We start from the raw sequence: 72,089 nt of genomic DNA, 5'->3' as shown, positions 1-72,089 counted from the left end.
AGTATTCGATCGAAGATGTTCGTGACATCTATGTTGTAAGGCCCGAGAATTACAGAATGGATAACCAAGATTATTAATTTTCATTAACGAGAGACTCGGAAGAGATGAGAATGCATGACATGCGATGAGGGAAGAAAAGACATGAGAAAATAGGGTTTGCAAGACCGCACATGCACCCAGAACAGGAGTGCACCCGCGGTCATGCAATTGTGGATTTTTGCAAGAAAGGCCGAAGCCACACCGCACCCGCGGTGCAACCAAGACCGCACCCGCGGTGCATGGACAGAAATTTGGCAAATTTTATTCGAGGCGATACCGCACCTGCGGTAAGACCAAGACCGCACCCGCGGTGGTGTACCGCACCCGCGGTCTGAGATGTACCGCACCCGCGGTGGTGAATTTCAGGAAATGAAAGATAATGTCGAAGCATGAGCGCACCCGCGGTGTATGTCACGACCGCACCCGCGGTCTAACGTGTAACGTAAAGAATGAAGCCACGTTTTACGAATTGCAAGCAGTATATATATATGAGCATGACACGTGAATTCATCAGAAATTCAGGAAAAGGGCCGAGCTTTTGAAGAGAAAAATCCTTACACCTTTTAGACTTGCGATTGTGGAAGATCCGTCTATCAGAATTCGAATCCGAACGTAGTATCGTGCTTCTCGTGCTACGAGCTATACAAGGACGTAAGTGTTGTTACGTTTTGAGATGTTTCGAAATTATGATGTTGCTAGAATTGCATGTGATTCAGATATGGTGTTTCTACTACCGTAGACATCGTAGAATTGAAGTCAGATTAAAGAACAGATTGTTTCTGTATTTGTTATGATTTTCGAAAGATATTGACTGAGATTCTAAATCAAAATTGTGTTAGTATTCAGAGTATGAATTGTATTGACACAGATTAGGAGTTCCAGTATTGTATTTGGGATGTTCAGATTGACGGGGTTATTTAGATTGTATTGTTGTGCCGTCGAAACATCAGTTGAGTTAGATTAATCAGATTCAGATATGATTTCGATTAGATTGTGATATTACTGATATGACTCGGATTGTATCTTGTTCAGATATTGATCAGATTGTATACTGATTTGAGTATTGATCAGAACAGATTGTGTATGGATTTATTCACTGATACAGCGTATTCGATATTGTCATTTCATATTGATATGGACAGAGTTGAATATAGATCATCGTCTTCATCAGACCGGGACGACAAAGGTATAATTCATGTGATATTCGGGAAGATACAACTCAATTGAGATCTCATTTGAGTTTCCCAATAAAATCACATACTAGAATTATTATTGTTTAATGTATGATATGATTATGCTTTGTTTACAGATTGTTATTTATTGTATTTAAGATAGGGAGTCTTGACAGATCCGTCAAACTTCTAGATGTTCGGTGATATCACAGCTTAGGGGAAGATCATTCTCCTATTGTAGATGTGGATACAGATCAGGCCGAAGTCTAGGAATAAGACGTACCGTCACCTCGATTGGGAGGGTAGGTGATAGATCGTCTTATTCACACCGGGATCCCTAGAGTTATAGATGAGTCGAGTCTAGACATGATTTGACTAGAACTGCATGTATTTTTGAATGTGGTTTCATAGACTATGAAACTCATTTTTATTGCTTTCAGTTATGATAGCATGTTTATATGATTTGATTTAAATTGCATGTTATCGGAATTGAGTTGCATGCTTATTTTGAATTGATTTCATAGGTATGAAATCTATTACTTTTGAATATATTCATGATAGCATGTTTTATGATTTAGATCGTTTCTATACATGCTTACCATGTTTTATACTGGGATTTATTCTCACCGGAGTACCCGACTGTTGTCTTGTTTTGTATGTGTGCATGACAGCAGGTGGGGCAAGATCGGGGTCGAGAAGATGATGAGAGAAGACGAGTTTAGCGTGGTGATTCCGGACTTGGATAGATTTGGTTTTATTACTTGAACTTTAGTAGTTGAACCTTAGATTAGTTGAAAAGACTGTTGTACATTATTGTACACTTATACTGAAATGTAGTTTTATACAGATATGTATATTACGTAAATGCCATTACCTTCCGCACTTTATTTAAAAAAAAAAAGGAAAAATTTTTAGACCCTGTTTTATCTTAATTGATAATTAAATCCCAAAGATGATTAAGAAGAAAGATCAGCGTCCGGGTCCCCACAACAGGTGGTATCAGAGCGATAGATCCTTTAGATTGAGATAGTCAGAGTTGATAGATCCTTTAGACTGAGATAGAAGAGAATGAGCGGGGTAGATTGAGTCTTGTTTCCTTGCATGTGATTGCTAGGATGAGATTTATTTCAATGTTGATTGACATGATGTGTGCTAGCATGATTTATTGCTTTCCCTCTACATGTTGTTTGTTATCTGAGTTGACTACAGCATGTAATTACAAAGACTGAATCAGAACCGAGTCTGAATCAGAGGTATATGATCAGAGGAGAGTTGAGACAGAATATTTAGATTGTGCACTCATTTGTTTGATATTCAGATATACCGCCTCGGAGAATTCCAGAGAGGGATAGTACTTCGTCTGAACAGATAGATGCATCAGAAACTCAGATAGAAGTAAAGTTGGCAGAATTGCAGTTATTTCAGCCGCCGATTCTGAGTGGTATCGAGACATCTGAAGATTTACAGAACTGGTTGGATGATATAGAAGTACTATTTGAGTTACTTGAGTGTACAGAGGAACAGCGAGTTAAATTGGTATTCCACCAGTTACGAGAGGCTGCCAGGAGTTGGTGGATTACAATCAAAGGATTCTTAACACAACGTGGTACTGTGATCACGTGGGAAGTCTTCAAGACTGAATTTTATCAAAGATTTTTCTCCGTTTCTTACCGAGAGGACAAAAGAGCAGAATTTGAGAATTTGAGCCAAGGGCAGCTGAATATTGAAGAATATGTGGCTAAATTCTCTACTTTAATGCGTTTTGCTCCTCATTTAGCTGGAAATGATGAAGCTGTAGTGAATCAGTTCATCAGAGGGTTGAACTCGGAGGTAGTTGCATTTATGAATCTGCAGCGACCTTACCATTTTGCGGATATCTTGAGTAGAGCAAAGAGGGCTGAGGCAAGTCTGATTAGACAATCGACATGGTTGTGTGTGAAGCAACCCCAGACACAGCAATCCCCTCTTCGATTTGATCGCGGCAGTACGAGTGGGAAGCAAGATTTGCTGAAAACTCAAAAGAAGCCATTCAAGAAGTTGGGAAGTGGTTCCTCTAGCTCAAGTGGTTCCAGTCCAAGCCATACTGATGTCTATTGTAGGACTTGCGGAGGGAGACATTCTTCAGAGCAATGCCAAGGAGTGCTTGGTAGATGCAATATCTGTAAACAGCTGGGGCATTTTGCTAAAGTTTGTCCCAGAGATGGTCCCGAAGATCTTAGGGAACAACGTTTAATTGAGAACAGACCCAGAATCCACAACAGGTATTATTCTTTATGATTAGATTGCATATGTATTGATATATACTAATGCATTCCCTACGATTTTCTTAGACTGAATTGAATTGATATATGATGTATCTGTGGGGTTTGTTTGTACTGTGGTATTGATTCTTATTTGTTGGGAAAGAAAGATTGATATCAGAAATTTCTATATATATTGTATACTACAGTAAGATGAGAATGAGATAGAGATAGATTATGATGTACTTGTGTTTTCTGATTTGAACGCACTATTGATATGTGTATGCTGAACAAGTACGGACATATTGTAGAATTTTTCCAGAAATGGTAAGAGTCAGACCAGAGATGCCTCAGTGAAGATACCACGATAAGGATTCTAGATATAGAATTCCTTTGATATCTGTGTTGTATATGACTCGATTTATACAGAAAGGAGCAGATTGCATCCCTATGTATTCAGTAGACCTACTGAAATCGAGGCTAGCATTGTCATATTTGCCAATAATATACGAATTGGCTGATATTGCTAGATAAGATTTTAGAATTACTTATAGCAGAAAGATATATTTCAGAATTGAATTCAGAGTAGATACGGATGGTTATTCTAGAATTCAGTACAGAATGATACAGAATGAATTAAAAGAATTGAAAAATCAGTAGAAAAGTACCGACCAGGAGTACATCTTATTTAGTGATACTCTTGGGCATGTTCAGTATCTTCAGGGATGTTCTGATGATTTTATGCTCATTGTATCTATAAGAGTTTGATATAATTGCAGCATTTGATTGATTGAATTGAATATCTGAAGATTATGTTAGATATTCTGAGAACTATAATGATTGTATACAGAAATTATTCAGATAAAAATCCTGCTTGAAACGGATTGTATTCAGAATATGCGTTATCTGAAATTAGTATACAGATTGATTTTGACACAGTTGCGGTTATGATCAGTGACTGAAAGATATGGAGATCAGAAATTTCAGAAATGTCAGAATTGTCAGAAATGTATTTTGTCTGAGTTGGCAGATTATTTTATTCGACTGTTGCTTTATATCTGCCGAGTATTGTTATTGTTCTGAATCAGTATTTGAGACATCTTATATTGTTTTGGAGAGCATATTTTATTTGCAGATGAGATATAACAGTTGATCAGAATGACATGAAGATATTTACCAGAAATCCTTGTTTTATGAGTTCACTGAACTCACTAGATCTGTATAGGATATTGATACTTCGTTTCTGATTTGATATTACTGTTGTTTTGAATCCGTATATGCTACAGATTATTGTATATCAGTGGGAGTGTATACAGTTTCAACCGAATCAGAGTTGAATTCAAGAGGTACAGCTATTCAGAAATACGATCAGAATGTTCAGAACTAGATTTCAGTAATTAGAGCCGAGTAACAGATATGGGATTTTGTGTTTTGTATGAGATTGATTAGTTTGTGATATCAGAATGTTTCAGAATTGTATAACAGAATCGATATCGCCAGTCAGAGCCGAATAACAGGTAGGTATTTCTTCTTTAAATTATGTTTTTAACTGATTTGTTGGTATCAAATAGTTCGAATTGGAAATTACAGATAATGTCAGAAATGCATTGTAGTGACTTCAGTTGTCGTGTTTGTGACTGAGAATGTATGATATTCGAACAGATAGTTTTGATATAGACAGATTAGATCAGCTATGACATAGTTTGTATCGGAATGTTGACAGAAATTGTACTGATATGTCTGAATTGCTAACAGAAAAGACTGAAAGATAGAAATCAGAAGATTTATTACAGAAATTGTATAGTTCTGACGAGAAATGGGGAGTATAATTCGATGAATTTCATAATGAGATTACTTCAATATTTTCCAGATATGATATGATATGATTATGATTGACAGATTGTTCAATCTATATCTATTAGTTTGTACCAGATAACGTACAAACATGACCAACTGACACAGATCGATGTCAGAAAAGTGGTCAGAAAGATCAGAATGCCACAGTAGATTATATCAGATTGTGACTTTTGATTGATTTGGTACTTGTAATAGAGTGTATCATGAGCTTTCTCTTAGATTGTTTTACAGTTTGACAGACAGTCGGAATGTACTAGCCAGATATTGGAAGATTTTGGTACAGCTTTGTGCTGGATGTTAGCACTATACAGCTTTAGTGCTGGATGTTAGCACTAGTTGTTATGAATTATTGTCACTGTATGAATTACTGTATGACAATAGCTATTAAGATAGTTCAGAATGGACAGACTGAAGCAACCAACGTCGGATATGTGAAGATAAACAGATTTGATAACAACTGATGATACGGATATGTGAAGAGCTGTAGATTGGTTTATACGGACGTTGTATAGCCAGTAATGCGAGATTGATTCTGTCAGAAGGACTGGAGAAGTATTAGGACATTATGTTTAGGGAATTCTTATTCCAGACTGGAATCAGATATTTGAGTTTCGATTTAACTCTGTTATGTATTTCCTCTGTTATCTTTGAAGTGATTATTTATGAGTTCGAGGACGAACTCAGATCTAAGAGGGGGAGAAATGTAAGGCCCGAGAATTACAGAATGGATAACCAAGATTATTAATTTTCATTAACGAGAGACTCGGAAGAGATGAGAATGCATGACATGCGATGAGGGAAGAAAAGACATGAGAAAATAGGGTTTGCAAGACCGCACCTGCGCCCAGAACAGGAGTGCACCCGCGGTCATGCAATTGTGGATTTTTTTAAGAAAGGCCGAAGCTACACCGCATCCGCGGTGCAACCAAGACCGCACCCGCGGTGCATGGACAGAAATTTGGCAAATTTTATTCGAGTCGATACCGCACCTGCGGTAAGACCAAGACCGCACCCGCGGTGGTGTACCGCACCCGCGGTCTGAGATGTACCGCACCCGCGGTGGTGAATTTCAGGAAATGAAAGATAATGTCGAAGCATGAGCGCACCCGCGGTGTATGTCACGACCGCACCCGCGGTCTAACGTGTAACGTAAAGAATGAAGCCACGTTTTACGAATTGCATGCAGTATATATATATGAGCATGACACGTGAATTCATCAGAAATTCAGGAAAAGGGCCGAGCTTTTGAAGAGAAAAATCCTTACGCCTTTTAGACTTGCGATTGTGGAAGATCCGTCTATCAGAATTCGAATCCGAACGTAGTATCGTGCTTCTCGTGCTACGAGCTACACAAGTACGTAATGTTGTTACGTTTTGAGATGTTTCGAAATTATGATGTTGCTAGAATTGCATGTGATTCAGATATGGTGTTTCTACTACCGTAGACATCGTAGAATTGAAGTCAGATTAAAGAACAGATTGTTTCTGTATTTGTTATGATTTTCGAAAGATATTGACTGAGATTCTAAATCAGAATTGTGTTAGTATTCAGAGTATGAATTGTATTGACACAGATTAGGAGTTCCAGTATTGTATTTGGGATGTTCAGATTGACGGAGTTATTTAGATTGTATTGTTGTGCCGTCGAAACATCAGTTGAGATAGATTAATCAGATTCAGATATGATTTCGATTAGATTGTGATATTACTGATATGACTCGGATTGTATCTTGTTCAGATATTGATCAGATTGTATACTGATTTGAGTATTGATCAGAACAGATTGTGTATGGAGTTATTCACTGATACAGCGTATTCGATATTGTCATTTCAGATTGATATGGACAGAGTTGAATATAGATCATCGTCTTCATCAGACCGGGACGACAAAGGTATAATTCATGTGATATTCGGGAAGATACAACTCAATTGAGATCTCATTTGAGTTTCCCAATAAAATCACATACTAGAATTATTATTGTTTAATGTATGATATGATTATGCTTTGTTTACAGATTGTTATTTATTGTACTTAAGATAGGGAGTCTTGACAGATCCGTCAAACTTCTAGATGTTCGGTGATATCACAGCTTAGGGGAAGATCATTCTCCTATTGTAGATTTGGATACAGATCAGGCCGAAGTCTAGGAATAAGACGTACCGTCACGTCGATTGGGAGGGTAGGTGATAGATCGTCTTATTCACACCGGGATCCCTAGAGTTATAGATGATTCGATTCTAGACATGATTTGACTAGAACTGCATGTGTTTATGAATGTGGTTTCATAGACTATGAAACCCATTTTTATTGCTTTCAGTTATGATAGCATGTTTATATGATTTGATTTAAATTGCATGTTATCGGAATTGAGTTGCATGCTTATTTTGAATTGATTTCATAGGTTATGAAATCTATTACTTTTGAATATATTCATGATAGCATGTTTTATGATTTAGATCGTTTCTATACATACTTACCATGTTTTATACTGGGATTTATTCTCACCGGAGTATCCGGATGTTGTCTTGTTTTGTATGTGTGCATGACAGCAGGTGGGGCAAGATCGGGGTCGAGAAGATGATGAGAGAAGACGAGTTTAGCGTGGTGATTCCGGACTTGGATAGATTTGGTTTTATTACTTGAACTTTAGTAGTTGAACCTTAGATTAGTTGAAAAGACTGTTGTACATTATTGTACACTTATACTGAAATGTAGTTTTATACAGATATGTATATTACGCAAATGCCATTACCTTCCGCACTTTATTTAAAAAAAAAGAAAAATTTTTAGACCATGTTTTATCTTAATTGATAATTAAATCCCAAAGATGATTAAGAAGAAATATCAGCGTCCGGGTCCCCACATATGACGAAAGTGAATAAGGTTGAGTTTAATTATTTATGATTGAATTGTAATTTGAAAAAAAAAAATATTTTATGCACAAAATTAATTAATCGTTTGCATACATAGAGTTTGTACGTGTATGGGAGAGCAGCAGCACGAACCACCTCCGCACGATGGTCGTACTCCGATATGGGTCGCAAATGACATGTAAGTTATAAAATTATATTTTTGTTTATTTTTGGTAAAAAAAAATTGAGATAAAAGTTGTTGCTAATTTTAAAATTTCAATAACTGATTCAACCGAATCACAATAACGTGACAGTTCCTTACTGCTCAATTTTCGTTACAGACTAGTGACGACAATGATATTGGGAGTAGTTCACTGTAAGTTTTGATTTATGGCTTTAAAATTAATTTTACGTAATAGTAACAACAAAACTAAATTAACCTTCATTAAATAAAACTATATTTTATTTCAATTGTTTTTTCATAAATTATTTACAATTTGATGAGTTGAGAAGATTAGTTTAAACAATATAATTATTTCAATTATATTGTTTTTCATAGATTAATAACAAAATTTGATGAGTTAAGATGATTAATTTTAAAATATGTACAAATAAAAAATAAAACTAAATTTTTTTATTAAATTATAAAACAATTTTTAAAAAAAAAACAAATTAGCGACGGTTTTTGAAATCCGTCGCTAATATATAAACGGTTTCTAAAAACCTGTAGCTACTTAACGACAGATTTTAACAAACCGTCAGATTTTAACAAACCGTCGCTAACAGAAACGTGTTTGAAGTAGGGGTGAAGAAAAATACCGAAATACAGCAATACCGAAAAATCGTACCGAAAAAATATTGAACTAACCGAAAAAATCGGTATACCGAAAATTTCGGTATGGTACGAAATTTTTAGTATCGATACGGAATATTTTTTTTCGGTATTTGAAAATAATTTTTTATTATTATTTTTTTAAAATTTAAGTTCGGTATACCGAAAAAAATTGTCGGTATACCGAAAATGTGTTTTCGGTATACCGACAAAATTTTCGGTGTCGGTACCGGTATGAACTTTTTTCATACCTAAAATTCGGTGTACCGAATTTCCGGTATCGGTATCGGTATTGAAAAATTACGTACCGATATTTTCGATACGGTATATGGTACCGTAGTTCGGTATGGTATACCGTACCGTACCCACCCATAGTTTGAAGGTATTTATCGACGGTTTATTAGAACACCGTCGCTAAAATTAGCGACAATTTTTAAAACCATAACTAATTTAACGACATATTTTCTCAAAACTGTCGCTAATTTAGCATCTGTTTTAATCTGTCGTGAATTTAGCGACAATTAAAAAACATTCGCTAAGTCCATCGCTAATTACGGCAAGCTGTCGCTAAATTTGCGATGCTGAATTTACCGACGGTACAAGATACCGTCGTAAAAACCGTCGCTAAATTTAATTAGCGACGGTTTAGCCGACGCAAAAACCGTCGTAAATATATATATTTTTTGTAGTGTCTCCATTGTGAGATTAACACATTTAAATTTTTTTATATATACTAGAGAAGAATACACATGCAGAACGCAAGTAAAATAATGATAATAATATATATGAATCAAGTAAAAACATGGGCACAATTTTCATGGAAAAAGAATAATTTCATTGTAGTGCTTTATATTATTTTTGAAAAATACATCATATAAAATAATTATATGCCATTGTTATCTTATTACTGATTCCAAATTTTTTAGAAAAATATCGATCTTTTCAAACTACCATTCGCTTATTTGTCACTAAGCAAATTCAGTCAAAAACTGAAAACAAAATTGAAAATTGATCTTTTTATCTTGTGGCAAAGCTCAAATAATAATAAGAAATAGATCATCGTAAACCATTACACATCACCAAAAAATTTTCAGAAAAATAAAAGCAATTAATTTATTTTCTAGTTGGAAAAGATAATTTTTTGAAGCTCAATTAAAGCTGGTCAAATATTAGAATTGTTGATTTGGGGTCATATTTCATGATTTTATTGCAAACTTTCTGATTATTTCTTATAGTAAAATTTTGGCAAGATGAATCTCACCAAAGAAATTGGATGACGCCTGAAAATTGTAAATGGTAGAAAAAAGATGGTTTTAAATTGGGAAAGGAAGCTGAAAAGGGTGGTTATTTTTCCTTAAAAAAATCACTCATGTTCACCTTTTTTTTCACATTCAATCAATGAGGAGAGTTGAAAATTGCATGTGTAGATTGGAAAAGAAAGTCTTTCAACTTCCTCCATTTTATCTATATAATTAAGAATTTATTTGGCTTTTTTGCAATTTGATGGTGACCATGCATGCATACAATTTCTATATGTATCTCCTCTGAAAGAAATATTTATTCCTTTATTATTTAGCTAAAGTGATATTATCATTTTAAAAATTTTGCCTTTCTAGATTATAAAATTTTGATTGATTTATTTCTATATGATAAGATCTTGGTTGATTCATCTCTAGATATTATAGGATTTGTTTTTAATATGTTTTTATCTTTATGATATTTTATCCCTGTTTAATAGAATTTTATTCCTAATAAACTATTATTTTTTCATTTTTTCAATAACTTTTTTATGGAATAGTTTTTAGGTCAAGCAATATATATATATATATATATATATATATATATATATATATATATATATATATATATATATATATATATATATATATATGAAGAACCTCAAGGCCGCAAAGGTCTAGAGGAGAGAGTTGGAAAAAAGAGAGCTTTTCACAGAGAAGAAATTATAAGAGTCCAACATATATTTGTTCTGCAGTTTTTATGTGATCGGTTGGTCACTTTATTGTATAGCTGTTGAAGTTTTGTGTGACGTGTGATCACTTTGTTGTGGAGATGATCAGCTGGAGGTTTTCGGAGTGCACGTAGAGGTCGACAGAAGAGTTCTTTCATAAAAAAAATGTATAGGAGAGACGAGCCTTTTTTTATGAGAAGTTTTCATGTGATCGGTCTTTCACTTTGCAGCGCAGGAGAGCTGCTGGAGTTTTTTCCTAAACACACACATAGTTCAGATATTGAATATTTTCGTGCGAAGCCTTTGTGTGATTGAGTCACTGACCTTCCGTGTTGCTGATTGGTGTTGACAACACTCATGAACAACACTGACGCAGAGTGTTGATCAAAGAGTGTTTTTTATTTGTTTTAAGCAACTTTGGTTTATGCATCTAGTTTTTATGTGGTTTATTTTGATGCATGTTAATTCTTTGGAGTGTCAAGGAATTAAATTTTGTTATACTCACTAGTATTGTTTTGGTGTAAATGATTTACATAATTTTTCTAGTGAATTTTTGGCCACGAGTCATTGCACAAGTATTCGTACTTGTGCATAATTTAAATTCAGTGTTTATTTATTTAAGTTTACGTGTGTGTTAAATAATCAATTTTCGCTGCATGTTGTGTGCTCATGTTGACAACACAGAGCACAACACTAACTACTGATACACACAATATTTTAATTTATTTTATGTACGTTTATGAGCAACATTCATTTCAAGTGATATCAGAGCCAACGCTTGATACACTAGGTGATTGATTCTGGTATATTGTTGTTTTTTTACAGGAAATTTAACAGAATTCCAATGGACGTACTATCTACGAACACTTTTGTTTTCAAGGAAAAGTGCTGACTACAAGTCAACCTGCGGTGTTACCTCAGGTGTTGCAACACCGGGCCCCAAAACCCCTTCAAAATCGTTGTGTCTCAATGCTAAATCTCACAGTGACTCAAGTAATCATGAAATCCAGGTTACTAATTGATCGAGCAAAACTTGCACAGTAAAATCCCCAATAAAAATATGATTTTGTATGCTCAAAATAAATCGCAAGCGCATGATGTCAAGTTATAATATAGTGTACGTAAGTACGAGTATCGTTCCACTGAAGACTGTGTTTAACAATTATTATTTTAGTTATTAAAACTTTAGCGACGAAATTTGATTGTTTGTTTAATGACTAATAAAATTCAAGAAAATTTAAATAAACAAGCTCAAAGATTAAATGATGAAATATGAATGCTAAATCAATGGATTAAATTTCAAATGATAAAAGAATTTTTTGGGAATTCTGGTTCACCTACCCCTTATTAATTAATTAATTCGTTCGATTGTGTTCTACGCTTCCGACAGGATTTCCTATTCAATTGAACACACTCTCTCGAGCTATGCCAAACTAATTCACTCAATGAAGTAATTAAATGTCTTTAATTATTTATCAAGAATGAATCGCATTTCGATTTATGAAACCCCCTAGTTTTCGACCCTAAGGACTATGACTATCGGCACGTATCCAATTTCATATATCTATGTAAATTGTAGATCCGCGAATTATACCACTCGATCCTATCACTAGTTATTCTCTCGAACTCACTCGGGATACAAAATTGTCGTTAAAGTTAGCTACGCTCAACGACACAACGAAAATCGTAGAATAATCAAGAATAAATCACAAATCGAAATATAAATGAACTAGATCAAAGTTTGGGGTAGGATCCCCTTTACTCCCAACAAATATGAAAGTTAGCTACTAGAATTCATAATTAAAATAAGCAAAACAATGTTTAAACAAAGGAAAATAAACTAGAAATACTAGGCGTGACGAAATCTGCGAAGAACGATGCCCGGAAATCGTCGAATCTTCAATCCAAGTGCAAAAGCTCTCCAAAATCCTTTGTGGCTCTGAAAATCTGTCTGAATGAATGCCCAAAATTCGTGCCATCCCCTTTCCATAACAACCACCATCCAAATTAAGGTAAGAAATCGCGAATGAAACTTTCCAAAAATAAGCGGCGCTCGGGCGGTAGAGAAGTACCGCTCGAGCGCCAAGTTTCTATAATGTTGCTCGGCTGGTGCAGCATTCGCGCTCGGACGGTAGAAAATCACCGCCCGAGCGCCAAATCTCTGTCTCGGCACTTCGTCTTCTCGCGCCCGGGCGGTAGAAATGTACCGCTCGGGCGCCAACCTTCTGTAATGTCTTTCAATTTTTTTCACTTCTCGTGCCCGGGCGGTAGAAATGTACCGCTCGGGCGCCAAGTTTCTGTCCAACTTCTTCAGTTTATTCACTTTGCTATATTTTCCGTTTTCCGACCATTTTTCCTGCAGATTCATCACACACAAGTGAGACATGATAAAATGCAAATAATTACTATAAAATGAACAAAATGTAAATGAAATGCATGCATGCACAATGTAAACACAACTAAAACTAATGCAATAAACACGTAAAAACACCACTTATCAACCCCCTCATACTAACCTTTTGCTTGCCCTCAAGCAAAACAGGTTAAAGCACGAGACTCTAAATAAACACAACAAAAATAAATAAAAGACTCCAACAAGAACTAACCAACACCATTAAATGTCGATGGTGAGTTGACACGTTTATGCTCATGCCTCAGTTTACTTTCCCACTACCAATCATAGTCAAGTCAAATCGCAAACGAATACTCATTCTCATCTACACATAAATCTTGACACTAATTTGAACGTGTGTGTGTGTCATGATGGGTCTAGTCATTCGTACTTCAAATAGATCAATCATCAAATCATGCGAGTCACTCAATTAACACTTCAATACAAGTCTCACTATCATGCACCCCCGTGTCCATTCATCACTAACCATCATTTGAACTTTATTAAATTTTTAAGTGCAGATAAGGGTGTCGAAAAGAAGGAAAATAAGCTCAAATGGCTTAAAGTTGGGAGTACACCGATCATTTTCATTGTGCAGTTGTCAAGATTTTTCGTCTGACTTTCCTCGTCTCCTTAAATCTCCAACTTTTAGCCTAGGAATAGAATTTCATTCCCTTTATTTCGGCTTCCCCCTCACCTTACATCTCCTTTTTTTTCTCAAAGATCTTTTTGCAAGAAACTTTGTTATTTCAACATGTTGATGCACAATTTTCACAAATGTACTCCCTAGGCTAAGAATATATAACTTTTGGATAATAGCTGGTCAAGAGTATAATATGTAAATTCAGTGCATCGGGAAGGAGGTATATGTAAAGTTCAAGGCACATCAATTGCTCTCATTCACGATCCCAATCAGTGACTTATTTCCACGGGTTTACATGCTAAATCAACTTGTAAATGATGTCTTTCAAGTTAACTACACAAAACATTCAAATTTCACCATTATTCCTACAAAATTCTAGCCCCCACACATATGTGCTTAAAAAGTTCAAAATTTATACCATAATTCATGCTTTAACAATCACGAGTATCTTTCACGAAGTGACCCAATCAATATTTTTTTAAACTATCAATTCACCATCATCATTGGCTCATAAACATGTCTTCTCACCATAAACGACACCAAACAAAAGAAATGCAACGAAACTAAGCCAATTAACTAGACAAACAAAACAAACTACCCACCCCCTCATACTTGAGTTGTGCAATGCCCTCATAGCACAAAACGAAACACACAATAAGAACAAAAAGAACTCATGAATGCAAATGCAAGATGGAATATGCAAAAATAAAAAGAAAGGGGAAACAGTAAACTCCCCTGATCAAGGCTCATCCTCGTCATGTTCCGGCGGTTGCACTCCGGCGGCACCCCCGTGCTGGTAATAATCATACTGGAACTGGAATGGGGGAGGAGGTAGCGGAGATGGCGGCACGGTCCCTGGTTCAGTGCCTCCTTGCACAAGTAGCGAGCGCATCATGGAGTCAATGTGCGATAGATGGTCGGTGACATATGAGTTGAATTGACCCTGATACGTTTGGAAGGCGAGATTCTCAGCCATCATATCGGTTTGAGTTCTCCGGCGGGGTGGTGGTAGACGGGGACGTGCAGCGGCGGTGCTAGAACCACCTACATCTTCCTCGGGAGAGGGGAAGTCGATTTGGCGCTTTGCATTCTTCCTTTTCCAGTCGTCGATACAGATCGGCTTCATGGTTATCCATTCCTCGTCGTCCCGGAATAGAACTCCCGCACGGGCACACAACTCGGATATAATCGTCGGGAAGAACAGACCGACGTGACTGTTGCGAGCACACAACATGATTTGAGAGTTGATCAGTGTGCCCACATTCACGTCGTAGCCGTGAGTTAACGCAAAAAGGAGAACCGCTCGTTCCTTTTGGACCTCGCTCTTATGCGAGACCGGCATCATCCGTCGGACCACAAATAAGTACCACATGGCAACGTCAGCGGTTAAGAATTTCTCGTCGAAGCAGCTCGGCGGTCCGCCCAATGGTTTCCACATAGCACCCGCACCCGGATGGCATAGCGCTGTGATGATCAAGTCATAGTTCGGGTCAGCGGCTAAAGCCTCAAAATGAGAAATGTCGACCTCCGCCGTTTCCAAAAGTGCATTGATAGTTGCCGAGTCATACGGGACATGAACACCCCGAACAAACACCGTCCCATTTCTCCCCTCCATAGCATTTGCGTAAAATTCACGCACCACCGAAACTACCGCCGCCTTAGGATGATTGGAAAAAGTTTCCCATCCACGCCGTTCCAATTCTATCCGAGTTTCTACGTGCCTATCTTCATGTTGTTTTCGGAATCCCCTCTCCACTATCGGATTTCTATTTATCTTAGCATGCTCATACCTAGCCCGAGCTTCCTCACTAACAAAGCGATGCCTATCAAAAGTCGAAGAAACGGAAGTACCTCTTTGTTTCTTCTTTGGAGCCATAGGAGTGGAGGAGAGAGATTGTGGGGGAATCGGAGAAGATGACGCGTGAAATCCGAAGGAGGAGCGTGCCCACGAAGCTTGATTCTTGATGGTTGGAGTGATTCCCTGCAAGAAGATGAGAGGAGAGGGAAGAGAGTTAGGGATTGAGAGAAAATTTGGGGGGAGATTTCGTGCAGAATGAAGAAAGAAAAGGGGATCTCGCGTTTAAAAGGCATCGCGCTCGAGCGGTAAAAAGTTACCGCTCGAGCGTCAACCACTCTGGACTTAAAATTCAGAGGTATTCGGGAGCGCTCGAGCGGTAGGAAATCACCGCCCGAGCGCCAACTTTCTGTAAGCCGAGTTGGGTTTTGCGCTCGAGCGGTACAAAAATACCGCCCGAGCGCCAACTTTCTGTCCAGAATCGCATTTTTTTTTTTAAAAAAAAGCAAAAATGAAGAACAAGAAACGAGATGAACATTAAATACGAATAAAGATGACAATAATTAAAATTGAATTAAATGCAAGATAAGAGAAAAAGAATAGTTCTCAATTTATAGTCGAGAGCTTGACTGTCGGTCCGTCTCAGTTCGGATTATCTTGGAACCGTGTGATTCCAAGTTGTGGCTCAACTGTGCCACCCATGTAGTGCTTGAGGCGCTGGGCATTGACCGTGAATGTCCCGTCCTTCCCATCTTTCAATTCGACAGCTCCCGATGGATAAATTTTCGAGATCACGAATGGACCGGACCATCGCGACTTCAATTTACCGGGAAACAAGCGCAACCGGGAGTTGTAGAGCAGAACACTTTCACCCACTTTAAATTCTCTCTCGATGATTCTCTTGTCATGAGCCTTTTTGGTTTTCTCCTTGTAAGACAGTGCAAGATCATAGGCCAAGTTTCGAAATTCCTCCAACTGGTCCAATTGAAGCAACCGCTGTTCACCTGCATCAGTAAAATTAAAGTTTAGCGCTTTTGTGGCCCAGTATGCTCGATGCTCTAACTCAACAGGTAGATGACATGCTTTACCAAACAAAAGCCTATACGGTGTAGTGCCTATAGGTGTTTTAAAAGCAGTCCTATACGCCCAAAGAGCATCATCTAATCTTACCGAACAATCTTTCCTACTGACACCTACCACTTTCTCCAGAATTCTCTTTATCTCTCGGTTCGACACTTCCACTTGACCGCTCGTCTGGGGGTGATAAGGGGTAGAGATTTTATGTGTGACACCATATTTGCTCAAAAGTTTTTCAAATAGTTTGTTGCAAAAATGAGTGCCACCATCACTAATGATTGCTCGTGGTGTTCCAAAGCGGTTAAAAATATTTTTCTTCAAAAATTTTAGAACCACTTGAGCATCATTAGTGGCGTATGCTTCCGCCTCTACCCACTTAGACACATAATCCACCGCCACCAAAATGTATTTTTTCGTGAAAGAACTGGGAAACGGTCCCATGAAATCTATCCCCCATACATCAAAAACCTCACACTCAATGATATTATTTAAAGGCATTTCGTGACGGTTAGAGATGTTACCTGACCGTTGGCATTTATCACAATGTAGCACATAAGAACGAGCATCTTTAAAGAGGGTTGGCCAATAAAAGCCACATTCAAGTACCTTAGATGCCGTCCTCGTTGGTCCAAAGTGACCACCTACCTCACGATCATGGCAATGGTTGAGAATCTTATAAAACTCTTCCTCCGCAACACACCGTCTTATCATGGAATCTGCACAAATCTTAAACAAGAACGGTTCCTCCCAAAAATAGTATTTCACGTCAGAAAAGAATTTCTTTTGTTGGTGAAAAGATAGGTTTGGTGGAGGTGTGCCTGTGACAAGATAGTTAGCGAAATTTGCAGACCATGGACAATTTCTCACCTCAAATAGTTTCTCATCCGGGAACCAATCATTGATATCATGCTCAACAGAATCATTACAAATACATTCTAATCTAGACAAATGATCTGCTACCACATTCTCAACACCCTTCTTGTCCTTGATCTCTAAATCAAACTCTTGCAACAATAATATCCACCGAAGTAAGCGTGGCTTTGCATCTTTTTTAGCAAGTAAATATTTGAGGGCCGAATGATCAGTGAAAACAATTATTTTGGACAAAACAAGGTATGAATGAAATTTGTCAAGTGCAAACACTACGGCTAGTAATTCCTTCTCAGTTGTTGCATAATTTAATTGAGCCTCATCTAAGGTCTTACTTGCATAGTAGATTGTATGAAATACCTTGTTTTGTCGCTGGCCAAGCACGGCCCCCACTGCAGTGTCGCTGGCGTCGCACATTATCTCGAAAGGTAGATCTCAATCCGGTGCCACCAAGACAGGAGCCGTCACCAAGCGCTCTTTCAGATTCTCATATGCCTGTAAACAGTCAGAAGTGAAATCAAATGGCACATCTTTCATAAGTAAAGAAGAGAGAGGTTTTGCAATTTTTGAAAAATCTTTTATGAAACGCAGATAAAAACCGGCGTGGCCTAGAAAACTTCTAACTCCCTTTATGGACGCCGGAGGTGGTAACTTCTTGATGACTTCCACTTTCGCCTTGTCCACCTCTATCCCGTGCTCCGAAATCTTGTGCCCTAGGACAATGCCCTCTTGTACCATGAAATGGCACTTTTCCCAATTGAGCACCAAGTTGGTTTCCTTGCATCTCATCAACACCACCTGCAAGTTCTGCAAACAGTCATCAAAAGACGGTCCGAAAATAGAGAAGTCATCCATAAATATTTCAAGAAAGTTTCTATCATATCATGGAATATAGCGGTCATGCAACGTTGAAAGGTGGCGGGTGCATTACACAAACCAAAGGGCATTCTTCTAAAAGCAAAAGTGCCATAAGGACAAGTGAAAGTGGTTTTCTCTTGGTCCTCGGGCACAATCATGATTTGGTTATACCCAGAATACCCATCTAGAAAACAATAAAACTCATGACCCGCTAACCTCTCAAGCATTTGATCAATAAAAGGGAGGGGAAAGTGGTCTTTTCGGGTGGCATCATTCAATTTCCTATAGTCAATGCATACACGCCATCCCGTGACAGTCCTGGTGGGTATTAGTTCATTCTTATCATTTGTAATCACAGTAATATCACCCTTCTTTGGCACACATTGAACAGGACTTACCCATGAACTATCAGATATAGGATAGATAATACCTGCATCGAGAAGCTTAATCGTCTCAGCTTTCACTACCTCTTGCATCTTAGGATTCAATCTTCGCTGAGGTTGCACAAGAGGTGAGTACTTGTCTTCCATCAATATCTTGTGCATGCAGACTGAGGGATTGATCCCTTTGATATCCGCCACCTTCCATGCAAATGCTCCCTTGTGCGCTTTTAGAACCTCCACTAGTTTTGCTTCCATCACATCTGTCAAAGCGGCAGAAATAATGACAGGTAATGTGGTATTCTCACCTAAGTAAACGTACTTGAGGTGTGGAGGCAACGGCTTTAGCTCAAGTGTGGGTGGCTCCTCGATGCTTGACCTTTGAGAGGTCAAATCTCTTCGTTCTCCTAGATCCTCCAGTCGCATCCTCATCGGCTTTCTCCATGGAAGGTTGGCATTCAAGTGTGCCACGATTTCAGCTTTCTCTTCATCCAATTCCTCTTCTCCCAATTCAGTGGTGATAGTGGCCTCCACCGGGTCCCTAAAAGTATCCTGCACATAATGAGACACAAGAGAGTCCAAAGCATCAATTCTAAAACAACTATCAAAATGTAGTGTGTGCTTAAGTGCATGAAAAACATCGAAAGTAATCTCATCCTCGCCCACTCTCAGTTTCAACTTCCCATCTTGCACATCAATCAGTGCCTTGCCAGTTGCAAGGAACGGTCTACCCAAAATCAGAGGCATCTCCGCATCCTCCTCCATATCAAGCACCACGAAGTCCGCAGGGAAAATTAATTTGTCCACTTTCACTAGCACATCCTCAATCACTCCGCGGGGGTACTTGACAGACCTGTCAGCCAGTTGTAAAGACATCCTCGTCGGCTTAGGCTCTCCTAATCCGAGTTTCCTGAAAATAGATAAGGGCATCAGATTAATACTTGCACCAAGATCACACAACGCTTTACGAAAAACAACATCACCAATCATGCAAGGGATAGAAAAACTCCCTGGGTCTTTTAGTTTCGGTGGGATTTTGTTTTGCACCAAAGCAGAGCAACTCTCAGTCAAGTTCACTGTCATGTGATCTTCCAATTTTCGCTTGTTAGCTAAGATGTCCTTCAAGAATTTGGCATAACTAGTCATTTGCATTAAAGCATCGGCAAAGGGAATATCGATATGCAATTTTTTAAACACCTCAAGAAATTTACCGAATTGTGCATCTAGTTTTGCCTTTTTCAATGCTGCAGGGAAAGGCGGGGGGATAACAATCTTAGGATGTGCCGTGGGTGTTGGTGTAGAGTTAGATGACTTACCTTTTGATGCCTCAGCATGCTCATCCGATACTTGGCTTTTCTCTTTCTCTCTAGGCTCCAAAATCTTTCCACTCTTCAACTCAATGGCCTTCACTTGCTCTTTTGGATTAGTTTCGGTGTTGCTTGGCAAGGTGCCCGGCTCTCGATTTGCTATCATCTTGGCCAATTGCCCAATCTGAGTTTCGAGCCCCTTAATCGACGCATCTTGATTTTGAAGTCTAGTTTCAGTGGATGAAATAAACTTAGACATCATTTGCTCCAAGTTGGACTTTTCTTCTCTAGGAGGATCGGATCTGTACATTGGTTGTTTGCCATATTGTTGTCCTCCTTGCGGTCTAGTTTGACTGTTTTGACCGCCCCATGAGAAGTTAGGATGTTGCCTCCACCCAAGATTGTATGTGTTCGAATAAGGGTCATGCCTTGGGCGGTTTTGGACTCCCACTTAATGCACAGGTGCTCCTTCGGGCACATAGAATGGATTGTCATCTTGACAGTCTTTCACATAGTTCTCACCCCCACATTTCTCACAGAATACCTCTTGCAAACGCATAGTCGTGCCACCCATGTTCAAGCCATCCAGTTTCCTGTTTAAAACATCAAGTTGTGCAGTAATAGCAGATAAATCAGTTACCTGGTGAATCCCTGCACTTTTCCGCTGATTGTTTGTAATGCCCAGAAATTATGAGAAATGATAAGACAAGATTATAAAGTGTTGCCAGGATGGAAAAATAAGAAATTCTTGAGAATGCAGCACCGCACCCGCGGTGCTAGACATCACCGCACCCGCGGTGCATGTGCAGAAAATGGAGTGCAAATCCCGTAGTCACACCGCACCCGCGGTATTAGACGGAGCGCACCCGCGCTGTGACACCGCACCCGCGGTCTTGTAGGCAGCGCACCCGCGGTCAAGCTTCGGGAAATCTGGATAGAATCGACGAGACGGGACCGCACCCGCGGTGCATGTATGACCGCACCCGCGGTGCGACGTGCAACATGAAAAATGAGACACGTTTCAGAATTTGCATGCAATATATATATAGATGTTTGCCACGTTATTTCTTCAGAAATTCAGAAGGGAATCGAAAGTTGGGAGAGAAGTTGATTTCTTAAGTTAGAATTTGATTTACAAAGAATCCGTCTATCAGAATTCGAATCTGAACACAGCAGCGTGTTCCTCTCGACACGAACTACACAAGGACGTAAGTTTTGTTACGTTTTGAGATGTTTTGAGAATATGATGTTGCTAGGATTGCATATGATTCAGAGATGGTATTTCTGCTACCGTAGATATTATAGAACTGAAGACAGATTAAAGAACAGACTGTTTATGTAATTGTTATGATTTGTGAAAGATATTGACTGAGATTTTGATATCAGAATTGTGTATTACTGATTTTGAATATACCGATATTCAGATTATGAGTTCTGATATTAATTATGTGATGTTCAGATTGACGGGGTTATTCAGATTGTATTATTATGCCGTCGAAACATCAGTTGATTTAGATTTATCAGATTCAGATATGATTTAGATTATATCGTGATATTATTGATATGATCAGATTGTGTTTTGTTCAGATTGATCAGATTATGTACTGAGTTGAGTATTGATCAGAACAGATTGTGAATTGAGTTACACATTGATACAGTGTATTAATATTGTCATTTCAGATCGGATATGGACAGACTGGACTTCAAGACTTCGTCTTCCTCAGACGGGGACGACAAAGGTATAATTCATGTGATATTCGGGAAGAAACAACTCAATTGAGATCACCATTTGAGTTGCCCAATAAATCACATACTATATTCTTGTTTATAGATTTGTTTATAGAACATGTATGCAAATCTTGCTATGCTTTGTGTACAGATCATGTTGCATTGCATTGGAATGATTATGCTTGTTTACAGATTGTGTATTCATGCATTAAGATAGGACATTCTGGAGATCAGGCAGACTACTAGACGTTCGGCGATATCACAGCTTAGAGGAAGATCACCGCCCCTATTGTAGACGCGGATACAGATCAGGCCGAAGTCTAGGAATAAGACGTACAGCACCTCGATTGGGAGGGTAGGTGACAGACAGTGACGTCTTATTCACACCGGGATCCCTAGAGTTATAGATCGAGTCAAGTCTAGACATGATTTGATTAGAACTGCATACTTATATGGATGTGGCTCCTAGATCATGGGACCCATCATTACTGCTTCCAGTTGGGTTAGCATGTTTTATGATTCAGATTGTTTATATGCATTTTTTTGATTTGAGTTGCATCCTTATTCGATTAATTTCATAGATTATGAAATAGATTGTTTTTATATATGATAGCATGCTTTATAAATTAGTTTGTTTATATACATGCTTACCATGCTTTATACTGGGATTTATTCTCACCGAAGTTATCCGGCTGTTGTCTTGTTTTGTATGTGTGCATGACAACAGGTGGGGCTGGATCAGGGTCGAGATGACGATGAGAGAAGACGAGTTAGCGTGGTGATTCCGGACTTATAGTAGACTTGGTTTATTACTTGAATTTAGTAGTTGAACCTTAGACTAGTTTGAATTAGAAGTGTGTTGTACAAGACTTGTATAATTATTATACTGATTTGTATAATAGATAAATGCCATTACCTTCCGCACTTTATGTTAAAAAGAAAAATTTTTAGACCCTGTTTTATTTTAATTGATAATTAAATCCCAAAGATGATTAATAAGACAGATCAGCGTCCGGGTCACCACAACAGGTGGTATCAGAGCGATAGATCCTTTAGACTGAGATAGTCAGAGTTGATAGATTCTTTAGATTGAGATAGAAGAGAATGAGCGGGGTAGATTGAATTTTCTTTCCTTGCATGTGATTGCTAGCATGAGAATTATATTAATATTGACTTGCATGATGTGTGCTAGCATGATTTATCGCTTTCCATATTACATGTTGTTTGTTATCTGAGTTGATTGCAGCATGTAATGGTTAAGCCTGAATCAGAACCGAGTCTGGATCAGAGGTATATGATCAGAGGAGGGCTGATAAAGACTGTATAGATTGGGTACTAATCTGTTTGATATTCAGATATACCGCCTCGGAGATTTCCAGAAAGGGGTAGCACTTCGTCTGAACAGCTAGATGCATCAGAAGCTCAACTAGAAGAAAAAATGAAAGAATTTGAGTTATTACAGCCGCCGACCCTGAGTGGTACCGAGACATCTGAAGACTGTCAGAACTGGTTTGATGATATAGAAATTTTGTTTGATTTACTTGATTGTACAGATGAACAGAGGGTTAAAATGGTGCCTTATCAGTTACGAGAAGCCGCCAGGAGTTGGTGGATTACCAGTAGAAGAATGTGGGAACAGAGAGGTACAGTGATTTCGTGGGAAATATTCAGAACTGAATTTTATCGAAGATTTTTCCCAGTATCGTACCGAGAGGACAAGAAATTAGAGTTTGAGAATTTGAGCCAAGGGCAGCTGAATATTGATCAATATGCTGCTAAATTCTCGATTCTACTGCGTTTTGCTCCTCAAATAGCTGGAAATGATGAAGCTGTAGTGAATCAGTTCATCAGAGGACTGAATTCGGAGGTAGTTGCATTTATGAATTTGCAACGACCTTACCATTTTGCTGACATCCTGAGTAGAGCAAAGAGAGCTGAGGCGAGTCTGACTAGACAGCTAGGGAGGTTGTGCATGAAGCCATCCCAAACCCAGCAATCCCCTCTTCGATTCGATCGAGGCAGTACGAGTGGAAAGCAAGATTTGCTGAAAGTTCAAAAGAAGCCATTTAAGAAGTCGGGAAGTGGTTCCTCTAGCTCAAGTAGTTCCAATCCAAGCCATATCGATGACTATTGTACTAATTGCGGAGGGAGACATTCCTCAGAGCAATGCAAAGGAGTGCTGGGTAGATGCAATATCTGTAAACAGCTGGGGCATTTTACTAAAGTTTGTCCCCAGAGAGGCTTCCGATGAGGTTAGGGAGCTGAGTCATTGGTGGTAATGACAGAAGAACAGACTCAGAACACGTCATAGGTACTATTCTTTTATGATTATATTGCATATGTATTGATGTATACTAATGCATTCATTATGAGTATCTTTGAAAGAATTGCATTGATATATGCTGTACCTGTTGAGTCTGGTTGTACTGTAGTATTGATTCCTGTATTTTGGGGAAAAGAAAGATAGATATCAGAGATTTCTGTGAAATATCATAAACTACAGTAAGATAAGAATGAGATCGAGTTAGAGTAGGATGTACTTGTGTTACAGATTTGATTGCATTATTGATAATAGTATGCTAAACAAGTACAGAACCATTATAGACTCCTTTCAGGAGATTACAAGAGTTAGACCAGATACAGCTACTGAGTGGAGATTTTGCAATAAGGATTCTAGATTTAGAATTCCTTTGATATTGTCGTATATGACTCGATTGTTACAGAAAGGAACAGATGGTATCCTTATGTACTCAGTAGATGTACTGAAATCGAGCTTAACATTGGCAGATTTGCCAGTGATATACGAGTTGGTAGATGTTTGCCTAGATAAGATTTTAGATTTGCTTTATATCAGAAAGATAGATGTCAGAATTGAATTCAGATCAGATACTGATTGTTGTTTTAGAATTCAGAACAGAATGATATTGAGTGTACAGAATGTTACAGAATGAATTGAAAAATCAGTAGAAGAATATCGAACAGGAGTTACATCCGATTTTGTGTGGCTCTTTGGCATGTTTCAGTATATTCAGAGATGTTCTGATGATTCTATGCTTGTTATATCTATGAGATTTTGATATGTTAACAGCATCTGATTGATTAAACGGAATATTTGAAGATTTATTGAATATTCAGAGAACCGTGATTATTGTATACAGAAATTAGTCAGGTATGAATTATAATTGAAACAGATTGTATTCAGAATATATGATATCTGCAGTTTGTATACCGATTTATTTGCACCGTTGAGACAGAAATCAGTGACTGTAAACGACACAGGTAACAGATATATCAGAATTAGCAGAAATGTCAGAAAGTCAGAAGTGCTGAGTTTTACAGATTTTCTTATTCTCTTATTTCCTTATTATGTTATATCTGCTTGCGTATTGTGATTGCTCTAAATCAGTATTTGAGACATCTTATATTGTTTGGGAGCATACTCTAATTGCAGAGGAGATATGGCAGATGATTTGGGCACTATGAAGATTGATCAGTAGTCAGAATTATCAGTATTGCCAGCAATCGTTGTTTTATGAGTTTTCTTAAACTCACTAGATCTGTATAGGTTATCTTTATCTAGAATCTGATTGATATTACTGTGGTTTGTATGTATGTTTGATACAGAATATTGTAAACAGTTGAGAGTTGCAACAGTTCAGAAATGTGATCAGAATGCTCAGAATTGTATTTCGATAATCAGAACAGAGTTTCGATTAGAGTAACTGATATGTGAATTGTGTTTGTATAAGATTGATTATTTTGTGATATCCGAATGTTTCAGAATTGTATAACAGAATTGATAGTTATAATCAGAACCGAATACCAGGTAGGTATCTCTTCTTTATTTTATATTATTAACTGACTGTTTATACCGAATAGTGCGAATCAGATATCACAAATGGTGTCAGACATGCACAGTGATGGATTCAGTTTTCATTCGGATAACAGATAGTTGTGAGATAAGCAGATTAGAGCAATGATGGCAGAAAATTGTACAGAAATGTTAGCAGGAATTGTACTGATAGGTCTGAATTGCTAACAGGAGAAAGCAGAAAGATAGAAATCATAAGATTTGTTACAGAATATGTATGTTTCTGAATAGAAATGAGAGTACATTTCTATGGTTTTCGTAATGACATTACAGCTAGTTTCTTTAGATTTTGATATGATATGATTAAGATTGACAGATTGTTCAATCTATATCTATCAGTTTGTACCAGATTACGTACAAACAGAACTAGATAACATAGATCGATGTCAAAGAAATGAGCAGATGGATTAGAATATTGAATTAGATGATATCAGATTGTGATTTTGATGGAGTTGTACTTGTGATAGACTATATCATAAGCTCTCTTGTGCAGATTTATTACAGATTGGCAGGTAGTCAGAAACATTGACAGATAGTCAAGGTGTAATAATCAGATATTGGCAGATATTGGTAGAACTTTAGTGCTGGATGATAGCACTAGTTATCCAGATAGTTCAGCATGAATAGATGTAAGACACCAATGGCGGATGATGACGATTGGGATTTGAAGATAAAGACTGAATATGTCCTGGATTGGGATAAGCAAATGTGATAACAGCTACAGGTAGTATTGTTTTGTTATAACTTACAGGTTGGTATATACGGATGTTGTATAACCAATATGATGAGATGAATTCAGTCAGAAGGATTGTGGGAAGTATTGTGACAGGATACTTCATGAATTCGTATTCCAGATGGGGATCAGGGATTTGAGTTTTGATTTAAACTCTAGTATACATTTCTTCTCGTATATCTGAATTGATGTCTTATGAGTTCAGGGACGAACTCAAATCTAAGAGGGGGAGAAATGTAATGCCCAGAAATTATGAGAAATGATAAGACAAGATTAAAAAGTGTTGCCAGGATGGAAAAATAAGAAATTCTGGAGAATGCAGCACCGCACCCGCGGTGCTAGACATCACCGCACCCGCGGTGCATGTGCAGAAAATGGAGTGCAAATCCCGTAGTCACACCGCACCCGTGGATCTGTACATTGGTTGTTTGCCATATTGTTGTCCTCCTTGCGGTCTAGTTTGACTGTTTTGACCGCCCCATGAGAAGTTAGGATGTTGCCTCCACCCAGGATTGTATGTGTTCGAATAAGGGTCATGCCTTGGGCGGTTTTGGACTCCCACTTGATGCACAGGTGCTCCTTCGGGCACATAGAATGGATTGTCATCTTGACAGTCTTTCACATAGTGCTCACCCCCACATTTCTCACAGAATACCTCTTGCAAACGCATAGTCGTGCCACCCATGTTCAAGCCATCCAGTTTCCTGTTTAAAACATCAAGTTGTGCAGTAATAGCAGATAAATCAGTTACCTGGTGAATCCCTGCACTTTTCCGCTGATTGTTTGTAATGCCCAGAAATTATGAGAAATGATAAGACAAGATTATAAAGTGTTGCCAGGATGGAAAAATAAGAAATTCTTGAGAATGCAGCACCGCACCCGCGGTGCTAGACATCACCGCACCCGCAGTGCATGTGCAGAAAATGGAGTGCAAATCCCGTAGTCACACCGCACCCGCGGTATTAGACGGAGCGCACCCGCGCTATGACACCGCACCCGCGGTCTTGTAGGCAGCGCACCCGCGGTCACGCTTCGGGAAATCTGGATAGAATCGACGAGACGGGACCGCACCCGCGGTGCATGTATGACCGCACCCGCGGTGCGACGTGCAACATGAAAAATGAGACACGTTTCAGAATTTGCATGCAATATATATATATAGATGTTTGACACGTTATTTCTTCAGAAATTCAGAAGGGAATCGAAAGTTGGGAGAGAAGTTGATTTCTTAAGTTAGAATTTGATTTACAAAGAATCCGTCTATCAGAATTCGAATCTGAACGCAGCAGCGTGTTCCTCTCGACACGAACTACACAAGGACGTAAGTTTTGTTACGTTTTGAGATGTTTTGAGAATATGATGTTGCTAGGATTGCATATGATTCAGAGATGGTATTTCTGCTACCGTAGATATTATAGAACTGAAGACAGATTAAAGAACAGACTGTTTATGTAATTGTTATGATTTGCGAAAGATATTGACTGAGATTTTGATATCAGAATTGTGTATTACTGATTTTGAATATACCGATATTCAGATTATGAGTTCTGATATTAATTATGTGATGTTCAGATTGACGGGGTTATTCAGATTGTATTATTATGCCGTCGAAACATCAGTTGATTTAGATTGATCAGATTCAGATATGATTTAGATTATATCGTGATATTATTGATATGATCAGATTGTGTTTTGTTCAGATTGATCAGATTATGTGCTGAGTTGAGTATTGATCAGAACAGATTGTGAATTGAGTTACACATTGATACAGTGTATTTATATTGTCATTTCAGATCGGATATGGACAGACTGGACTTCAAGACTTCGTCTTCCTCAGACGGGGATGACAAAGGTATAATTCATGTGATATTCGGGAAGAAACAACTCAATTGAGATCACCATTTGAGTTGCCCAATAAATCACATACTATATTCTTGTTTATAGATTTGTTTATAGAACTTGTATGCAAATCTTGCTATGCTTTGTGTACAGATCATGTTGCATTGCATTGGAATGATTATGCTTGTTTAGAGATTGTGTATTCATGCATTAAGATAGGACAGTCTGGAGATCAGGCAAACTACTAGACGTTCGGCGATATCACAGCTTAGGGGAAGATCACCGCCCCTATTGTAGACGCGGATACAGATCAGGCCGAAGTCTAGGAAAGACGTACAGCATCTCGATTGGGAGGGTAGGTGACAGACAGTGACGTCTTATTCACACCGGGATCCCTAGAGTTATAGATCGAGTCAAGTCTAGACATGATTTGATTAGAACTGCATACTTATATGGATGTGGCTCCTAGATCATGGGACCCATCATTACTGCTTCCAGTTGGGTTAGCATGTTTTATGATTCAGATTGTTTATATGCATGTTTTTCTGATTTGAGTTGCATGCTTATTCGATTAATTTCATAGATTATGAAATAGATTGTTTTTATACATGATAGCATGCTTTATAAATTAGTTTGTTTATATACATGCTTACCATGCTTTATACTGGGATTTATTCTCACCGGAGTTATCCGGCTGTTGTCTTGTTTTGTATGTGTGCATGACAACAGGTGGGGCTGGATCAGGGTCGAGATGACGATGAGAGAAGACGAGTTAGCGTGGTGATTCCGGACTTATAGTAGACTTGGTTTATTACTTGAATTTAGTAGTTGAACCTTAGACTAGTTTGAATTAGAAGTGTGTTATACAAGACTTGTATAATTATTATACTGATTTGTATAATAGATAAATGCCATTACCTTCTGCACTTTATGTTAAAAAGAAAAATTTTTAGACCCTGTTTTATTTTAATTGATAATTAAATCCCAAAGATGATTAATAAGACAAATCAGCGTCCGGGTCACCACATTGTTCCTGTCAAATTGAGGGTGATAACTGCTAGCAGCCATCTCCTCCAGTAGCTCATACCCTTCCTCAGCAGTTTTTCTCAATAGATTTCCACAAGCAGCAGCATCTATCATAGTACGATTAGGAGTAAGCAAGCCATAATAGAAGGTTTGAACGACTAACCCAAGTGGCAACTCGTGATGTGGGCATCTTCGTAATAGATCTTTGAAACGCTCCCATGCCTCATATAGTGACTCTTGATCGAACTGAGCAAATGTTGTGATGTCTGCCCGCAGCTTCATGGTCTTCGATGGAGGAAAGTATTTGATAAGAAACGCTTTCGCCATGTCCTCCCATGTAGTGATCGAACCTACAGGTAAACAATTCAACCAAGCTTTAGCCTTATCACGCAAAGAGAAAGGAAATAAACGCAGTCTAACAGCATCATCAGAAACTCCATTAAATTTAAAAGTATCGCAAATCTCAAGAAAATCCGCGATGTGTGTGTTTGGATCGTCCACAGCAGTTCCTCCGAATTGGACTGTGTTCTGAATCATCTGGATTATAGCTGGCTTGATTTCAAAGTGATTTGCCCGCACAATAGGTCTCACAATGCTAGGGCGTGCACCATCCAAAGAAGGCTGGGCATACTCTAACATTGTTATGCGGCGTGGCATCTCAATATGTCTCTCTTCACGGCGCTCCTCCTCATGCTCTTGCTCGTGTCTCTCCATCAGTTCCTTCAGTCTTTGCTGCTGTCTTCTCCTGCGAAAAGTTCTTTCAATTTCAGGGTCGAACTCAAGCTCCACGTCAAGTGACTTTGGCATGCACTAGACTAGATACCTGGAATAAAATATGGAGTGTTAGCTCAATAAAAATAAAATACACTAAAGAAAATAACTAAAAATTTAATTGTAGATTAACAGTCCCCGGCAACGGTGTAACGACCCATTACAGACCCAGTGGACCGCCCATACGGCCCACTGCCCCAATCGACCCAAGGCTATCCCGATCTTGTGACTTGGCCCGTAGGCCCAGTGGGCTTGCCCACCCTGTGGTGTCACTCACGGGCTTTCCATAGGCGTCATATGGGTTACTCATAGAACTCTTAAGCCCATGAACATAAGTTTGTGCCTCCCCAGGATCGAACCCAAGATCACATGGATATATAGATACTTGGCACCATCCTGGTACCAATTGATGATATTGATGTGGTGAGAGAGTTTGTTGATGTGTTTGAGAATGATGTGCCGTGTTTGCCTCCGGACAGAGATAGGGAGTTTATGATTGCTTTGATGGTCCCTGGAATCATTGCTCGTTTATCAGCGTTGGTTATTAGGGCTACATTGACGGACAGGATCCGTAGAGAGCAGACTGTCGTGGTTCAGTTGATAGAGATGAGAGCTAGAGCAGAGGAGAGAGCTACCTTAGAGTTTAGAGTGTATGGTGATGGTTTGGTGACCCTTAGAGGTTGTATTTGTGTTCCTTCAGAGTTTTGGAAGAGTTTGCATAGAGCTATGGGTTCGCGGTTAGCATTTAGTACAGCTTATCATCCTCAGAGTGACGGTCAATCAGAGAGAGTCATTCAGATTCTAGAGGATATGCTCAGAGCTTGTACTATCGATTATCCAGGTAGCTGGGATTCTATGTTGCCGTTGACAGAGTTCACAATGTGTTTCATGTTTCGATGCTCAGGAGAGTATATTGCGAATCTTTCCCATGTTCTTCGCCACGAGCCATTGGACTTGACGCCGAATTTGACATACCAAGAGATTCCGATTCAGATTTTGGATCGCAGAGTTAGAGTTTTGAGCAACAAAGAGATCGGCATTGTTAAAGTCCTTTGGAGGAATCATTTGATAGAAGAGGCTACGTGGGAACCAGATGTTCAGATGAGAGAGAGGTATCCTGAGTTGTTCGTGTAGTGACGTCAATTTCGCGGACGAAATTCCTCTAAGGAAGGGAGATTGTAATAGCCGAGCCCGGTGTACGGTACGATTTAAGTTTCGTATGTTAATTGGGTTTTGTGATTAGATGTTCAGAGTTGTGTTTTGGACCATAGTATTATTGGTTATTGTTTTATTGAGGTGTTAGCTGGTGTTGATTGTTCGTTTCAGTGTTTCGGATCGATTTTAGTTGATTTAGTACTGTTCATTGTCGTGGCTTGAGTGCACCCGCGGTCTTAGTGGTCCAGGAAATGTGGGTTTGGTCGAAGGCATGGCGCACCCGCGGTCCTTGGAGTGCCGCACCCGCGGTCCTTGGAGTGCCGCACCCGCGGTCTTGCTTTTTGGAGGTATGGTCGAGATTTAAAGTAACTTTTTGGATGATTTGACTTCATTTCTCTTCTTCTTTCCCCTTCAATCTCGTTTTTCTCTCTAAGGAGCAAGGGTTTTCTTCCATCTCATCCATTTCCTACCTTTGATTCTTGGATCTAGTTCGATTTTCGACTTGAGATCGACGTTCTACGTGGTATAAGGAAGCTTAGGTAAGTTTTTGGTGCGATTCTAACATGGTTTTTGGAGATGAGTTGTTATAGGGTGATGTTATTGTTGGTTTAATGGATTGTTTGACTTGTATTTTTGGATATAGAGTTGATTTTGGTGTTATTTATGGATTATTGTTGTAGGTGGTGTACCAAGAGTATAGTTTGAGGTGTTCTATTGGTTTGTAAGTGGAATTTCATCCCTTTGCTCACATGATGATATATGTATTGTGTTTTAAAGATTTTAAAGTGATATTCCCTTCAATTTATTCATTGTTATGTATTGATTTCATTGATTATCTATTGGAGGCATTGTATGTCTCACTATTGTTAAAAAGGGAATACAAGAGAAAAGATAGAGATTGCGAAACGACGGCTTTAAATGCTATTCAGAGTTCAAATGTTTTATTGGATTGATTTATCATAGTCAGAGCATTGCATGCAATTAGATGATCATCGACCATAGGCTTTTATCCCTCACAGTTATCGATTTATATCGATGGGATATTTGCAACCACAGACAGAGATACTATTGATATCAATCCAACCAGAGAAAAGAGAAATACCATCGTATTGCTATCTATTGCTATGTTATTGCTACAGTTATTGCTACAGTATTCATGTTTCAGAGTTGATGGTATTTATGATTTCAAAGTCATGTTTTACAGAGTATACTATGTATCATTGCTATGTAGAGTTCCACTTGCTGAGATTTATTCTCATTTCAGTTATTTCATGTGATGCAGATAAGAGTGACCGACCAGGACAGTGATCGTGGATGGGGGTCATATGCATACACCGTTGGAAGGAAGATTATTTTGCAAATATTTTGGGACATGATCATAAGAATGATTGTTTTGTATTTTGTATATCATTTGAATGATCATGTATTTATTTTGTAAACATTTTATGAAATGTATTTTGAAACTCCTTCCATATCTGAAATAAAATTTTAAATTCCGCTGTATTTTAATCGTTACGGGATAGAGGTGTCACAAACGGCGCCAAAAACTTGATCGAGCAAAACTTGCACAGTAAAATCCCCAATAAAAATATGATTTTGTATGCTCAAAATAAATCGCAAGTGCACGATGTCAAGTTATAATATAGTGTACGTGAGTACGAGTATCGTTCCACTGAAGACTGTGTTTAACAATTATTATTTTAGTTATTAAAACTTTAGCGATGAAATTTGATTGTTTGTTTAATGACTAATAAAATTCAAGAAAATTTAAATAAACAAGCTCAAAGATTAAATGATGAAATATGAATGCTAAATCAATGGATTAAATTTCAAATGATAAAAGAATTTGTTGGGAATTCTGGTTCACCTACCCCTTATTAATTAATTAATTCGTTCGATTGTGTTCTACGCTTCCGACAGGATTTCCTATTCAATTGAACACACTCTCTCGAGCTATGCCAAACTAATTCACTCAATGAAGTAATTAAATGTCTTTAATTATTTATCAAGAATGAATCGCATTTCGATTTATGAAACCCCCTAGTTTTCGACCCTAAGGACTATGACTATCGGCACGTATCCAATTTCATATATCTATGTAAATTGTAGATCCGCGAATTATACCACTCGATCCTATCACTAGTTATTCTCTCGAACTCACTCGGGATACAAAATTGTCGTTAAAGTTAGCTACGCTCAACGACACAACGAAAATCGTAGAATAATCAAGAATAAATTACAAATCGAAATATAAATGAACTGGATCAAAGTTTGGGGTAGGATCCCCTTTACTCCCAACAAATATGAAAGTTAGCTACTAGAATTCATAATTAAAATAAGCAAAACAATGTTTAAACAAAGGAAAATAAACTAGAAATACTAGGCGTGACGAAATCTGCGAAGAACGATGCCCGGAAACCGTCGAATCTTCAATCCAAGTGCAAAAGCTCTCCAAAATCCTTTGTGGCTCTGAAAATCTGTCTGAATGAATGCCCAAAATTCGTGCCATCCCCTTTCCATAGCAACCACCATCCAAATTAAGGTAAGAAATCGCGAATGAAACTTTCCAAAAATAAGCGGCACTCGGGCGGTAGAGAAGTACCGCTCGAGCGCCAAGTTTCTGTAATGTTGCTCGGCTGGTGCGGCATTCGCGCTCGGGCGGTAGAAAATCACCGCCCGAGCGCCAAATCTCTGTCTCGGCACTTCGTCTTCTCGCGCCCGGGCGGTAGAAATGTACCGCTCGGGCGCCAACCTTCTGTAATGTCTTTCAGTTTTTTCACTTCTCGCGCCCGGGCGGTAGAAATGTACCGCTCGGGCGCCAAGTTTCTGTCCAACTTCTTCAGTTTATTCACTTTGCTATATTTTCCGTTTTCCGACCATTTTTCCTGCAGATTCATCACACACAAGTGAGACATGCAAATAATTACTATAAAATGAACAAAATGTAAATGAAATGCATGCATGCACAATGTAAACACAACTAAAACTAATGCAATAAACACGTAAAAACACCACTTATCACTAATTATGATGAACTCACCTTTGAAGGTGTGCAGGCTGTGTATGAAGAGCTATACGAAGATTGGATCAAAAGAAATGAAACAAATTATGTGCTCTCAAAGGAAAATACTGAGTTAAAGAGTATCTTGTCTCGACTGGAAGTCTTGTTTAGCAGGAAGGACCTCGAACTGTGAAAAGTCAAGGATGATCTTGAGAAGGTTTCAAAGAATCTTGCTAAATTCAACTCAAGTTCATCAAAACTTGACTCAATGCTAACCATAGGGAAGGACAACATAACTGGTCTTGGATATGTTGAAAGCGCATATGAACATGTTAATCTTCCAACTCTGGATCCAAATCAACTGTTTTTGTAAAGGAAAGTGAAGACTTTCTCTTTCCCCTTAATAGTGAAACCTCTCATGAAGACTCTGGTAATCTCAAAGCAAGCCTCAGAACAATTGCTGAAACAAAATAGAGCTTCCTCCTCTCATTTGAAAGTTGACCCGCTAGTGAAGATGTCACAAACCAAGAAGCCAGTGTCAACTTCTAAATCAAAGTAAAGAAAACGACATTTTATCTGCCACTACTGCTATAAACCTGGGCACATCAAACCCTTCTGCTACAAACTAAGAAATGACTACCTGAATTGGCAATCAAATTGGGTGTTGCACAACACCAAGCACAACACCAGAAACAAAATTTCATCCACGAGGAAAAGATGGGTACCCAAAACTGTTATTCAATGCAATGTCATTTATACTTCTTTATAAACTAACATTGTAGGTACTGGGTACTTTGATAGTGGGTGCTCACGCCACATGACCGGATCTAAAGAACACCTCACGGATTATGTTGAAAAAAAAAGTGAGCGTGTAACCTATTGTGGTGGTGCCAAAGGTATAATCGTAGGAAAAGGAACCCTTTATGTGGACAGGCTCCCTGAGCTTCATAATGTTCTACACATTGAAGGAGTTAACTCGAATCTAATAAGCATAAGTCAACTTTGTCACGATGATTTACATGTTAGGTTCAATAAAAATAATTGTGAAGTTTTTAATGATGTCAATGTTTATGTAATGTCAAGTACTCGATCTACTGATAATTGCTATCAATTGGGAGAAGTTGATGGTTGTAGAAGTGCCAAGGTGAGAGATGTAGACCTATGGCTTCAGAAACTGAGACATGTGAGCTTCAAGACCTTGAAAAATCTGTGTAAGTTTGATGTTGTGAGAGGTAGGCAAAATTTGTGTTCAGGTAATGCGTATGTCTGTGGACTGTGTCAGAAAGGTAAACAAACCTGTGTTGCGCATCATATGTTGCAACACTTTGGGACAACACAATGCCTTGAACTCTTGCACATGGATCTAATGGGTCCGATGGATGTTGAGAGCTTGGGTTGTAAGAAATATTCTTTTGTTTGTATTGATGATTTTTCGTTTTTTACTTGGGTAAGTTTCCTTGGAGAAAAATCTGATACATTTGATGCTTTTAAGAAATTGCATGCTAGGATAACAAATATGTCTGATATGAGGGTGGTCAAAATAAGAACCGATCATGGTAAGAAGTTCGAAAATTCTCATTTTATTTTTTTTGTGTGATAAGAAAGGTATAACTCATGAATATTCAGCTCTGAAGACCCCTCAACAAAACGGCATAGCTGAAAGGAAAAATCGAAGCCTCCTAGAAATGGCTCGGGTCATGCTAAGTTCCAAGAATGTGTCAAAATATTTTTGGGCCGAAGCTTTAAATACGGCATGTCACGTTTCCAACCGTGTATATTTAAGGAGTCATTCTACAATGACCTCATATGAGACTATCATGGGAAGATAACCAAACCTTAAATATTTTCATATTTTTGGATGTGTAGGTTATGTGTTGAATGATAGAGACCATTTAGCTAAATTAGATTTCAAAAGTGATAAATTTCTGTTTCTTGGATACTCTATTAATAGCCGTGCTTATCGTGTATTTCATCTAAGAGCCAGGACTACAATTGAATCAATTAACATTGTGTTTGATTATCTTGCAGATCTGACAGTTAAAATACCGGAGGGTGATGTAGAAGAATTGCTGGATATAAGTGAGCCACTTACCAGAAATGGTGTTGAGACCAGTAAGTAAACACCAAGCACAACACCGCCTATGAACCGAACAGTAACTGTGGATAAATATATCGATGATTATGTTGATGATGAGTTGATCGATTGTGAAAATAAAAATTCCCAGCAAGATTCAGAGGAATCACCCATCATCACAAATCATTGGTGAAGTACATGATGATGTGCAAACAAGAAAGAAAGAAAAGGTGGACTACCGCAAAATGATTGGTTTAATCTACATGAGCTCCGAGTACTCCCAGGTAAGTCAATCTTGTTTTGTGTCTCTCATTGAATCTAAGAACATTAACGATGCACTAAAAGACGAATTTTGGATCAATGCAATGCATGAAGAACTTGAACAATTTGTGTGCAATGATCTATGAGATTTGGTTCTTAGACCATCGAATACCAATGTTATTGGAACAAAATGGATTTTAAAAAATAAAACGGATGAATATGGTAACATTGTTCGAAACAAAGCTCGGTTGGTAGCTCAAATATATACGCAGGTTGAGGGGTGGATTTTAATGAAACATTCGCTCATGTAGCCTGAATTGAGTCAGTCCGAATGTTGCTTGCCATAGCATTCCATATGCGCATCAAGTTGTATCAAATGTATGTTAAAAGTGCCTTTTTAAATGGAATTTTGAATGAGTAAGCATATGTAAGTCAACCAAAAGGATTTGAAGATCCACATCACATGGACCATGTCTACAAGCTGAAGAAAGCTCTATATGGACTGAAACAGGCTCCACGAGCATGGTATGGTAGGTTGGCTGATTATTTGATCAACTTGGGCTTGAAACGAGGTTAGATTGATAAAACTCTCTTTATTCAAAAATTGAAGCATGATATTCTAATTTGTCAAGTTTATGTATATGATATTATCTTCGGTTCTTCATCACAAAAACTTGTTGATAACTTTGTTGAATGCATGACTTCACAATTTGAAATGAGCATGGTAAGAGAGTTGAATTTCTTCCTTGGATTGCAAGTTAAACAATTGTATGATGGTATATTTCTATGTCAATCCAAGTATGCTAAGAATCTGGTTAAAAAGTTCTGAAATGATAATTCTAAGCATATGAAAACTCTTAGGGTCAAGCGAAAAACTGTCTAAAGATGATGTTGCCGACGGTGTTGAAAACACCATGTACCGCAACATCATCGGTAGCCTTTTGTACCTAACTGCTACTCGCCCTGATATCATGTTCATTGTGTGTTTGTGTGCTAGGTGCCAAGAAAATCCAAAAATATCACACCTGAAAGCTGTGAAACGTAAGGGGGTGTATTCATTCTATACTTTCAAAGACTTTTAATGACTTTTTTTAAAATATAGACTTTTGTGGAGTTGATGGATTTTTATTGACTTTTATGGAATCTCATAGAATTGTAAAACAAATTTCATAGACTCTTATAGACTTTTTTTCAAGATTTTTGTAGACTTTTATAAACATTTTCATAGAATTATGTTAATTTTGTAGTTTATAATTGTGATTTATTTTTATTAATTTTTTAAAAATAATTAATGGACATAGATAACTTCTTCAATTTTAAATTTTTTTTTTTATTTATGAATGTAAATGAACTATCCAATTTATTGAAATAAAAATTTCAATTCTTTATGTCAATTCAACATATTAATGAATAATATTTTTATAAGTTCATAATAAAATTTTATTAAAAGAACACTCAAAATAATTAGTAATCTTTTATAAAAAAATTTTTATCATTATTGACAATTTGATCAACATCGTTCTACATTCTATTGGCTATGATATCCCTCCATGCATTAGCATTTGCTCGTTGTTGTTTTTGAGTATTAAACAACTGATCAAAGTCGTCACCTTCATAAACTTGTGCTGATGAAGACAATTGAGCTTCATTATCTAGTTCAATTTGAAATTCATCAAATTGACACTTCTTTCAAAGAAAATTGTGTAATATAGCACATGTCAATCCAAGCCCTGTTAAGGGTGGGAAAAAATACCGAATTTTCGGTATACCGAGATTACCGTAACAAAAAAATATTGAATTATCGAATTTTAAGTATACTGAAGATTTCGGTAAGGTACGGTACGGTAACAATACCGAATTTTTCGGTACGGTAACAATATCCAATTTGGAAATTTTGGTATATACCGGAATACCGGAAAAATATACAAAAATTTCAAAATATATAATATTTTAAAACAATAAATTATAAATTTCTTTAAAATGTAAGGTTTTTTTGGTTCGGTATAGTATCGATATGAATTTTCTTATACAATAATTTAATATATAGATTAACTAAAATTAAAGAAAATAATTAAAAATAGAATGTTAAATAATAATAAATAAAAAATTAAATTTTAATTATGTTTTTAAAAAGTACAAATAAAAATAAAAATAAATAGATGAGAAAAGAATGAAAGTTTGTATTGAATTTAGGAGATTTCTCAATTAAATGTATATCCAAATCTTTAGGTTGACTCAAAAACTTTTGTTGACATTTTATTGTTGTACCTTATACTATAATTCTTGTACTTTATACTATAATTCTTGTACTTAATAGAATTCAATAGATTCATTAAAAGTCTATTGACATTTTGAATACCTATAGGCTTTTGTAGAGTTTTTAAAAGTCAAGTTTGAATACCATATGACTTTTTAAAATTCTACAAAAGTTTACATTGAATACCACTAAACTTTTTTAGAGTATATAAAAGTCTAGTTTGAATACCTCTAGACTTTTAAACTCCATAAAAGTCATTAAAAATCTATAACCAATACACCCCACGTATACCTAGATACATTGCAAGTACACTAGAATTAGGATTGTGGTACACACAAGAAACAAACACAAATTTGGAAGGTTTTTCTGATGCTGACTGGGCTGGAGACCTAGATTATAGGAAGAGCACATCAGGTAGGTGTTTTTACCTAGGGAATAACCTTGTGTCCTGGTAAAGTAAGAAGCAAAATTGTGTGTCACTGTCCACAGCTGAGTCTGAGTATGTAGCTTCTGCTAGTTGCTTCTCACAACTTGTTTGGATGAATCAAATGATTGAGGATTATGGCTTCCACAGTGATATCATGATAGTATATTGTGAAAATATAGTGCTACAGACATTTCTAAGAATCCTGTTCAACACTCTCGAACAAAACACATAGATATAAGACATCATTTTATTCGATATTTGGTTGAAAAAGGCATAATTTGACTGGAATTTGTTAAGACTGAGAATAAACTGGCTGATATATTCACGAAACCTTTGGATTTTGAGAGGTTTTCCAATCTTCGGAAGTCTCTTAGCATGTCTTACAATAATCACACACACATGTTGTCATTGGTGTTGCCAACACTGGTGACAACACCATTTTTTCATGTCTATTTTTTGGATGCTAGGCATACTGCATAATCATAATCATCATATTTATTTTTGTAAAGTCTGAACAGTGAAGGCAATTTCTGAAAGGTACTCTATGAGTGTTCATACTTCCAATCAAATGTTGAGGAGTAAATTATGTTCAATCCAAGGCATCAAGTGTTGAGGATTTTCATGGAAATCGTGATCTTGTCCAATATGAAAAGGTGACTTGGAAAATGTGAGCATAAGGAGAAAACAGAAAAGAAGTAAATAAAAAAAAAAAATTGTTTAGAAGAAAATGGAAAAAGCTACCTAGAGGAGTTAATTGAAGGCCGTTCTTCTAGTGTGGGAGCCACCACTTCTAAATAAAATAGTAATGGAAAAAGCTATCTAGGGTAGTCCATTGAAGACCGTTCTTCTAGTATGAGAACTACCATTTCTGAATCAAAAGAAAATTTTACGGAAGTTTGACTAAAACTCAGTGGTGTTGTAAGAGGTGTTGCCAACACCAAGTTCAGACACACCACAATTTATACACTGCCTGAATTTTCGATAATTCATCATTTTGGAGACATATTTAGGACATGCATATCGATTTTTGTTTCGTGAATTCATCATATGCAGTGACATATCAGTATCTGACCTATGACAGTTGATAAAAACCTTGAATACCTAGATTTTGAATTTATGTGATTACTTGTGCTAATGGGTTATAATCGACATGGGTTTTCACTGGATATTCTTTTGAAATCGTCGTAACACGAGTTTGAATCAATTTTACTGTTTGATTTTGGGATAGAACCGTAATTGATGTTTTGGGAAAATTTCGGAAATATTACCTTCACCGTGTAGAGTTTTCGGAGCTGAAGGATTGAATCGATTTTTTTTGTAAGAGTAAATATGTTTTTTTTCGTTAAATGCCTGATAATTACTCTTGCTTATTCTCATTTACCCTCGCAATCTTTCCTTGCTCTCGTAATTTCTTTGTGGGTTTTTGTGCATAACACTGATATACCTCTATAATTTTCTGTCATATTCTACAAATGGCCGAAGATACTGCTGATGTTGAGTCCGATGTTGTCAAAACCGCTGACAACCTTGACTCTTTTGATTATGATGCGAGTCATTCTATCTCCACCAAGTTCTACACTGAAGCTACCTTAGTCCTATGGCTTCTCTATGTGAATAGAGAATTCATTGAAAAGAAGAACATTGACATGGAGGCGTATGACCAACAAAACTTGATGAATTAATTTCTTCAAAGATCAAGGACTATTTGCTATGATTGTCAAGTTCTCCCGAGTGTCATCAAGGAATTCTACAATACCCTCGCGGAAGAAGAAAATTAAATCACGGAAGACATCAATGCTATCACTGATTTACTCCTTTTTCTTCCCTAATCTTTGGGATACTGGAGCTATAGGGGTTTCTCAAAGAAGATGATGAGACCCTTTTTGATGTTAAAGAAACCCTCAAGATCGCTTCATCTTATTTCAAGAGTAACAGGAAACTGAACCTACCTTGGTCAGCTAATGGTGTTGCCACTACTGTTGGAAACACAACGTCCTCGTCTACTTCCACTCCCAATGGATTTGTCATGCTCTATGTTTCTTACTTATAGGACCAAATTGAATTTGGTTTAAGTAGATTCAAAAGGCCAAAGAACTCATTGCTTACTAAGAATAATATGTGGCTGAGTAGAGGAAGTTTTTGGAAGTTGGCTTACATTCTGGCCAAAAAAGAGGAGTAGGAAAACCACAAAAATGACACAGAATATGGATGGTGCTATGGATGTTGCTGAAGCATAAAATGACACAAATCATGGATGGTGCTAGAGACTGATGAGAAGAAGATAAAGGATGAATACATATACTCTGTCTGCAATCCTGTTTTTGGGATGCTCTTATATCTTTTTGCATGATTATTGAATTTTTATTTCCTATGTCTTCTTATGTTTTCAGGTGTTCTAATGATGGTGTTGACAACATTGTCAACAACACCAGTACTCTAACATGTTTAATTCAGGAGGAGATGAACTTTGACTCGGGGGGAGATACACTCTAACGCAGTGGAGTTTAACTGAGCTTAACATAATAAGAAATGACCAAGATTATCATTTTTGGATGTTTTGTCCAGAAAGACAAAAAGAGGGAGATTGAAAGGAATATTTATTCCTTTTTTATTTTGCTAAATTAATATTATCATTTTAAAATTTTTTTTTTCTAGATTATAATATTTTGCTTGATTTATTTCTAAATGATAAGATCTTGGTTGATTCATCTCTGGATATTATATGATTTGTTTTTAATATGTTTTTATCTTTATGATATTTTATCCTTGTTTAATAGAATTTTATTCCTAATAGACTATTGTTTTTTTCATTTTTTCTGTAACTCTTTTATGGAATAGTTTTTATGTCAAGCAATGGATATATATATATATATATATATATATGAAGAACCTCATGGTCCCAGAGGTCTAGAGGAGAGAGTTGGACAAGAGGGTTTTTCACAGAGAAGAAATTATAAGAGTCCAACATATATTTGCTCTGCAGTATTTATGTGATCGGGTAGTCACTTTATTTTACAGCTGTTGAAGTTTTGTGTGATCGTGTGATCACTTTGTTGTGGAGAGGATCAGTTGGAGGTTTTCAGAGTGCACGTAGAGGTCGACAGAAGAGTTCTTTCATAAAAGAATATAGGAGAGTCGAGCCTCTTTTTATGAGAAGTTTTCGTGTCATCGGTCGATCATTTTGCAGCTCAGGAGAGCTGCTGGAGTTTTTTTTCTGAACAAACACATATCTCAGTTATTGAATATTTTCGTGTGAAGCCTTTGTGTGATTGATTCATTGACCTTCCGTGTTGCTGATTGGTGTTGACAACACTCATGAATAACACTGACGCAGAGTGTTGATCAAAGAGTGTTTTTTTATTTGTTTTAAGCAATCTCAGTTTATGTATCTAGTTTTTATGTGGTTTATTTTGATGCATGTTAATTCTTTGGAGTGTAAAAGAATTTAGTTTTGTTATACTCACTACTATTGTTTTGGTGGAAACGATTACATAATTTTTCTAGTGAATTTTTCGCAATGAGCCATTACACAAGGATTCGTACTTTTTCATAATTTAAATTCAGTGTTTATTTATTTAAGTTTACATGTGTGTTAAATAATCAATTTCTGCTGCATGTTGCGTGCTCGTGCAGACAACATAAGAGCACAACACTAACTACTGATACACACAATATTTTAATTTATTTCATTGAAATTTATGAGCAACATTCCTTTCATCCTCCTTAATAAATAGAAATTGATTATGTTGTTCTAATTATTTTATTGCAAAAAGTTAGAGCAAGTGAGAAAATGATCGTTCGAACACTACTGCTGAGTTTATTTAATATAAAGTTTACATAATGACAAACAATCGCATATTCTCATTCCTATGTTTACTGCCTCGTTATGCACTAATTATTTGTTTTTTTTTTCGGTGGGGTCAATCCACATATCTACGAAACAGTTCAAATTAGTATAATTATGGAAACAGTAAGTAAATTATTTTAGATTTTGTATAAGAAATTTTGTTCATTAAATGGTGAAGTCGAAAGAGATCAACCTCGTATTTAATTAGTTTTAGATTCTTTCATTATAAAATAGCAATCATAAATCCCCATTATTAATTGGATCTTTGATGGAATAATGATCGATCAGAAAATATATTTTGTATAGAATATGCAGAAAGTTAGTGTTTGATTTACGTAACATCTAACGTGTATGTTTCATAATAGTTTTGTTTACTTTATATTCCTTGAAATCACACTGAAAATTTTACTTTGTTTTTACATTTAGATTCGTCGATTCCATATGTATTAAATCTCGGTTTTCTCGTATACAAACACAGCGGAAATTTTAAAAAATTCTTGATCTTGACATTCAAGATATTTTTGAGCACTCGTACGGTTTGAATAAATATAAACATACATAGTAGGTTTAAAACTTTTATTTTAGTGGAAAATTTTCACTTGGCTCCAACTACACCGATATGAACGAATGTAGCACTTGTCGTAAATCCAACGTACGTTCTTCGAGGCTCTTTTCTTCAATTTTCTAATCAGGTCCACGACCGGATTACTTGTTCCTTTTCCAACTTACACTAGAAAGTATAGAAGGATTTTTCGTTTGAGATTAAAAAACGAAAGACAGCTCAAAACCGAACTTTCTTTGTGGAGGCCGAAAATTGAGAGAAGGGAAGGAGGATTTTCGAAAACCTTAGCTTGGAAGCTAGGGTTTCGAAAATTGCATGGGTTAATTGTGTTTAACACTAATCCTAATACATACATATATATATATATATATATATATATATATATATATATATATATATATATATATATATATAAAAGCTTATAGCTCATTAATTAAATTAAAAACTTAATGAGTTTAATCAATTAATTATTCTAGTCCAAATATTTTAATTAATTAATTTATTTTTAAAGTCCAATTAAGAACCATAATAATATGTATGTTGGTCTTGTACTCCTACAAGCCAATTAAATATAACCATTACATTTAATTTAAATCTTTTACAAATTCAACATTTGAATTTTTTAATATTTAAATTATAAATTCAACTATTTGAATTTATCACCTCCAAAATTTAATAGTCATAAATTCAACTCCTTGAATTTATTCTCTCCAAATTTTAAATATCATAAATTCAACTTCTTGAATTTATTATCTCAAAATTTATTTATCATAAATTAAAATCCTTGAATTTATTATATCATAATTTTATATATAAATTCAACTACTTGAATTCATTATCTCAACGTTTTCTATAAATTCAACTCCTTGAATTTATTATCTCAACAAAGACAAAATAATTCAGTATTTGTGTGACCCTCAATGGTTCAGGGATACAGCTAACCGTAGATTCACAAATATTTGTGATTCAAGACATATTCCTTTTTTCGGGCTTACCCTAATTTGTCACATTCTATGTATCAACAATTGATCATGAGAAGTCAGAAATAATATTTCTGATTAAACTCATCGAATCATGGTAAAAACGTCTAGTAGCATCGCCTTATGATTCCCTATGTATCATTGATAGTGCCTGCAAGAATCAGTTGGTTATGATTAAAGTAAAGTAGGTCCCTTCATCTCATATATCCCGATCGAATCTGCAATCATTGGTTCATCGAGGGTTGTATAATAATTCGATAACCATGTGACACATCTTTGAGAATAAATAGTGGCATCGCATGCACAATTGGAGAACTCCTTCTCTAACGTACATCTCATACTCTAGCCAAAGATTTCATGCACTATTATTTCATCAGATCACATAGGATATCCACACCCGTAGGTGAGTCGAGAATTCCCGACTACAATGCACTAGCTCCTACATGTGCCGCAACTGTACCCAATCTCGCCACCCGATGACCCTCCTGGAGTCGGTAAATGAGTCAAAGCACATCCCTAGCATATAGAGCCTCGGTGTTGTCTCGAGTCGTAAGGACTAATGGTGTACAATCATAACCACTAAGTTATCCTCTCGATGAATAAACCACTTGGAAAGTTCGAGGGAGTGTAGTTCGGTATAATCATCATATGACTATATATCTGCATGTTTGGACATCTCTATGCCCTTACCAAGAAGCGCGGTACACGACATTACATATGCTAGTCTCTAGCTCAAGCGACCTTTATCCGCGTTTTAGGCACCTGAATCGACTATGAACGAATTTAGATCATACAGTGTGTTTACAAATGAGTTTCAACACATCGAATCACGATTCATTTGTATTAAAGTATAATCAAGCTCTTTATCTATGTTGTTCATATGGGTATACAGATAAAGAAATTACAAACTATTAAATAATGAATTATATTAACATAAAGATTGTTTATTACAATTGAGTTAATAAATTCACTAGCCAACAGTTGGTTTATAGGATATGTACTCTAACAATAACTGATATGTTAAATCAAAAAATATACACGTTCTTAATATTTTTGCTATAATTTGAAATTTCGGAAACTCTATGTCCAAATGTATTTCTCATTTATTTTGTAATATTATGGATTTCTCTCATTCCCATAACTTTCGTATTTTAATCGATATATGTAGGTTTTAAAGTTATAATGTGTTGCATTAATTCAATATTTATGCAATATATAGTATTATTTATCATGTTAACATGCGTTATGTGGGCAACCTTTCGTTAGGTTTATATAAATATTTACGCAAATTCTCTTCTTAAAATGGAATAGCCAACTTTAGTAATTTGAAAACGGTCGTGTAATCGGGTCAATCCGTTTTAATTTCGGTTGATTATTCTGGTTAAACAGGTCAATTTATTGATCGGGAGAAGATAGAGCCATGGAAACCACATCGGGTTCGCTGATTTCTCAGCTCTCGCCCTACCTCTCGGCTCGGCTTCGTCAGAATTCTCGGCTTCTTAGCTCATCCTCCGCCCCGCGAGAACCTCGGAATTTGTCGCCAGAATCTCCTGATGACCTCCATTTGACAGACAGCTGTGTTCGGGTACTCTTCCGCTAGTCTTTTGATTTTACCAGACGAATGAATTTTTGCCCTTTTTTGTGTTTTCTTATGCCTCTGGGTTTGGACGGGTATGTCGTTATTTGATTTGGATTCTCGCTGAGGATTGAGGTGTTAGAGTAGATGCCCTACAAGTCAACTGTTGACTAGGTTGTAAAGAACAATCTTTATTTTAATATAATTCATTATTTCATGGTTCGTTATACTTTATCTGTATACTCATGCAAGCAGCATAGATAAAGTCCTTGATTATGCTTTAATACAAATGAATCGTAATTCGATATTGAAACTCATTTGTAAACACTGCATATTCTAAATTCTTTCCTAGTCGATTCAGCCGCCTAAAACAGGGATAAAGGTCGCTGTGCTTTGACAACTCTGAGGCTCTATATGCTAGGGCTGTGCTTTGACTCGTTTACCGGCTCCAGGAGAGTCATCAGGTGGCGAGGTTGGGTACAGTCGCGACACATGTAGGAGCCAGTGCATTGTAGTCGGGGATTCTCCGCTCACCTACGGGTGTGGATATCCTATGTGAACTGATGTAATAATAGTGCATGGAATCTCTGGCCAGAGTATGAGATGTACGTTGGAGAAGGAGTTCTCCAATAGTACACGCGATGCCACTATTATTTGTAACACATAGTTATCGAATTAATATGCAACCCTCGATGAACCAATGGTTGCAGATTCGATCGGGATATATGAAATGAAGGGACCGTACTGTACGTTAATCATAATCGACTGGTTCTTGCAGGCACTATCAGTGATACCTAGGGGATCATGAGCGATGTTACTAGACGCTCCTACCATGATCCGATGGGTGCAATCAGAAATGAGTTCGGACATTCTTGATCAAGGTGTTGATGAATAGAATGAGGCTAACTAGGGTAAGCCCGAATAAGAATAAATGTTATTCTGAATCACAAGGAGTTGTGAACCCACGGCTAGCTGTATCCCTGAACCATTGAGGGTCACACAAGTACTGGATTGTTTGTACCCGTAGAGAGAATAAATTCAAGAAGTTGAATTTATATTATATAGTAAATTCAAGGAGTTGAATTTATGATAAATAAATTTTGAGAGAATAAATTCAAGTGGTTTGTAAGGCTCGAGAATTATCAGCTGTTATGGATGTGAGATTCACAAATTTGAAAATGCATGACATTTAAATCGGAATTGTGAGGTTTTGGTCGAAGCCACACCGCACCCGCGGTGTTAGAGATACAGCACCCGCGGTGCATTGAGAGGAAATTAGTGAAATTGTGCGAAGCAAGACCGCACCTGCGGTGTTAACAAGACCGCACCCGCGGTCATGCAGGGACCGCACCCGCGGTCTAAGTGTTGCAATTTTTGATGAACTCGCCGTGAGCACAGCGCACCCGCGGTACAAGAGGAGCGCACCCGCGGTGCTGCATGCGAGAGATCCACCTCCTTTTCTTGGCTTGACACATGGCATGTATATATATACGAAATTGCTGAATCTTCATTCTTCATTTCAGCTGCTAAGAGCACCGAGAGTTCCTTTTGTTTTCTTCAAAGTTTCTTCATGTTAGAATTGAGATTATGCAACAACTAGCTATCCGATTTTAATTTCGAGTTAAGATTTGTGATCCTTGCATCGTTGGCTACGAAAGGATGTAAGTATTGTTCATTTCCAGCATGTGTTGGATTGAGAATATACAGATTACAGCATGTATATAGATGTTAGATGAGATGATGAGTTGATTGTGATTGAGTATGATGTTCTTGAGTTACCGGTATAAAAGAATTACGCCGTTATGCCGTCGAATTGCATTGAAACCGATGTTAGCTTTGTATATTGATAGAGTACACATTGATTATGCCATTTCAGATTTATATTGGCTACTTGGTATTCGAGACTTCGACTACGACACAGACAGTGCGACGAAAGGTATAATTCATGTGGTCACGGGATTGCACAACTCGATTCAGATTTGATACGAGTTTCCCTAAATCACATACTAGATTGTTATTACATTTCATTATGTAATGCCTTGTTTATTGATTTATATTCGAGTCCTGAGATAGGAGATATTGGCAGACTTGCCAAAACTAGACGTTTCGGTGTATCGACGCATAGGAGCAGAATTGCTATATGTGCAGACCCTCGATACAGAGTTGACCGAAGTCTAGGAATAAGACGTACCGTTGCCCCGAGTGGTTGGGTAGGTGACAGACCGTCTTATTCATACGGGATCCCTAGATTAGAAATGAGTCGAGTCAAGATTTAAATGTTGAATACAGATTTGTATTCTTCCACATGTTTAGATTTTATTCATGTTACTTGATATATGCTATGCTTTTGTACATGATTTATGACATTGCATGCATTCATGTTTTATACTGGGATATGTTCTCACCGGAGTTATCCGGCTGTTGTCGTGTCTGTATGTGTGCATGGCAACAGGTGGGGCAGGATCTGGGTCTCGAGCTAGATGAGAGATTGACGATAGCGTGGAGATCACGGGCGTTGCAGATTTCTAGTGTTTTCCTTTTGACTTGTACTACTTATGTTGTAGTTGGGATTTGAACACTAGCGTATGATTTTACCAAATAGACATGTATGTATATTATGTTGTTTATTTAATATCAAGACATGATATGCTTTAGTTATACATTTAAATTAATGTTAAAAGCAAAATTTTGACCCACATTTTCGAACAAAGATCCAATTAAATCCCAAAAGAATTGAGTTAGAGCACGGGTCCCCACATGGTTGAATTTATAAAATTTTAGAATTTAATTTATTAAACTCAAATGTTGGGTTTATTAAATATTAAATTTTGGAGGTGATAAAAATTCAAGGAGTTGAATTTATAATTTAAATAATAAATTCAAGTGTTGAATTTATAATGTATTTAATTTATTAAGCTCAAAAGTTGAGTTGATTAATTAATAAATTAAATATGGTGGGTATTATGTTTAATGGGCTTGTAGGAGTACAAGTCTAAACATAATAAATAATTTAAAGTTTTAATGGACCTTGATTGAATTAATTAATTTAGTTGGACTAGTCCTATTAATTAAATCAAGCCCATTAATGTTAATTATGTAATTAGGTTATTATTTTATTATAAATAATATTTGAAAACACAAAACCTAGCCACCACCTCACAACCTTACGTGAGCCTTCATTCCAAAGAAAGAATTCGGCCACCTTGATTATTTTAGGGTTTGAGCCGTCTCTCAATTATTTCTCTCCTACGTAAAATCTCTTCTACTTTTCTAGTGCAAATTAGAAGAGGATCAAGCAATCTAGTCGTGGCTTGATAGGAGGATCAAACAAGGAGATTATTGAAGAAAGTTCGTAGGGAATTTTCAAGAGCTAGATCTGTTTATATCGGATCAGTTGGAGCCAAGTGATCTATTCACAAAGGTATAAATTTCTAACACCCTATGAATGTTTTGTTAAATTATACGAACGTCCAAAGCAATATTATTTTGTTTTTCAAAATAAAATAAAAATTTTAAATCTTCCGCTGCGTTTGGGCGTGTAGAAAACCGGATCTAACAGTGGTATCAGAGCCAGGTTTTCTGAATCGTATGATTTATATTATATTGAATAATTTATTTCTAACCACACAAGAAAATTTTCAGAAAATTGTAGCACCATAAAATTTTATTTTCCAGATTTTCGAAAAAAAAAAAAATCGGATCTGCCCGCAACAGTTCCGGGCAGATCCTGTGCGCAGGGCAGCGCGCAGCGCGCGCGCTGCGCGGAGCGTCCGTGCAGCGGCTGCACGCGCGCCGCACGGAACGTCCGCGCAGCGCGGAGCGCCCGCGCGCACAGGAGCGCCGCCACTGCCCGAAACGTTCGGGCAGTGGGCGGGCTGCGAGGGCGGCTACCTGGGATCGTCTCAGGATGCGTGAAAAATGGTGGGCTTGAATTGTTTGGGCCTAGGGTGCGATTTTCTGAATTTTCAAAATTATGGGGAAAATTGATATTTTTGAAATTGATTCAATTTTTTTTTTATTTTCGAAAATTATTTTTTGGAAAATTAATAATTTTCTTGTAAAATAAATAATTAGAATATGATTTTAATTATTTATGGTAAAAATGAGTTTTATAAGAAATCAATTATTATTGATTTAATTGGAAATTAAATAAATGAGTTTATTTAATTTATTAAATTCTTTAATAATTGTGGTGGTTAGTGATAAAATTATTAGATATATGATTTATCAATTAATTAAATTGTTTAATTAATTGATGTTAATATTTGATATTAAATGTATGGAGGATGATCGAGAGCCTTGACCAATGTGTTAGGTGTATGTTAGGATATTTTACTGTTTTTATTCTTTTTATAATATTTGATATTATTAAACTGGGCCTGGTTTATGGCCCGTTTCCACACCCATGAGATGTATCCCTTATGTGCCATGGCTATTCAAATGTAATAATTAGAAATAGTGGGAGATCAAGACTGGAAGATGGTGGGCCCGATGATCAAGATGCAGACATGTAAAATATTTGAAGCTTTTGTAATAAGTTGCATTTGCATCCCTGCATTCACCTAGGTTTGGACCTGGATCCATGTATGGCTCACATGGATCAATTAGTGTTGGCAATCGATCCTCCTTATTTATTGTTGAATGTCATATTATGATATATGTGATATATAGTAGTATGCATGTATGTATATTATTATATAATATAGTTGCATGAATCCGACAAACATACAAACTCGTGGCACGCGATTTTTAAATTAAAATGATGAGACAATTTTAAAATTAAAATCTTTCATTTTGAATATGATTCAAAATTTATATCAAATCGAGAAGTAAAAATTAAAAGAGTTTAATTTTTCCTTGCCTTCCATCAACCGTGGTTGCATGTTGATCGCTACCCGCGGACAGTGTCTGGCTCATATTATTGGGGAGGCCTGTACGCCGGAAAGCTGTGACTTCCACTGGACATATGATATGAATTGAGTGGAACTCCCATGACTTCGGCTCATATTATTGGGGGAACTCATGGCGACCGTCCACTACAATTCAATATTGATGGGTTGGTTTGACACGTGAAAATAAACGACGTCATATTATTGGGTCCTTATTAAACGTGAGGCAAAACACATGGAGGTTGCATAGGGATGCAATTGGACACTACCTTTTAGAAATTATAATTGACTGATATTATTCGGGATTATAATTGGCTAATTGGACTCTACGTGCCTACTAAGGAAATACGATTTCCCTTTTTCATCAGAGGGTGGTGGGAATGTCAAAATAGTGGGAGGGTAATTTATAAAATGAAATCCATATTTTATATCTTAGAATTATTTTAAAATTATCAGTAACATTTATCTGTTTTCATTTTCAGTATATATACGATGTCTACTCGTAACCCGCTTTCAATCATTCTCGATCAAAACAAATTGACTGGCCCTAACTATAAGGACTGGTTTCGAAATTTAAAGATTGTTCTGAACTCGGAAAAGATTCTGTATGTGCTTGATAAGAAGCCACCGAAGGAAGCACCTTCAAATGTCACTCCGACTAAATTGGCTGAGCTTGAAAAATGGTGGGACCATGACATTCAAGCTAAGAGCTACATGTTGGTTCTATGTCGAATGAACTGCATAAGTGGTTCGAGGAGGCTGCGAATGCTGCTGACATTCACTTCCATCTGAAAGAATTGTATGCTGTACAAACTCGTTCAGAGAGATATGCTGTTGTTAAAGAACTCATGACTACACGCTTGCGAGATGGGGCTTCGGTCCATGAGCATGGTGTTAGGATGATTGGGCTCATCGAGAAGTTGGTGGGACTCGACTTGGTTATCCCTAGTGAGCTCTCGACTGATATTCTCTTGCTGTCTCTGCCCTCTTCGTTCGATGGATTTGTGGTTAACTTTAATATGAATAAGCTTGAGGCCACCCTTGAAGAGTTGGTCAATATGCTTACTAGTTATGAGGCCACAATCAAAAAGGATAAGCCTGTTTTTCTAGTGGGTTCTTAGTCCGGCACGAAAAAGGGAGCCCCATACAAAGGCAAGAAGCGTTCTGCCCCTCCAAAGAAGAACAAGCCTAACAAAAAGCCATACAAGAAACCTAATCCGTGGCCCACAAAGCCTGACAAGTCAGAACAAATCTGTTTCCACTGCAACAAGCCTGGACACTAGAGGCGTAATTGCGCGGAGTATCTTGCCCAGAAGCGTTCTGGCCATGGTATGTTTTATATTGAAGTTAATTTTCTATTAATTCCTCTTCTTGGGTTTTGGATACCGGATGTGGTTCTCATCTATGCAATGATTTGCAGGTGATGAGAAGAAGCAAGAGGCTTAGAGATGGTGAGACCTTTCTAAGACTAGGAAATGGAGCAAGGGTTGCCGCTACTGCCATTGGAGACATTACTTTAATTTTGGACAATAATTTTAAGTTATTTTTTAGAGATGTTTTATTTGTTCCTGAATTGGTTAAAAACATTATTTCTATTTCTATGCTTGATAGGGATGGTTATTCTTGTGTTTTTGATAAAGGTGTTTGCAATTTATACAAGAATGAATGTTTGATTGGAACTGGAGAATTAACAAATGATCTCTATAACTTAAAATTGAAAGAGATTCCTTTAAACAGTGTCCAAGCGCATACGAAAACAACAACAAACAAAAGAAAAATAGAAAATCCAAATCCCGCACAAATGTGGCATGCTAGACTAGGTCATATTTCTCAAAGAAGGATGCACAAGCTAGTGGGAGAAGGCATGTTTGACTTGTCAGACATAAATTCTCTACCTACTTGTGAGTCCTGTCTAAAAGGAAAAATGACTAAGACTCCATTCAATGGAAAAGTAGAACGTGCACATGGTCTATTGGATACCGGATGTGGTTCTCATCTATGCAATGATTTGCAGGTGATGAGAAGAAGCAAGAGGCTTAGAGATGGTGAGACCTTTCTAAGACTAGGAAATGGAGCAAGGGTTGCTGCTACTGCCATTGGAGACATTACTTTAATTTTGGATAATAATTTTAAGTTATTTTTTAGAGATGTTTTATTTGTTCCTGAATTGGTTAAAAACATTATTTCTATTTCTATGCTTGATAGGGATGGTTATTCTTGTGTTTTTGATAAAGGTGTTTGCAATTTATACAAGAATGAATGTTTGATTGGAACTGGAGAATTAACAAATGATCTCTATAACTTAAAATTGAAAGAGATTCCTTTAAACAGTGTCCAAGCGCATACGAAAACAACAACAAACAAAAGAAAAATAGAAAATCCAAATCCCGCACAAATGTGGCATGCTAGACTAGGTCATATTTCTCAAAGAAGGATGCACAAGCTAGTGGGAGAAGGCATGTTTGACTTGTCAGACATAAATTCTCTACCTACTTGTGAGTCCTGTCTAAAAGGAAAAATGACTAAGACTCCATTCAATGGAAAAGTAGAACGTTCACATGGTCTATTGGATTTGATCCATACAGACGTTTGTGGCCCGCTAAGTGTTAGCACAAAATTTGGGCATTCCTACTTCATTACCTTTACTGATGACCATTCGAGGTATGGGTATGTTTATTTGATGAAACATAAATCTGAAGCATTTGAAAGGTTCAAAGAGTTCAGATCTGAAGTAGAAAATCAGCTAGAAAGAAGTATTAAGGCACTTCGATCTGATCGAGGTGGAGAATACTTGAGTGCTGAATTTTTGGGTTATCTAAAAGAGAATGGGATTCTCTCACAGTGGACTCCACCAGCAACACCACAATTGAATGGTGTTTCTGAACGTCATAATCGAACATTGATGGACATGGTTCGATCTATGATGGGATTCACTGAATTGCCTACAATGTTTTGGGGTTTTGCGCTTGAAACTGCAGCAATGTTGTTGAATAATGTCCATACTAAAGCAGTGGATAAAACACCATATGAGATATGGATGGGGAAACCTCCCAAGTATTCTTACTTGAGAATATGGGGATGTCCTGCTTATGTGAAGCAGACAGTGGGAGACAAATTGGATAGTAGATCCACTTTGTGCTACTTTGTAGGATATCCAAAGAATTCTATTGGATATTATTTTTATCATCCTAATGAAGCAAAAGTGTTTGTTTCAAGGAATGCCATCTTTTTGGAAAGGGAGTTTCTATTAGATAGAAAAGGCAAGATGATAGAACTTGAAGAAATTCAAGATACTCCCTCAACTTTAGAAGTTGAACCTAATCCCCTAGAACCAGTAGTTGAAGTACAAGCTCCTAGAAGGTCTGATAGAGTTATTAGACCACCTGCCAGATATACACTTCTTCATGAACAAGGCCATGATGAGCCTTGTGTTGGATGTGATCCAATGAATTTCAAAGAAGCAATATCTGATACTGATTCAACCAAATGGCTTGAAGCCATGCAGTCAGAAATGGACTCTATGTATTCAAACAGAGTCTGGACATTAGTGGATCCACTTGAGGGAATCATTCACATAGGATGCAAATGGATCTACAAAAGAAAGCTTGGGGCGGATGGGAAGGTAGTGACCTTCAAAGCAATACTGGTTGCAAAAGGTTATACTCAAAGGCAAGGAATTGACTATGAGAAAACTTTTTCACCAGTAGCTATGTTTAAGTCCATTAGAATACTAGTAGCCATAGCAGCATGGTATGACTATGAGATATGGCAAATGGATGTAAAGACTGCATTCCTCAATGGAGACATCAAAGAAGAAATTTAAATGTCTCAACCTGAGGGATACACATCAGTAGGAAGTGAGCATAAGGTATGCAAACTTCAGAGATCAATAAATGGTCTCAAGCAGGCATCAAGGAGTTGGAACCTCAGATTTGACAGCACTATCAAAGAGTTTGGTTTTGCTAAGAATCCTGAGGAACCATGTGTGTACAAGAAAGTTAGTGGGAGTGCAGTGACATTCCTGGTACTTTATGTTGATGATATCCTGCTCATTGGGAATGATATAGGATTACTGCAATCAACTAAAGTATGGTTAGCCGGTAAATTCTCCATGAAGGACATGGGTGAAGCATCCTATGTATTAGGAATACAAATCTATAGAGATAGATCAAAAAGGATGTTGGGGCTCACCCAAGCCACATATATCGATACCATTATAAAACGATTCTCTATGGAAGAGTCCAAGAGAGGATACTTACCAATGTGTCATGGTATTACTGTATCTAAAGCTATGTGTCCCAAAACTGATGAAGAGATAGAGATGATGACACGTATTCCATATGCGTCAGCCATTGGTAGTATCATGTATGGTATGATATCGACTCGTCCTGATGTTGCTTACGCTTTGAGTGTTACAAACAGATATCAGGCGAACCCTGGTCCAATGCATTGGAAGGCCGTGAAAGATATTCTTAAGTACTTGAGAAGGACTAAGAACTTGTTCATGGTCTATGGGGGTGGAGAATTAAAATTGGAAGGCTACACTGATTCTAGCTTCCAATGTGATGTAGATGATTCGAAATCGACCTCTGGTTTTGTATTAATGCTTAATGGTGCGGCTGTCTCTTGGAAAAGTTCCAAGCAAGACACTGTTGTGGATTCCACCACTGAAGCTGAGTATATTGCTGCATCTGCTGCAGCCAAAGTGCAGTTTGGATGAGGAATTTTGTCCAAGAGTTGTGCGTTATTCCTAATGGAGTTGATCCAGTCCCGGTGTACTGCGACAACACTGGTGCCGTTGCGCAAGCAAAGGAACCAAGGTCTCATCAGCGATCCAAACATGTACTGAGGAAATTCCACATCATCCGGGAGATTGTGGGAAGGGGAGACATATCAGTCGAAAGAGTCCCCTCTGCAGATAACGTTGCTGATCCACTTACGAAGCCCTTGCCAGGTCCATTGTTTGAGAAGCATCGCGAAACAATGGGATTAAAGTTAATGGGTAGTTGGCTCTAGGGCAAGTGGGAGATTGTTAGAGTAGATGCCCTACAAGTCAACTGTTGACTAGGGATTTTATTGACTCGGTTGTAAAGAACAATCTTTATCTTAATATAATTCATTATTTCATGGTTCGTTATACTTTATCTGTATACCCATGCAAGCAGCATAGATAAAGTCCTTGATTATTCTTTAATACAAATGAATCGTAATTCGATATTGAAACTCATTTGTAAACACTGCATATTCTAAATTCGTTCCTAGTCGATTCAGCCGCCTAAAACAGGGATAAAGGTCGCTTGAGCTCGAGACTAGCGTATGTGATGTTGTGTACTGCGTTTCTTGGTAAGGACATAGAGATGTCCAAACATACAGATGGGTAGTCATATGATGATATAACGAACAACCCTCCCTCGGACTTTCCAAGTGGTTCTCATACATCGAGAGGATAAGTTCGTGGTTATGATTGTACACCATTAGTCCTTACGACCTGGGACAACACTGAGGCTCTATATGCTAGGGCTGTGCTTTGACTCGTTTACCGGCTCCAGGAGAGTCATCAGGTGGCGAGGTTGGGTACAGTCGCGACACATATAGGAGCCAGTGCATTGTAGTCGGGGATTCACCGCTCACCTACGGGTGTGGATATCCTATGTGATCTGGTGTAATAATAGTGCATGGAATCTCTGGCAAGAGTATGAGATGTACGTTGGAGAAGGAGTTCTCCAATAGTACACGCGATGCCACTATTATATGTAACACATAGTTATCGAATTAATATGCAACCCTCGATGAACCAATGGTTGCAGATTCGATCGGGATATATGAGATGAAGGGACCGTACTGTACGTTAATCATAATCGACTGGTTCTTGCAGGCACTATCAGTGATACCTAGGGGATCATGGGGCGATGCTACTAGACGCTCCTACCATGATCCGATGGGTGCAATCAGAAATGAGTTCTGACATTCTTGAACAAGGTGTTGATGAATAGAATGAGGCTAACTAGGGTAAGCCCGAATAAGAATAAATGTTATTCTGAATCACAAGGAGTTGTGAACCTACGGCTAGCTGTATCCCTGAACCATTGAGGGTCACACAAGTACTGGATTGTTTGTTCCCGTAGAGAGAATAAATTCAAGAAGTTGAATTTATATTATATAGTAAATTCAAGGAGTTGAATTTATGATAAATAAATTTTGAGAGAATAAATTCAAGTTGTTGAAGTTATAAAATTTGAGAATTTAATTTATTAAACTCAAATGTTGGGTTTATTAAATATTAAATTTTGGAGGTGATAAAAATTCAAGGAGTTGAATTTATAATTTAAATAATAAATTCAAGTGTTGAATTTATAATGTATTTAATTTATTAAGCTCAAAAGTTGAGTTGATTAATTAATAAATTAAATATGGTGGATATTATGTTTAATGGGCTTGTAGGAGTACAAGTCTAAACATAATAAATAATTTAAAGTTTTAATGGACCTTGATTGAATTAATTAATTTAGTTGGACTAGTCCAATTAATTAAATCAAACACATTAATATTAGTTATGTAATTAGGTTATTATTTTATTATAAATAATATTTGAAAACACAAAACCTAGCCACCACCTCACAACCTCACGTGAGCCTCCATTCCAAAGAAAGAATTCGGCCACCTTGATTATTTTAGGGTTTGAGCCGTCTCTCAATTATTTCTCTCCTACGTAAAATCTCTTCTATTTTTCTAGTGCAAATTAGAAGAGGATCAAGCAATCTAGTCGTGGACTTGATAGGAGGATCAAATAAGGAGATTATTGAAGAAAGTTCGTAGAGAATCATCAAGAGATAGATCTGTTTATATCGGATCAGTTGGAGCCAAGTGATCTATTCACAAAGGTATAAATTTCTAACACCCTATGAATGTTTTGTTAAATCATACGAACGTCCAAAGCAATATTATTTTGTTTTTCAAAATAAAATAAAAATTTTAAATCTTCCGTTGCGTTTGGGCGTGTAGAAAATCGGATCCAACATGAGGTGAAACGTCTCGTGTTCTTTTGTTTAAAATGCACTAGATTTTTTTTTTTTTAAATTTCGGTCAACATAAAAATATTTTAATAAAATATTTTTGTGCATGATCTAGAACATTCGCTAGCTAGCATTTAAAAATCAATTGCTAACGTCATAAAATAAAATAATCGCATGAGTTACCAAACCTAGAAAGCAATAATCGTGAAACGTATTTTCCTCCCCAAAACCACTCTAAAGCATAAATAAATGGTTTTAAAAATCTTTTAACGTGAAATCATATTCCATAATCATGAGTGCGGAAAAACAGTAGAAGCGCTGGTCCTCGGGTTGTGTGCACCTTCAGTCCAGTCATCTCATGTGTCAAGCCCTCCCTCAACCTCACCTGCATCCATCACACCTAGTGAGTCTAAAGACTCTACACACCAAAACTTTGTAACGAGTAATAGATATAAAATCACATGCAACAGTGAAAATACTTGTACTTAAAATATCATTTCATGAAAATGCATAAACTTGAGCATGAACATTTTCGTAAATATTTTCATGAAATGCATAACATGAACCTGAACCTTTACCTTTTCCTTGATCATAACATAACATGATAACATGACATAATAGCATGACGTGATTCTTTTCATGATCATAACTTTATCTTTTCCTTGATTGAATTCAGATCGTTAATTGTGACTTTCTTGACGTGACATGACATGACATGACATGACGATGGTACCATCTACATGAAACCACAGTACTGGGCGGCGGGGACATCAGCGACACATGATCGTCAACTGAGCCTTGGCCTATTCTTGATCATAACCTCAAATCCTCAAATCCTCATAGTCACAATTACTTCACTTTCATCAATGTTTTCATGTTTTCATCACCTCATAAAATCATGCATGAATATATTTTCTTTTGAAACCAAGCATGCACCATGTATTTTAAATGTCAACTTTAATCATAACATTTCATGGACATTTAAAATAAATCATAAATAAATCATGAGCATTTCATAAGCATTTAACAATGAATATAATATCATAAAAACAGCATTTAGGGCACTGCCATGACCGTTACTAATTTTAGGTGTAAAAAGACCGTTTTACCCCTGGACTCGACAATTTCGTTTCTGACTTTTTTCTTGATTTCATGACTCTAACATGTCCCAAATAAACATTTAAGCTTATAAGAATTTTCTCGTAATTTTATTTGGCTTAAAACTTAGACTTTTCAATTTATCTTTTATTAGTTATTTTAACGGTGTTTTAATCCCGAAAAATACCAAACTTTAATATAAAATTCCTAAATTCTAAATTTAGTCTTTTATATTATTTTAGCTTTTATGGACCACGACCCGACCCTCGTGAGCCGTTTTCCAATTTTCTTTACTTTTAAAACTCAATTTGACACTCGAACTTCAACCCCGAGCCAACTTCCGATTTTTCCGAGTTACCCCCGAACCATGTTGGTCCAAAACTTGACCAACATCATAAATTACCCTATTGGACCCTCAACCCACCGAGATACCATGCCCAAAGCAAAAACGAAGGTCCTAATCTACTCCAATGCAATGGCCGAGAATATTATTTTTTTCGTGGAGTCTAATTTGTGAACTTATGGCCCCAGCCCACACTCCAGCCCTTGAACCGACACCTTGAGCACTTAACAAGGACCCAGAGGACTCGCCCTAACCTAACCCACGAGCCCTGGAACCTGCCCTTCGCTCACAGAACTCAGCGCGCCTCCTGCACAGAACCTGTGCATGCGCGCAGGCAGGAGTCCTTGTATAACAGGACTCCTGCCAACCCTCAGGCTCGAATCTTAGCTTGGCTAGGACTCTAGTCTAGTCTCACCCAAGTCCCTAGCCAGCCCTGAACCGCTGCCAAGGCCAGCCCTCTCCCTGGTGCTTGAAACCCCCAACCCTCACGCATGACAGCAACAACATGGTTGCATGTTCCGCTACTGCCGTTCCTTAAATTCTTTGTGGTGTTAGGGTGAGTGTTTAAGATTCCCAAAACATGCTTAATCCTTACCTAGTCTCAACCTAGTATCATGGCAGCCCCTAATTACATACAAGACATGAATCGACACATGAGAACGTTAGTTCGTAGCACGTACACGTAAAAACTGAATTTTCTGGAATAAGACTTCATGTTCTTCGCACAAACATAATTTAAATCAATAGTATGATGTAATGGACGAGAAAAGGAAGATATTGGCGTGCCTTTGCGTCGTTAACGCACGAAATACCGATGGCGATGAAGAACGGAGAGAACCGAGCTAATTTCCTTTGAACCTTGAAAGGAAAACTGAAGCTCCTCACGGCCGAGAGCTGCTGTTTTCCCGTGGAAGAGTTTTTGGTTTTCTGAAAATTCTTTTAGCGGCGTGAACGTGTGTGAGAGTGAGTGGAGTGCTTAGCTTAGGGTTTAAATCTCTTTTTAATATGTTAATTAATTGTTAAAAAGGCTTAAGGCCAAATAAACTCTTAATTAAGCCCACTGGTGCAAGCTAGGCTCTTAATCAATTTATAAAATGGTTTTCATAAAAATAGTTAGTGAATTAAATAGCCGGACTGCTCAAAAGGTCGCATTTTAATTGAAAATCCAACACCGATAAAAATTAGTCTCGACGTATAAAATCACCTCAAAATTTCTTGTTTCAAAAATACGAGAAGCCATCTCCCTCAAATCAAATAATTAAAATTAATTGTTTAATTAAAACATTTTTTTCACATTAATCAGCCCCCGGTCTCCGTTCCTCGATCGTCGCATGAATAATCTTTAAAAATGCAATTTCATGCAGAATGTCCATAAAATCATAATAAGCATGTATGACACATAATTCGATAGCAATTAAAATACAAGAGAATTTAATAATTGCATGCATATGGTTCGCGTGGACTTTAAATTTTCGGGGCGTTACATGAGGTGTGGAAATTTAAGAGATTGGTTTGTTACGAGCTTCGAGATTGAGGAGAGCGATCGCTTCGATTATGAGATTGATGCCTTTTAAGACTCGTATCTACTGTATTTCAGGTTAAGGTGATACCGTGATGGAGTAATGACTGTTTTTAATTTTCATTATGCTTTTATTGTACTTCTACGAACTTATATTTCAGGACGTGTAATTCACGTTCTTGAGCAAGTTTTTGACAATCTTTGTGTAGTTCAACTCATGAGCTAATGTTACGTAGAGAATGATAGAGTTGCAAGCTGATGAGGGCAGTGAGAAGTTGTTGCGCTTGTGCATAGAAGCTGGAGGTTGCTCTGGTTTCCAGTATAAATTTTCTCTTGATGACACAATTAATGATGATGACAGGTGCAATTTGCTTTCCAGGATCATGGGATGGGTAGTTTTGCTGTTGTTCTACAACAAATATATTTGAGTCGATTAGATTTTCTGATAATATTTCGTGTAGGTCTCCTATGGAAATATATCTTTTAATTCCGAGTTTTTGCAGGGTTTTTGAGCAGGATGGAGTTAAAGTGGTTGTTGACGAAATTTCCCATGGCTTTGTTAAAGTTGCAACTGTTGATTTTGTGGAGGATCTGATCCGTTCTGCTTTTCAGGTCAGTTCAATATGACTGGTACCGTGACTTTATTTAATCATAGCTCTGTCAGCTGTATCCATTCATCTACTGTATTCCTGCAAAAAATATCAGTTCTTTAACCAATCCATGCTCGAATAGTTAAACATATCCATTCCTTTGGATAACAGAATAAATAACATTCGTGGGCCATGATGATCACGCATAGTCATCTACATCAGCAGGATTAACATTCTTGGTTGTGCCTTTTTGCTGAGATTGTCTCCTCCTAGTATGTTATATTAGATGTTATGTTTTGATTTTCTGACTTGCTTTTACTGCCACTTCTTATACGAGCTTAAACTCACTTGTAGAAGTAGAACAAAATGGACAATAAATTTAGTGCTTATGGATTTCTTTCTGATATCCTGCATACTACTCATTCACAAGTTGAACCAAAACTCACCGTAAACCAATGGTAGCGTAAGAAGTCTCCTGTTCAGACTGTATTGCTGAAAGAAAATCTCTGAAATATTGTTAAGTATGATCTCCTTGTGTCTAAATCTTCGTTTATCTTACTGCTATGGGCAAACCAACCTGGTTCCAATTGCACTAGCATTGTGGCAACCTTGTCCTTTTATGTTGTTAGAAGTGTTTCAGTGGTAAAATTTACGCTGAAAAGGTTATGTGAAAAAGGGAGTAAATTAGCATAAATCAGGCTTCATTATTTTTATTCTTTATGTTGGAATAAATCACACTTCTGTTTCTTTTACCATGACAGAAGCTTGAAGATATTTGCAATCTATTTAACTTAGATGTCTTCACCTATAACTTCTTGAAATCCTCTTGTCTTGACATGTTCCAGGAATTTTCTCTTACATGCGCCTCTCTCCCCCCAATCTGTAAGTACTTTCCCTGTATCCTCAAAACTTTCCACCCGACTCTCCTCTCGCTGGCTAGCAAAGCGATACTAATAGGAAAGAGAAAAATGGATGCCTTCAAGATAATGACCTTCGATTGTGTTGCGATAAAATGTTAAGTGTAGTAATTTCATTTTGGGTAGTTTTAGTCACTCTAAGCCTACAGCTAAGTATATTACAAAAAGCTAATAGTTCTTCCCTAACTCTCTTTCAGGGATATCAGACTTAAGAAACGGATATTCCCCAAAAATTAGAGTTTTTACTGCATCTTTGAAACTCTCTTTGTTTGTTTCCCTCGTGAATAGATAATTTATTAATTAAGTAGTGAAAAGGAAGCAGTTGAATTCATCGAAAGTTTTTGTGTGTCGCTATATTTAGCGAACCCCATGATGAATTTCTTTATATTCAGGTGTCGAAGAATCCAAGTGCAGTGGGTGGCTGCAGCTGTAAAAGTTCATTCATGACAAAGTAGTTGTTTCTTCATTTCCTCGTTTTCCCTCGACGCAGGAAATCTACCATAAAACTTCAACGGCTAATCTACTTAGATGCTCTCCCATACCTATAAAGCAATTCTTTTATATGCTGATTTTTTGTTGTATGCACTGCAAGAACTGGCGCATGTATACGTTTAGTGATTTTTTCCGCGTGTGCCACAATAATTTGGAGCATTTATATGAACAAGAAGAAAGTGACTAGGAATAAGAAGTTTTTGGATAGTTCAATTCAGCATATGTATTAGGTATCATTAGCTTGTGATATCAGGAACACACACAATCCATGTAAGTAATGATTTAAGTTTGTTTGACGATTCAGTTTCTATTAGCACGGTATGTTTATTTCATCATGTGTAATATTATTTGGAAAATTGTGCGCTGAACCAATCATACGCCACGTTTTGCCAAATTAGATGTGCTTGGTACGAATGATTTGATTTGATGAAAGAGATTTGAAGAAGAATTTGAAATGATACTATCTTAAATGTATTTTAAAGTCATACAGTTGTCATAACATTTATATAAATTAACAAAGGCATGCATATGAAATTCATCATCCAAGTAAAAATGAATTTGAAATCCACAACTTCAAATCAATCGATTCAAGTGTGATGTCCCTTGGAGAATATGGTGAATCCGAGAAGAGGAAAGAGGAGGGTAACAAAGAGAATGAAGATCAGGAAAATAAAAATCGGGAGGATTACAAAAATCTTGGTTTCGATATGGTGGAACTCACTCAAATGGGTTACAACCACTATGGAATATGTGCTAAACCAGCTACGGAAGCGGAATCCACCTTCTCCATCACCAAATCAAGAAGCCCAAGTTGAAGAAAAGAAGTGATTAAGGGAGGAGATGGAACATCCAAGGGTAACTCAGAATGCAGCCCACCTCTGTCGATTTGAATCGTCCTCTTTTCTGTGGAGATATTGGCTTCCGAGCGGGAGCGGAATCCACCTTCTCCATCACCAAATCAAGAAGCCCAAGTTGAAGAAATGACGAGATTAAGGGAGGAGATGGAACATCCAAGGGTAACTCAGAATGCAGCCCACCTCTGCCGACATGAATCGTCCTCTTTTCTGTGGAGATATTGGCTTCCGAGCTTCTGCAGATTTTCAGATTCCCAAATGATGGGGAATATGATGGCAAGGGAGTTCCAGAAGAACACTTGTTTCGTTTTGAGAATCCTGCCTTGTTACACCAATATTATGTCCTCATCAAGTGTCGGGTTTTCCTTACCACCTTGATGAGGTCGGCCTAATAGTGATTCAATCTGCTCTCTCCTACAAGGGGATATTCAAACATTCTTGGATATCATCAAAGCTTTCCTTCACCAGTTTGCGAGCAGTTGAAATGTAAGGCCCGAGAATTTGATTACCGTAATCTGAAATGTTTTGGCGATAATTATTATGATCTATTGGTAATTGAATGTGTTATAAACGGAATGGATTAGATCGGGAAAGACGGAAGGAAACACGAAATATGTGCGAGGACAGTACACCTGGCGCATATGCGCGACACGGGTGCGTGCATATGCGTGAGATGTGCAGAAGACCTCGCGCATATGCGCGAGGAGTGGGCGCGCATATGCGCGAGTGGTGCGTGCATATGCGCGAGGAGTGGGCGCGCATATGCGCGAGGAGTGGGCGCGCATATGCGCGAGTGGTGCGTGCATATGCGCGAGATGTGCAGAAGACCTCGCGCATATGCGCGAGCAGCCGAGGACATTACATGCCGAGACAGTGGGCCTCGCGCATATGCGAGAGTAGAGGACGCGCATATGCGCGAGCTGATAAATATTCGGACAGAGCTCTCGGCGCATATGCGCGGCACTCGGGCGTGCATATGCGCGAATCATGCAAAGCGAAAGGATGCCACTTGCCATCACCGTGCGACGTGTGTATATATATATATATATATATATATATATATATATATATATATATATATATATATATATATATATATATATATATATATATATATATATATATATATATATATATATATATATATATATATATATATATATATATATATATATATAAAAGCAACGTCAATTACTCAGAAACAAAAGAAGATAGGAACCGAAGCTCCAAGTTCCTGATGTGTGAAAATTGAACGTCACGAAAATTCCGTCCGTCTGATTTTGAATCTGAGTTCAACACCGTGTTTCTAGCGACGACAGCTTCAACTGGACGTAAGTTTTGTTACGTTTAGATATCGTTTAAAAATATGATATTGTCATAATTGAATAGAAATCATGTATGGTGTTTCTGATCCATTAGACATTGTATATGTGAAGTCAGAATGAATTGTTATGATTTTCGGAATCGATTTGATTGAGAATCGACATCAGATTTATTATCGTTGAGATTATGATTCGTACCGATATTGATTATGAGTGCTGATACTATTTATGTGATGTTGGGACCGACGGGGTTATAAAGATTGTATTTTTATGCCGTCGAAACATCCGTAAATTGATATTGATCAGATTCGGTATTGGTTGAGATTGTATTGTGGTACTATAGGTCGATTGGCATTGATCAGATTATGTTTTGATTTGAGTATTTATCAGAACAGGTTTTGAACTGAGTTATATACTGACATTGTATCTATTCGATTGTCATTATCAGATTGAGTATGGACAGAGTTGAAGTCGGGACTTCGTCTTCGTCAGACCGAGAAGATAAAGGTATAAGTCAATGTATTATTGGGACATCGACTCAAGTAGGATGTACTTCAGTTTCCCTAAATCACATACTTATTATTATGTTTATTATTGTGATTATTGATTTTATTAAATGTCTGTTCTATGGAGTTATAGGAGCATGCATTAGACGAGTAATCTTGTGACAGAAGTATCTGATAGTGGCGGGATAGCCACGGGCACATTGCACGATGTCACAAGATAGTGTATTGGCGATAGGACCACAGTCTATGACGGTTAGGTCAAGACACTAGATGTTTGGTTATATCGACGTGGATAGATCTAGAGTCTTTTCTATTACTGTTGGTCGATATAGGAATACCAACATCTGAAAATCGGGATCCCTAGACTAGGATTGAGACTAGTCTAAAATGTGGAGTCACGAGTCTAATTGACAGTTTGTATTGATTTATGTTGGTTATGTTCCTGAATATGGTAATGTCGATTTATGTTCCTGATGATGGTACATGTTTAGAATAGGATTTATTCTTGATATGAATTTATGTTCTGAGTTGGATACATGTTATGAATGTCTGTTATATACGTTTATATTGATTATATGATTTTATATATACATGATTTATACTGAGAATATAACTCTCACCGGAGTTATCCGGCTGTTGTCATCTTTGTATGTGTGCATGACAACTGCTGGGATAGGATCAGGGTCAAGAAGAGAACGAGGCTGGACTAGATAGCGTGGAGATCCGGGCTTCGACGCAATGTAGGATCCGACACTGATATATAGTTGAACCTAGTTGAATTCTTGTAGATAACACAAGATTTGTATGTTTATGTTTAATATGTAATTTGAAGTAAATTACATAACGTTTCCGCTTTGTATTTTAAAAAAAAAAATTTAGACCCTGTTTATTATAATTGATTAATTATTCCCAGAAAATAATTAAGAATTGAGTTAAGTTCGGATCCCTACATGAAACAACCAACCACCTCATTTACCTTTTTTTTTCCCATTAAACAACAAGAGCACGAGGGCTTGCGCAGGTACATACAGAGATTCAGTGCTATGGTCATTGAGGTCCCCACCTCCATCTCGGATAAGAGCCTTTATCCAGGGGCTTAAAAGAACGACTTTCCCAAATCGCCGATAAAGATAACACCGAGCACTTATGATGAAATGTTGGCCCGAGAAGAAAAGTGTGCATTTGGAAAAAATGCAGACCTCCATGTCAAGTGTGCAAAAGAACCCCTCAAAGAACTTGAAAGAAACTACACCCATCAACATAACTCATTGACCGAGCAGGGAGAATCCTCCTGAGTTATTGGGACAATTCACCACCTACACTCCCCAAAAGGTTAGTGAGCTCTGAGCTCTTCATATTTGTATTGGAAAACATCTTGTGCAGAGGCCACCAGAAAGTGATCAGGTGCCACGACGGCCCAAGTATGACACGTTTGTGATTTCCTTTTCCATAAAAAATACAGGTACACCACAAAAGAATGCATCCATCTAGATCAAGAAATATATCGGATAATTCAGGAAGAATCAGAAATGAAAGCGATCTTAACACGTCAAGGAGGATAAATCCGACCACTTAAGAGGTCTAGAGAAGAGTTAGGATGGGAAGAGCAGAGAAGGGTACCTTATCCAAGAAGAGAGTGCTATCCAAGAGCAAACCCGAAGCGATGATGAGCCGACCCTCAAGCGAGCCCTTCCCCTCGAGGGATTATCAACATGATATCAGTAGGACTAAAGGGGATCTAACCGAGCACGAAAATCGAGTAGTTGAAAGTTGTGAATATGAAATTGTTACAAGGAAGATCAGGACCAAGCCAATAATATCATTTGGACCAGACGATATGGAGGATTGTCCAGCCCCATAATGACACCCTTGTCATCCGAGCGATGGTGGCCAATTATGCAGTTTCTCCCATTTTTTTATTCTTGGAGTTCGGTTAATGTCCTTTTTAAATAAGATATAGACAATATGGACTTGGGAGAATACATATTAGAGGTTGTTTTGATCGTGCTGTTTGGTTTTACTAAGCATGTTGTGTGCCTATTGAGAATGTTCAACCCACCCTTATCTCTTGTGGAAGGGTAAAATCAGCTTTTTCATAGTGGATGCCTCGTCCGCCTACAATGCTATTTTGGCGAGAACAGCTATGGCTACTGTAGTGACCCGTTCCAGAATCACCTACTAGGCAAGAACTAAGCATGCAATTAACCTAATTAACAATAATCAGAGATAACAGCGGAAAAGTCAACAACAATACCGATTATACAACTCAATCGAAGTCTAGAATAACTCCAAATAAAATATCCAATACAACCATATCGAATCAAAACAATACCGATAAACTAAACCAACCAGCTACTCAACGTCCTCCTCCTGCTCCTCCTGAGCTGTCCAACCTGAGGCCTGCCCCGTGGGAATGGGGTGTCCAAGAATAAACAAAACCGAGGACGTGAGCGATAAGAACGCCCAGTACAAAAGTATGAGTATACAGACCTATATGAAATGCACATGCTATGATCATGATACCGGGGTAGTCAAGAAACAGGAGTCACAAAAGGATCTCAACAATGCTCAGTCTAGAGGCGCCAAGTGGATAGTGCCGCGCGGTACACCTCTGGGTCACTGCATCCACTACAAGACAGACGTGGACCTAAAATGTCCCGGACCACCGAAGCCCTCCCGACCCGTCGGCCACTGTGTACTCTCGGTGTCCATGCGTCCACAAGACAGGGCTGAGCGGCCCCAAGATATAGCTTATCTCGAAAGAGATACAGCTCAACAGTAAAGGCTATCTCGAAGAAGATACGGCTCAACATGAAATGCAACGTGCAGTAATAAACGTGACATAATAGCATGCATCATATGACATATATCAATGCACCACATAATCATGCAACACATATAAGAATGTATACTCAACCAGGATATCTCGGATAGTACTTTCGTACCTCTATCACAGCAATCCTAATTCACTGGAACAACCAGACAACAGGTCTAATCCAAGCCTATTCATCAAGTGAAAACCATCACTAAACTTATCTACCAGACTTAACTAGATAATCCTGAGATAAATACTGATAAAATTCCAAACCTTCGTCCGTCGCTAGCCCGCTGATGCCGCTAGCTCCCAACTAGAGCACAGCTCTGCTACAAGACCAGCAGCTCCCCGCTAGTGCCCAAATCTCGGAACAAGACTAGAACCTGTCAGAAACGACTGAAATGCTATGGAATTCTCTGAATTGGCGAGTCAAAATGAGGAAATCCGACCACTATTTATAGGCCATGTTCGGATCGTCCGAACCCTCTTCGGAACGTCCGAACTCTTACGTGTCCATCGGCTCTTGACAGCTCATGATCGGATCCTCCGATCATACACTTCGGACCGTCCGAACATGCACGTGTCCAACTGCTCTTGACACCTCATGATCGGATCCATCGAACCCACTTCGGACCTTCCGAACTCTTCGGTGCTTCCGAACCATCTTCGGTCCGTCCGATCATGACTCGGTCAAAATTACACATTAAACCTTCTTAATCACCATTACTCCGTTAATTACCCAATTTGGAATTCGGGCTACTACAGCTACCTTCATGACCATAGCCTCTGCTTTGCACAAGAAGAATAAATTCCTTGTGGGTAGAGCTGTTGGAGAATTCTGAGAGGACCAGAAGACAACATGAAAATGTTATGTGGCAGAAGACAAGGTGGAATATAAGACTATTAAGATCGAGCACAATAACTGACTAAGGCCTAAGAGATGAGAATAGCCCGACAAGTATCGTTAGGATAGCCAAAGGATTGGAAGAACTCTTGAGGGAGCAAGTTCTTTGCTGCTTAGAGAAGAATAGGAATGCCTTCGCATGGTCGGCATCCTAACTCAAGGGTATTAGAAGAAAATTTGAAACGTCCACTACTCTTTATCTTAATAAATACTAATTTTTTTATTTATTTATCCTTACACTAATCGGCCAAAATACACACACACACATATATATTTATTTATAAAATATTTTTGACATAATCTTAAAAGTCATAAATCATAAACGTAAATGCGGAAAACTAAAAGTGCTGGTCCTCGGGTTATGTGCATCTTCAGTCCAGTCAGATCAACTCTCAAGACCTCCGCTACCATCAATATCAAACCCACCTGCATCAATCACACCTAGTGATTCTAAAGACAACACAACATATTCTTGATAACAAATAATACGTATAAAATCACATGCAACATTGAAAATAATTTTACGTAAAATAACATTTTCATAATGATCCATAGACTTAAACATAAACATTTTCATATCAACATATTCATATTCATCATAAACATATTCATATTCATACTCATATTCATTATCGTTAAATTCAGATCGTTAATTGTGAATTTCGTATTTGTATTCGTATTGGGCGATGAATCCATCTACATGTAACCACAGTACTGGGCGGCGAGGACATCAGCGACACTCTCACCCGTCAACTGAGCATTTGCCTTACGTATTAACATATCATCGTATTCGTATTAGTCACATTTACTTCACTTCCTTCAACGTTTCGTATTTTTATCACTTTATAAAAATTAAACAAGCATATAACTTTTTTCTTTTAAATCAAGCATGCAACGTATTTTTTAACGTTAACATTTCATCATACAAATCCATAAACATTTAAAATAAATATTTAAACATATTAAATCATAAATATCCATAAGCATTTAAAATAAACCTTTTAACATATTAAATCATAAAAATCGATAAACAATTTAAAATAATCATATTAGCATATAAAATAGCATTTAGAGCACTGTAACGACGTTTGCTATTTTCTAGGTATAAAATTATCGTTTTACCCCGAAACGTAAAATCCTCGAATTTGACTTTTTTTCTTAATTCCATTGACTCTATAATATCCCAATTAATTATTTAAGCTTACATCCCATTTTTTTTATTTAGCTTAAAAATCTAGACCTTTCAATTAATTCTTTAATTAATTACTCGAGAGGCGATGAAATCCCGAATAAATCCGAAATTCATTATTTTGATCCCAAATTTTAAACATAACATTTTTATTACCTAAAATACCCTTGTGAGCAGTGAACCACACCCGTGGACCTATGGTTCCAATTTTAATCTTTTAATTCGAAATAATGACCCCTGATCGAACCACCCGAGCCAACTACTAAAATACTCTAGCCATGGTTGAGACACCTTAAGCCAAACCCGAGCCAACCCACCTAGGCACCCTCCTGACCAAGCTCATCCCAAAGAACCTAGCCCTAGCTCACTCAAACTCACCTGGACCGCAGGCCCAATTGCATGCATGTGTGTATGTGTGAGTCTCCTATGTGCATTAGGACTCCTATCTAGTCTAAGACTCTTCCAGCCAAGCCACCACTGAGCCCACCTGACCCTAATCATCCCTGGACCATGCCCAGCCCAGCCCTTAAACCTGAGCAGCGAGCCATCTGTTGGAACAACCAGTAGCCGCGCCCTCCATGGTTACCTTACTTTCTCGATCTAACCTAACCCAAGGCCCCCTGGCCGAGCCCCTTCCCTTCCTGCGTGCGGCTGCACCAGCACGCATGCACCAAGCTTCTCGAGTGGAGTCCTAGCTTGATAGGACTCCTCCCCAGCCCCTTGGCTCGAGTCCTAGCGTGGCTAGGACTCCTTCCCTGACCCAAGCCAAGCCCCAGCTGTGACCTAGCCAAGTCCTGCAACCATACACCCTTAAACCTGAGCCCCCAAGACACAACGCCCATAATCGGTTCCAGCTTTTTCTATTCTTGCATGCTGCCTGTTCGTGTGCGTTCTAGGATCTTATAACTTGTGTAAAACAATCCCCTTTCAACTCCTAATCATGGCAGCCCCTTATGTACATGGAATTTATGATTTTTGTATCAAAACTCATACTTCAAAAATCACATAAGATGCACATACGAAAATATTTAAAAGCAACCCTTGATTTTCATGCAAAACATATTTAAACAAATACTATGGTGTGATGGATGAGTAATGGAAGAATATGGCACGCCTTTGCGTGTATAAGGCACAAATTATCGTTGATTAGTTGAAGACCGATGATGAGGGAACGTTGGCTTGAAAACCTTGACAAAAACCGATGCTTCCTCTTGAATTTCTTGGGGGTGCCGTGTATTTGGTCGAG

The 72,089-nt window shown here is 37.5% G+C and overlaps 1 protein-coding gene and 1 non-coding gene across 8 annotated transcripts; both read left to right on the top strand.

Moving 5' to 3' along the window:
- Positions 1-29,653: 29,653 nt before the first annotated feature.
- On the top strand, positions 29,654-29,759 carry LOC140818871 (small nucleolar RNA R71). Its single transcript, XR_012115102.1, has one exon. It is a non-coding gene; the product is annotated as a small nucleolar RNA R71 (small nucleolar RNA).
- A 16,368-nt stretch (positions 29,760-46,127) lies between these two features.
- LOC140818654 (iron-sulfur assembly protein IscA-like 2, mitochondrial) lies at positions 46,128-63,573 on the top strand. 7 transcript variants are annotated; one of them, XR_012115029.1, is made up of 6 exons: positions 46,128-46,401; positions 61,491-61,615; positions 61,758-61,866; positions 62,016-62,116; positions 62,690-62,726; positions 63,154-63,568. XR_012115029.1 is itself a non-coding variant. In XM_073178696.1 (6 exons), the coding sequence occupies exons 3-6, from the start codon at positions 61,494-61,496 to the stop codon at positions 63,192-63,194; spliced, it is 393 nt and encodes a 130-aa protein (XP_073034797.1). In that variant the 5' UTR covers positions 46,259-46,527; positions 61,225-61,332; positions 61,491-61,493; the 3' UTR covers positions 63,195-63,573. The 7 variants fall into 7 exon arrangements, 4 of the variants coding, with proteins under 4 accessions (XP_073034794.1, XP_073034795.1, XP_073034796.1 ...); XM_073178696.1 differs by lacking the exon at positions 62,016-62,116 and adding an exon at positions 61,225-61,332 and having other exon boundaries at positions 46,259-46,527; positions 62,606-62,726; positions 63,154-63,573; XR_012115030.1 differs by lacking the exon at positions 62,690-62,726 and having other exon boundaries at positions 63,154-63,567.
- Positions 63,574-72,089: the final 8,516 nt, after the last annotated feature.

The sequence above is a fragment of the Primulina eburnea genome, chromosome 17 (assembly GCF_022965805.1).
Source record: "Primulina eburnea isolate SZY01 chromosome 17, ASM2296580v1, whole genome shotgun sequence".
Taxonomy (NCBI): Eukaryota; Viridiplantae; Streptophyta; class Magnoliopsida; order Lamiales; family Gesneriaceae; genus Primulina; species Primulina eburnea.
Note: the sequence above shows the minus strand (reverse complement) of the source record. Positions and strands in the feature narration are given on the sequence as shown.

Bases quoted from the DNA above. Each gene is read 5' to 3' on its own strand.
- LOC140818654 (XM_073178693.1), top strand. From the start codon at position 46,237: ATGGAAACCACATCGGGTTCGCTGATTTCTCAGCTCTCGCCCTACCTC. The intron at 46,402-61,490 runs GTACTCTTCCGC...AATGTTACGTAG, and splicing joins TGACAGACAGCTGTGTTCGG to AGAATGATAGAGTTGCAAGC. The intron at 61,867-62,605 runs GTCAGTTCAATA...TTACCATGACAG, and splicing joins TGATCCGTTCTGCTTTTCAG to AAGCTTGAAGATATTTGCAA.